The sequence below is a fragment of the Lagenorhynchus albirostris genome, chromosome 9, assembly GCF_949774975.1.
Source record: "Lagenorhynchus albirostris chromosome 9, mLagAlb1.1, whole genome shotgun sequence".
Taxonomy (NCBI): domain Eukaryota; kingdom Metazoa; phylum Chordata; class Mammalia; order Artiodactyla; family Delphinidae; genus Lagenorhynchus; species Lagenorhynchus albirostris.
The window spans coordinates 24,510,183-24,582,271 of record NC_083103.1 but is presented as its reverse complement, the minus strand read 5'-3'; the positions used below and the strand labels follow the sequence as shown (position 1 = coordinate 24,582,271).

General features: G+C 42.2%; 1 protein-coding gene and 1 long non-coding RNA gene across 5 annotated transcripts in view; both read right to left on the bottom strand.

The window, feature by feature from the left end:
* The window catches only part of FBXO3 (F-box protein 3), a 32,421-nt gene extending 8,990 nt beyond the window's left edge, over positions 1 to 23,431 (bottom strand). For all 4 annotated transcript variants that reach the window (XM_060159437.1, XM_060159438.1, XM_060159440.1 and 1 more), the window contains exons 1-8: positions 23,310 to 23,431; positions 18,857 to 18,946; positions 16,767 to 16,930; positions 7,701 to 7,815; positions 5,981 to 6,185; positions 4,406 to 4,451; positions 1,461 to 1,545; positions 494 to 616 (exon numbers count right to left, since the gene is read on the bottom strand). In XM_060159437.1, coding sequence (XP_060015420.1) covers positions 494 to 616; positions 1,461 to 1,545; positions 4,406 to 4,451; positions 5,981 to 6,185; positions 7,701 to 7,815; positions 16,767 to 16,930; positions 18,857 to 18,946; positions 23,310 to 23,413 — 932 coding nt within the window. In that variant the 5' untranslated portion in view covers positions 23,414 to 23,431. The remainder of the gene's footprint in view (positions 1 to 493; positions 617 to 1,460; positions 1,546 to 4,405; positions 4,452 to 5,980; positions 6,186 to 7,700; positions 7,816 to 16,766; positions 16,931 to 18,856; positions 18,947 to 23,309) is intronic.
* Positions 23,432 to 33,315: 9,884 nt separating this feature from the next.
* LOC132525194 (uncharacterized) lies at positions 33,316 to 62,945 on the bottom strand. Its single transcript, XR_009542196.1, has 3 exons — positions 62,816 to 62,945; positions 50,918 to 51,027; positions 33,316 to 33,723 (listed from the first exon to the last, which is right to left on the bottom strand). It is a non-coding gene; the product is annotated as an uncharacterized LOC132525194 (long non-coding RNA).
* Between the last annotated feature and the right edge of the window lie 9,144 nt (positions 62,946 to 72,089).

Genomic DNA, 72,089 nt, shown 5'->3' with positions numbered 1-72,089 from the left:
TCTTAATCCCTTAGGGCAATGAGTTATCTTTACCTCACAGTACAGAGTACTTCTAATTAAAGTGTATTTAATATTTGTTTTTTATTTAACCAAATCCAGGGCTTGCTCAGCACTATGTCTAATATACAGGCTGTACTCAATAAATATTTATTACACTTTTAATTAAATATAGACAGGCAAGATAAAACTGAAATGCATCGTTTTATCTTGGGCAATTTCATAGCTTTCAGAACGCATTATAACTCTAATACTGACCTTTCATGATGATTACAGCTTAGTGGTCCACCTCTCAAAGTACCTGGCACAAAAGTTGATACAAACTCAAGGTGCTTTACAAACACTATATTGTAGAAAATTTGTTTGTTATCCACCTACCTCCACACTTTAGCAAGAAGCTGCCTTTCAGAATGTGTTTTTATATCATGTCAAATGGGGTGATAACAACACATCCATAAGGTATATCCCCAAAGGCAACCCCATTTAAAATTCTCACCTGATTCGGTATGTGAAGAAATAGTGGGGTGGATGTACAGAGCTAAGTTCTGGCAGAAACGATGTGGAAACTGAAACTGTAATATCCCCAGTCGTTGCTACACACTCTGCATCATGAACATATCTAGGTAATTTAAAAAAATTAAACATTTTTTAATCAACAAACATCAATTCTGTAAGATAAAAGATTTAAAGATACAATGCAAAATAGTTTATATTTTACTTTACGATAAAAACAAATTTAAATCATATTTGGCACCTTAAAGGTATAGTTATTAAGCTTAAAAGAACAAACAAACTAGAAAACCTTGAAGACTCTGAATCAATAATGATAGCAGTCAAGGTTCAACCAGTGGTTGACCAGTGGTTCAAATAATGGATCAGTAACTAACTTGGAAACTAAAAAGAGCTTATTTCAGTCTTTAGAGCTAAGGAAACTTTTGGAACATCTGAAAACCCAGCTATGCCCTATACACAGTGACTCTGACAATAAAAATGTGTTAGTATTGTTATTCTAGAGGCCTCTAATGTATAATTAACGTATCATTTCTGCCAACTGAGCTACTGTGAACCAACCTCTAGTTCCATCTATAATACCTGAGTGTTCCATTTAGAGATAATGACTAATATTTCCAGGAGCTAATAGTTACTGACTTGCTATTCACAGTAAATCTGTTATTGGCAACAGCCTCCCACTCCACCGCCAAAAAACCCCACAACTATGTAACTACTATAAAGCCACAGCTTCTAAATCAAAATCAGTTTTTTCTCTTGATTCTTCAAGATGAAAAAAATACTGGCTGTTCAACTGTTTGGATGTGTTGGCTTTAAAGTGAGAACAAAATAGTGAGACTTAAGATGAGAGGTTCTGTTATTAACCTTCATGGGAAACTTCATCTCATGATCTGTAACTGATGTTTTTTTCTGATTTATAATCATTCCAATCCATAAAGCCCCAAGTGAAATACCTGAAAATTTGGTCTCTGATGATAGGGAAGCCACCTGATACAACATTGTTGACATAAGAAGTAAACCAGTCAGTAAAAGTAGCACCTGTAAAAAAGGAAGGGAAAAAAAAAGAGAAAAGGACAAATAGGTTTTTTTTAATTTATACAGGAATCAAGGGGAAAAACGACAATTTCTCTATGCTTAATAGTGATATCTAGTGATGCCAAAACTAGAAATATTTATATATACCATTCTACTAATCCTTTATTAGGTAAATTTCTATCCTCAGTTCAATCAATCTTATTCCAAACTACCTTGCTAGGGAATCCTCCAACTACCTTCAAACTACTTTTTACACTTAAAACTAAATAGTTGACTTTTAAACTTTAATTTGTTCTGGTGCAAGAATGAAAAGCCTCCTGTCTATAATTTCTGGAACATATAGAACAAAGGAGATATAGCTATGTCTATGAAGAAACTACAGAAAAAGTATCAGCACCTATCCTCATATGATCAGGGTACATCCCTGGTCCAGGCACATCCTGACTCATGCACAAAACTCTGGCAGAAGCCAGGCTCAGTCTGGACATCTAATAGGGGTATAGCACTGTGGAGTTCTGGGCATCAGGCCAATCCCAAAGTAGCCCAGTTGCATTACCACAGATTCAAATATACAGCGGTCCTCCATATGCTCAGTGACCAGCTCAACGCAGAGAAGAATGACTGGGATAGTCCAGTCCAGACCATATATCCGTGACCTAGTGATTGGATCAATAACAAGTATTTACATGAATTATGTTGCCTCTTGTGGGTAATACAACATAACTTTCTCAGACCCCCATCACTGACTGTTAATACAGCTCAGTGCCTAACACATACTAGTCCCTTAATCAATGTTGTTTAATGAATTTCTTCATAATCTTGTTTCTATTAACCCAGTTCCTGTACTCTGCCACACTGAAAGTCAGATGCTAAATTTATAGTATGTATTTACTTATAATTCTATTTAGGGAATGACTGAAGATACAATTTAAGCTTGAGTCTGAGAGTATACAGCTTTAAAATTTTAAAGGTATCAACTGACAGAAGGTAAACTACAATAGTTTACTCTTTTTTCAATGCCTATTAATGGCTCACTCTGACCCTTTATTTATTAACTGCTACTTTATTCAAATGATCACTGATCATCTTCTATCCACTTTGAGCTAGATATTAAGGGGCCACATGAATGTTTTTAAATTCATAGAAGGCACAATTTTCTGTTTTGAGAACTAGCAGTTTCCCCGCAGAGTTTAAAAAATCATTTTGTAAATTTCATGAACTAAAATGTTATATAAGAAAAAAGAAATTTCTTATGATTTACATTAAAAAAAGAAATTGGCATGGTGTATTTTAATGTGCCTTAATTTATTATAACACATACCGAAGTGTGTTCTTTAAAATAAGGATAAAATTTTCCATGCAGCCTTCACCACTAAACTTATCTGCACATAGATTCCAGTTTTCTTAAATATGTATTAATAATGCACTGAATATCAGGAGATTCCGTCTTATGTTTTACCAAAAATTCCAAGAAAGTCAAACTTAGTTGAATTAAGATGTAATTTATATGTTCTACAGTAGTTTACCTTTTAAAGTAAGCCCATATCTTGCAGTTCCTTTGAGAGTATTGGGGTTTTATCAAGGTAGTGTAAAGGCAGATCAGATGCTTTCTCATCTTTCCTCCCAGACTAACTTCCCACCTCATTTCTTCCAGTGCATCTCAAATCTTTTGCTTTACTCTCTCATTCTAGGAGAAACCCCAACTCCCAGAAGAGTATTCTCAGACCTTAGTACTCTGCTATAGTGGTGGGGTCTTCCACACCATGTCAGACCAGCACCAAACTAAGACTAAGAAACTCACAGAGCCTAGCCGGCAGCTTACCTTAGAGCTCAGGCAGCCTTTAGTTTATAGACTGAGCAGCACCACTGGACTAGATCCAGGACGATCATGTTCTCAGAGTATGTGCCACCCAGAGAAGCCAAAGAGGGCAACGAGCAAGGGCGTAACCCCCAGAGGGTGCTTAACTTAGATACCATAGACCACAGGAATCAGGGTTAGCTGAAGGCTAGGAACCAAGCTTAAAAGTGTTTTATAACTGACTGCGTAGGGGTGAGATCTTCTTGATATTGTGAAGTGTGCCACAAACCTAGAATATGCCGTAGTTTGAACACACAGAGACTTATACTCTGTTCAAGGTTCCAATTAGGAGATACAATTAAATACAGACGCCTTGGCCTGCAAGATCCTTTTACTATTAATATATAATGATGTTTAATATGTTCCAGAAATGCCTTTAAAAAGCAGCATGGATAGTCAGGAAGCTTCTCTTTTTCTTCTACGTGAGCAAAATCTAAGCAAAACAAGAATGGATGAACAGCACAGGGGTGAGCTGCTCTTGAATACAAATTGAATTGTTCTCAAAATCCTATGAGAAATACGCTTTTAAGGCCAAGAAAAACCAGGTGTGCCAAGCAGTTTATAAGGCCCAGTTTATTCTGGTCTCTGAAGACTGCTGGTCTGAAGTCTCTGGTGTGACATCAGTATTTTACTATAGCACTGGCACCAGAAGAGAAAAAGTATAGTTATTTTATGTATCTATATCTCTAATTATGTATTAATATGATCAATGGAAAATGCATGTGTGTGTAAGGGAACTATATACACATTCTTAGCAATTCTATACATTTCACTGTTCTATAGCAGAATCCTAAGAGCACAAGGTTGTATATGGCATAGCTTTTTCCAAATGGAAACCCAAGTCAAATAAAGTACAAGGGCTATTCTAATGAGAACCTAGTTATAGTACTTTATGAACCAGCAAGCTTTAAGAAATACAAATATAAAATTGCCAGTTGATCAAGTAACAGAAAAGTTTTTACCAACTTAATTTTTTTGACCAGAAAGAAGAGACTTTTCTCTTACCTATGATAAACATGTCAATAGCAGCTGGATTCCGAGCCATTTGGTCCTAGGTGAGAAAAAGAATATTGTAATCAAGGAAAATACATTTTACTTAATTCCCCATTGTTCACTACCTGTATCCTTCCCTGGGGACAAGACAAAACAGATAAAAATAACTTAAGTGCTCTAACCAATACTCAGACATTCCTCACACTTTTCAGTTTCTGCTCTTATGATTTCTATATTTAGGCTCTTCCTGTTAGTTACAATGAACTAATAAATGATCCTTCAAGAAAACAATTAGGACATTAAAACCGTGAGAAGACACATGGCCTATGAACCCAGAAGACAGGGCTTTGAATTCAGTCAAGGGACCTGAACAGTTCTAGATTAGTCTCTTCTCTCAGTAAATGGAGAGACCAAGTCATCATCCTACAACCTTACAGAGCTATCAAGTCAAAAATGAGATAAAAGATGTGAAAATGCTTAGAAAAAAAATTAAAAGCTATGCAAGCTCTTTAAATAACTTAAATGTTATATGGAGTCACATGTCTCAGATAACTATGAATTTTTTTTTAAATAAATTTATTTATTTATTTTTGGCTGCATTGGGTCTTCGTTGCTGCACGCGAGCTTTCTCTAGTTGTGGCGAGCAGGGGCTACTCTTCGTTGCGGTGCACAGGCTTCTCATTGCGTTGGCTTCTCTTGTTGCGGAGCACAGGCTCTAGGCGCACAGGCTTCAATAGTTGTGGCACGCAGGCTCAGTAGTTGTGGCGCATGGGCTTAGCTGCTCCACGGCATGTGGGATCTTCCCGGACCAGGGCTCGAACCCGTGTCTCCTGCATTGGCAGGCGGATTCTTAACCACTGTGCCACCAGGGAAGCCCCTGAAAAATATTTTCTATTTAAGTTCACATCTAGGCAAAAATGAAAGCAGAAGGTCTGCAACTGAGGAATGACTGAGAACTGAAGAAATAAGAATGAAACCAAATGCCATATTTTCTGTGCTTACATTAAAATCATAACAAAATCCTCTTAAAAAAGATCTACATTTTTCAACAACTCAAATACCTACTGAAGAAAGAGTTTAGAAAGTTTCTATTGCACTCAGAACTTGAATCCAAAGCGAATGATGATGGATGATGTCCAAAAGCTAAAGTTAGAAATTTATATTACAATTAATCACTTCAATGAAAAGCTCATTCATTTTTCTTTTTTTTATAACAGCTTTATTGGACTATAATTGCTTTACAATGGTGTGTTTCTGCTGTATAACAAAGGGAATCAGCTATACATATACATATATCCCCATATCCCCTCCCTCTTGCGTGTCTCATTAGTTTTTCTTAAACTTAAAATGTCCTAATACAAATCACAGCTTCCCTCTGTACGCATGCTAATTTTAAAAGAAAATGCTAATTTTCTTTTAGCATTCCATGCCATTATATCAGAATATTAGCCCTCTAGTTAGATCTGTCTATAATCAAATTGCATAATGCTCTATACCCATTCTACAACCCTGAAAATTCGTAATGCACATTTTATACATCCATCAGAACACATCTTAAAGGCACATTTAAACATGCTTCCTACTTACTGGACATTGGTAGAAGACTTCATTTTTGTTCCGGCCCTCCGCAGCTTCCACTGCTATGTACTGACTCAAACCAGTATGTATGCAAAAAGTTAAAGGTAGACAGTATTTCAGTCCCTGTCTCTGCTGGAAGCCTCCAGCAGCCGTGTCGACGTCTAGCAAATCCTCAGAACGATAGTGATTAGACAGTGCCATGCTTCCCAACAACCTGAGAATATAGACTCAAAAATTTAGTCAACTGCAATCTTTTTGATGAATAATAATTTCACATTGACAACTTTATAAGAACGATTAACATGCCAATTCTAAACCAGGAATACCCCAAACACTACAATTTCTGCATATATTAAATTCAAACTCTTGAGTGGAAAGATTCTGATTTAAATTAAAAGCCTAAATGTCTAAACTGTCTAAATGCCAACCTTTTAAAAAGAAAAATAGTTTTATTGCTTTCAAAAATCTATCTTGCCATAATTTGCCAGTGTTTTGCTATATATATATGTATGACTAATTTAATGTTTAATGTTCTCTCTGATACTTTCATCTTGATACAACCTTTAGCTTACACTATCCTACCAGGCAGTATAAATGGAAATCAGCTTAATCCTTGTCCAAATTTTCATAAACTTGGGATGTATGGGGTCTAAACTCATACGTATGAGAACACCACAGGTGTCGGTCCTTGATGAGAGTCTCATCCTAGGTCTCACTGTTTGGGCTGTGGGTAGATAAAAATCCCCGTGTTGCATGATCTGTTTGTCATGTCAATTCTGAGCAACGCTTAGTATAGTTCTCTCCTGTTGGTTCTTGAAATATGACAATTTTTCCATTTTGTCAAGCTTCAGCTTGACAGGAAAACAGAATAGGAAAAAACCCAGTGATTTAGGCTTATCTAGTCCCAACTGCCCAATATTTGACTTCTGAATACTACCTTGTAACCTCAGTATGATCACCTCCTAGATTCCCTGTACTCACTCAACTCTGATCTGAAATGGTAACAGAGCCTCATATGGTTCTTCACACACAAAGAGATACCAAGTTCTAATAAGAACAATGCAAAGTTCTCCCTAAATTCCTATCAGTATGTCACAAGTGCAATGTCTCTGAAATACCTTAATTTCATGAGGGAACAAAGGGAGTAGAACCATTAGAAGCATGTAGCTTTAAAAACTGTGAGTAAATTTGAGAGCTACTGCATCGTCTGCTTTTACAAAAGGTTCCACAGTGAATACTTCATATTGTTTAGAAGTAAGTTTAAAATAGGCCATTCAATTATAGACTATGCTTGAATAGGACAAAACTAATATTTTCTTTAGTTAAGTGTATGTAGCTCTGAACAAATTACTTTTAACATGTATGATTCATAGAACTTATATCAAGCTTTCTAAAATACTTTACTTGGCCTGTAACAGGATAAACACTTCACGGATTTGAAACAGGTTTAGTTAAATTATACTCACACACACATCTCCTCTCCTGTCCTGTAGGCCCACCCCAACCATTTAACTGTAAAGATGTGTTGATAGAAACCATGTTTTTGAGACATTATCTATTTTGGTAAAATCAAATTCAAGCTATAGATTTTGTCTTATGGATTGTTATAAGGAACAGGAGGAAGTTCTTATACTTTTTAATCTGTTAAGAGTAACTACAAATACAATTTGTTTACATTCTAGAAAATAACTTGTATCATTAAAAATAACTCAAACAGTGAACATCTCACCCAGGAACCACTAACTTCTGCCCATTGTGGATACGATATGAACATCGATAATCATCAGGAAGCTTGCAGCCAATCTGAGCTTCCACAGCATCTAGGTCTTCCTCTCGAGCCCCCTCTGCAGATGCACAAAAGAGCAAATTATCAAGAAACCATAAGCCTTAAATCTAAGAAGAAATGCAATCTATCTGCTAGCCAATGATACAAGCTTAGAGCAAGTGAATTCTGTCCAAAATGTACTTGCTGAAATATAGGGAAATGAATTGAAAATTCACAGAAATATTATATCACTTTAGATTAGCTCTGACGTTTGAAGCACTGAGGAAGCAAATTTCTCAGTTTTCTCTCCATGGGGAAAACACTGGCACTAAGCAAAATATGGAATGGAATGGCAGGCACCAGTGAAATCCACAATAGTTTCTTCGCAGTACAATACAAACTTTAGAGCATATCTCTTTTTTCTTAATCTAATATACTCAAATTTCTCTATTTAAAAAACTCTCCAGAAGTTCTCTAAATGGATGTTGTTCAAGAGTGTTAACCTAGTCTCTTAATGGGAAATATAGGACATAGGTGTAGGTTCATGCTGTGAGGAGGCCATTACCTTGAATTTGATTTTCACGTTTATAAGCTTGCCATATATTCTAGCTTTAAAAAGCAGTAATTACAAATACTAAGAGAAGAGATTCACTCCCAGCAATGGCCCACCAGGTTGTTGGACCAAACGTTTTGCTGAGAACTAGAAAAACTGAACAACAGAAAATTGGTTTCAAGGCTTTTGGAGAACCTCAAAGACAGTGAGAACTGGCAGGGGTGGGGTGGGGGAAGGTTGGTCCAGAAGAACAGGGAAACTGAGAGTTTAGCCAGGGCTTTGGAGCCACCTTGTCTCTGAGGCAACTGCCACTTCTGAAAGCAAACATGAGGCTGAGAGGCCGAGAAGCTGAGCAAAGCTTTCAGCAGTACCACAGGGTTGAGAGAATTTTCCAAAACTGATGAAAACATCAAACCATAGATTTAAGAAGCACTATAAACCCCATGGAGAATCATTACAAAGAAAATCATTATCTAGACACATTACTGGAAAACTGCTGAAAATCAAAGACAAAGAGAAATCTTAAAAGCAGCCAGAGAAGGGGAAAAGCCACAGTCATCTTCAGAAAAGCAACAAGACAGCTTCTTAACAGAACAATAGAAGCTGGAAGAATGGTATCTTCAAGTGCTGACTAGAATTCTATATCCAGTGAATACATACTTCCAAAGTGAAGATGAAATAAATATATTTTTCGACAAAAAAAAAAAATCTGAAAATATTCAGCAATAGCATTCCCTCGTTAAAAACAAAACAAAACAAAACAAAAAGGAATTCTCCAGGCAGAAGAAAAATTATCCCAGATGGAAGCATGAAGATTCAGGAAGAAATAAAGTGCAACCAGAAAAGGTAAATATTCAGGTAAATCTAAAATAATATTGAACATGTAAAATAATAATAATGTTTTCAAGGACATAAAATATGTTGAAAACTAAAATCACAAAACTATAATACAAAAGACAGGAGGGAGGTAATTGAAATTAAAGTATTCTAAGGTTCTTTCACTGTTCAGGAAGTGGTAAAAATACTAATTTACAATAGACTTTAAGTCAGAGATACATGTTTTAATCTCTAGGCTAATCACTAAAAAAAGTTAGATAAATAAGAAAGGAAAGGAAGTATGGAATAAAAGATAATTAAGAAGAATGCAAAAAAGGAATACCTGCTCAGGTGCCACCAATATAAAACAGAAACATGGTATATTTACACTCAAATGTATTAGTAATTACATTAAATATAAACAGACTAAATAATCTAATTAAAAGACAAACAGACCAGATGAAAAACAAAACACAATCATATACAAGAGGCACATCTTAAAGATGTAAATACAGAAAAGAAAGCTAAAATAGCTACTAAAATCATACAAAATAGACTTTAAGGCAAATAGCATTATTCGAGGTAATGGAGGACTTTTTGTAATGGCAAAAAGGTTAAATTCACTACACAGGTATTATAAGTTTAATTTTGTGCATCTAATAACACAGCTTCAAAATACTTTTTTTTTTTTTTTTTTTTTTTGCGGTACGCGGGCCTCTCACCGCCATGGCTTCTCCCGTTGCGGAGCACAGGCTCCGGACGCGCAGGCCCAGCAGCCATGGCTCACAGGCCCAGCCGCTCCGTGGCATGTGGGATCCTCCCGGACCAGGGCACGAACCTGCGTCCCCTGCATCGGCAGGTGGACTCTCAACCACTGCGCCACCAGGGAAGCCCCAAAATACATTTTTTTTTTAAATCTTTTAAAATTTATTTATTTAGTTTTGGCTGTGTTGGGTCTTCGTTTCTGTGCGAGGGCTTTCTCTAGTTGCGGTGAGACCACTCTCATCGCAGTGCGCGGGCCTCTCACTGTCGCGGCCTCTCTTGTTGTGGAGCACAGGCTCCAGATGCGCAGGCTCAGTAGTTGTGGCTCACGGGCCCAGTCGCTCCGCAGCATGTGGGATCCTCCCAGACCAGGGCTCGAACCCGTGTCCCCTGCATTGGCAGGCAGATTCTCAACCACTGCGCCACCAGGGAAGCCCCAAAATACATTTTTTAAATGACAGAATTAAAATGGAAAAAATATATATCTGTAATCATAATGGGTGTATTAGTTTTCTACTGCCACAATATTAGCCGCTTAAAATAACACTCATTTATTATTTCACAGTGTCTGTAGGTCAGAATTCTGGACATGACTGAATTGGATCTTCTGCTCAGGTCCCACAAGGCTGAAATCATGGTGTTAACTGGGGCTGCTAGTGCACCTTATGCATCTTTTGCTTGGGGTTCTCTTCCAAACTCACTGGTTGTTGGAAGAACTCAGTTCTTTGTAGTTGCAGGATTGAGGCTCTCTACTCTTAGAAGCCACCTGCCATTCCTTATCACCTGGCCCTCTCCACAACGTGCCAGTTTGCTTATTCATGACCTGTAGGAGACACACCCAGGCTTTGAATCTCTCTGACTTCTAGAAGGGCCCAGTTCCTGTTAACGGCTCACCTGATTGGGTCAGGCCTGCTCAGGATAATTTCCTTTTTGATTAATGATTAATTCAAATGCAACTAATTTGGGACCTTCATTACATCTGTAAAACCCTTTTGTCATCTAATATGACCTAATCACAAGACAGAAATCAATTATATCCATTGTACAACTCACACTCAAGGGGAAGCTATCATTATACCAGGCATGTACCACAGTGGGTGAGAATCTTGGGACCTATCTCAGAACCCTGCCTACCACAGTGAGAAATTTTAACATACCTCTCTCAGTAACTAACAGAACAAGGAGACCAAAAACCTCATTAAGAGTACAGAAGATTTGAACAAGATCAACAGTTTTTGCCTAATCATATATATAGTACTAAATGGCAAGAATGGCAGAATATACATTCTTTTCAAGTATACATGGAACATTTGCCAAGATAAATTATATGCCGGACCACATAACAAATCACAATAAATTTCAAATGACTGAACTCATATAGAGTATATCCTCTGATCATAGTGGAATTAAAATATAAATTACATTAAAAAGATTACTAAAAAAGCCCCCAATGTTTAGAAATCAAGCAATACCTTTCTATATAATCCATGGGTCAAAGAAGAAATCACAAAATATTCTGAACTGCATGTTAATGAAAATACAGCATATTAAAACTTGTGGGATGAAGTTAAAGCTATGTTTAAAGGGAAATTTATACCCCTAAATGCATTTGAAGAAAACAAGGAAGGCTGAAAAATCTATGATCTAAGTAATCATCTCAAGTCAGGAGAAAAGTGACAGTAAACTTAAAGAGAAGTAATCAGAGAAATTAATGAAATAAGAAATAAGATATTAACATAGAGAGGATTGACAAAGGCAAAAGTCAGTTCTCTGAAAAGACTAATAAAACTGATTAGCCCTTACCTAGCAAAACTGATCCAGAACAACAGAGAGAAAGCACAAATAATATAAGAAATGGAAAGGTGAAATCACTAGAGATCTGACAAGCATTACGAAGAGGATAATTATGAAAAACTTTATGGCAATAAATTAGAAAATGTAGATGAAGTAGACAATTTCCTAGAAAAACACAACTTATCAAAACTGACATAAGACTAAGTAGAAAATCTGAGTAGTCCTAAATCTGATAAAGAAATTGAATCCTTAATTTAAAACCTTCCCACAATGAAAACTCCAGGACTGAATGCCTTCACTGGTATATTCTACTAATCATTTAAACAAGAAATAAGACCAAGCTTACATAAACTCTTCCAGGGAACAGAAAAAGAGGCAACACTTCCCGACTTGTTTACAAGGCCAGCATCATCTTGATACCAAAACCTGACAAGAACATTGCAAGAAAGGAAAATTACAGGCCAAACTCTCTCATGAGCATAGATGTAAAAACCCCAAATACTAGCAAATCAAATCCAACAATACATAAAAAAGATAATACATTCCAAGCAAAGTAGGTTTATTCCAAGAATGCAAAATTGGTTTAACATTCAGAAAATCAATCAATGTAATTCAGAGCATTAACAAAATGAAGTAGAAAAATCATATGATAATGACAAGGCTGGAAAGGCATTTGATAAAACTCAATTATCTGTTTAAAGCACAAAAACAAAAAACCCTTTTCCCAAACTAGGATCAGAAGGGACTTTCTTCAACATGCTAAAGAGTGTCTACTAAAAATCTACAGCAAACATCAGCTTTAAAGGAGAAATGTTGAAAGCTTTCCCTCTGCAGTCAGAAAGATAAGGATACTCACTATTATCATTTCTATCCAACACTGCACTGAAGGCTCTAGCCAGTTCAATAAAGCAAGAAAAATAAAGAAATGACATATAGGGATTGGAAAGCTAGAAATAAAACTATCATTCTACATCTTTAAAGAAATGCAAATTAAAATCACCACTACACACCCACTAGAAGGACTAAAATAAAAAGAATGACAACATTATTAAAGTGCTAGTAGGAATGTTAAGTGGTAAAATCACTTTGGAAAATTAACAGTATCTTCTGAAGTTTAATACAAGCACACTATACAACCCAGAAAACGCAACCCTAGATATTCACCTGATAGAAATATGCTCATATGTACATCAAAAATGATTTACAGCATTATTTGTAATAGTCAAAGACTAGAAACAACCCAAATATCCAACAACAGTAGAATGAATGTATAAATTGTGGTCTAATCATATAACGGAGTATTTATACTGTAACAAAAATGAACAAAATACTGTTACACACAACACTGCTGAATCTCACAAATGAAACAGAAATAATTCATGCAAAAAACATACTTAATCATGCCAATTATATAAAGTTCAAAAAGAGAGAAAACTACTCAGTGGCATTAGCAATCAGGATAGTGGTTACCCCTGAGAAAGACAGAGGGTTCTAGGTACACATAATTATTCTACTTCTTGACCTGACGGGTGTTACAATGGGCATGTTCACCTTGTGACAATTCACTGAGTTGTACACTTATGATCTGTGCACATTACTATAGGTTGATTAACATCACTAGTGATAGGCTGTGGATATCACATACCCCCAGCTATGTGATGACACACCTCACCTCGCTGGTAACCTGAAAACACATTACTCCAGTCTAATCGTGAGTAATACTTTAGACAAAGTCAGTTTGAGGGACATTCTGCAAAATACCTGACCAGTACTCCTTCAAACTGTCAACGGTGTGAAAGACAAAGAAAGACTGGGAAGTGTCCACAGACCAGAGGACACTAAGGAGACATGACAACTAAATGCAATGTAGTATTCTGGATTGGATGCAGGAATTGAAAAAGGATTCCACTGATGGAAAATCTGGTGAATTCTGAATAAAGTCTAGAATTTAGTTAGTAGTAAGGTGCCAGTGAAGACTTTAGTTTGACAAATGTCCCATGGGTTGGTATGTTAGGGGAAACTGAAACTGTGTGAGGGGTGTACAGAAATTCTCTGTACTATCTTTGCAACTGTCTTGTAATCTAAAATTAGTACAAAATGAAAAGTTTATTTTTTAAAAAGTTCAATACAAAAGAAAACAAGCTGAATAGCTGCCTGAACCAGAAGGTGAATGAGAAAAAAAACACTAATATTTATATAGTTAGTGCTACACGTTGGACATTTAACATGTAACATTAAGAAACCAAGAATTTCTTGAAAAGAGAGAGCAAGGCAGAAAAAAAGTAAAATAACAACAAGCAAACATGGCAAAAGACAAATATAAGGAAATACATTTAGAGGGGCATCCTACTATAATAGAGTTTGGGAGCCAGGCAGACCAGGGTCAAATCTCAGCTCTACCAATTACAGCTGGCTTTCTGTATCCAGATGTGGAACTCAAGGATACAAAGGGTCAACTATGGGACTTGAGCATCTGCATATTTCAATATCCTCAGCAGGTCCTGAAACCAATGCCCGGTGGATACCAAGGGATGACTAGACTGACTGTGATCTCTGGCAAGTTATTTCATCTCTTTAATCCAGTTTCCTCATCTGCAAGACAGAAGATAATACCACCTACCCAGGAGAATTACAGTGAGGATTAAATAAGCTTCATGTGCTTAATAAAGTGCTTTCCTGGCATACAATAAGTGTTTATGTACTTCCCTTGCCCCCAGCCTATTTGTATGAGGGAGCAGTGAAAAGATTACTAGGAGCCAAGAAACCTAGATTAGAGTTCTATCTCTGTTACTCACTAGCTACAGGACCCTGAATAAGTCACCTAAACTCTGAGCCTGTTCCTTCACCTGTAAAATGAAAGGGCTGGTATAAATCAGGGATCCACAAACTACAGCCTGCAGGCCAAATCCTGGCCTGCGGCCTATTTCCATAAATAAAGTTTTCTTGGAACACTGCCACACCCATTTGTTGTTATATTGTCTATGGCTGCTTTCCCACAATAGCAGAGTTAAATAGTTGTGACAGAGGCCATCTGTCCCTCAAAGCCTAAAATATTTACTATCTGGTCATTTAAAGAAAAAGTTTGCTAATCCCTGGTCTAAATGATCTCTAAAAGTCCCTTCTGACTTTAAAATTTTAAGCCAATACTTAAGGTTAATATGAAATTCAAAGATATGAGATATATACCATGAGATAGATTGGTAGAATGTACATCAATATACTATAATTTCAAGATACTTAATAAAAATTTTCCCAAACCCAGTGCCTATTTGCTTTCCAAGTTTCCTTCCTATCTGTGATCTCTATACCCTTGAAACTGAGTCAGGGACTATGGCCCCTGAGATGAGCAGCTAGTTTCCTGATTCAGCCCTAAAACTCATAGGTCTACATTAATAGAATCCCCAGCTTTCTAGATATCAGAGCCTTTGTCCTATTCCAATTTATGGCAAAGACCCCAGAGAACTGGCACCTGGGAGTAAAACAGGGGCTGACAAGGAATTCTCTGACAACCTCACCTTCAACCATTAAGTACAAAACAGTGAGCAGGGAGCCTGGGAATACCAATTGAGTGTCCCCTCAAAAAATTAAAAAAGAAAAAGGAAAAAGGAAGAAGCTGCTATGTATCCTTAGTTTCTTCCTTTCCTGGTAGCTCTGTGTCTCAAAGGAGAACCATGTCTATATTCCCATATTCCAAATATTCTAATATTAGACTAGCTCTCTAAGACTCCTAACACATTCTAAACAAAATAGGATAGGTCTTCTCTCCCTTCAACAGCTGGTAAGACCACATCTCTGGAGTCAGCCCTATATTCAAATCCTAGCTCTGCTCTCCTTTGTGATAGCAAACAACTTACTTAGCCTTTTATGCCTCAGGTAGCTCACCTATAAAATAAGACTAGTAATGACCTACCTCATAGGATTTTGGCAACTTAAACGGAATAATATACAGTACTTGGCTTAGTACCTAGCTTTGTGTTTAATAAATAACAGCTATTGCAAACCCTTACATATTTTACTTATCATTACCAAATACCTATTTTCTGAATTATTTTCCCCTTGAAATTATTTAACCCCATACACCAAGTGGATAATATTTTTCTTTTCTTCCAAGGAAAAAACCTATTAAAAATATTAATCAAGGGTACTTTCTTTCAAAGCTGTACTCTCTCTGCCAAATCATCCTCTCTTCTACCTCCTAGCAATTCAGTTTTAAGTACCTGGCCATTCAATCATGATTTGTATGAAATTCATATTTGCATGGAAACGTACAGCAGAAATATGAAATGTAAAAGGAATGCCATGTCAAAAGAGTCCTTAGTTCAAAAGGTACACATTTGAGAAGAACTGATCCCAATTTCAGCTTAGCAAAACCAAAACACATATAAAATTCCTTTTAGTGGAGAAACTTGAAAAAAACTTGGAGGCTAAAGCAGGTAAGTAGCAATATATCTGCAATCCATTTATGTATTTCTTGGGCATAAATTTAAAAATCAAAGTAATGAGAAATAGCTTGTTAATAATTTCCTGCCAAAATTGGACAATAATAGTATAGTAGAGACAGCATAGATTCTGAGGTCAAATAGACTTCAGTTCAAATCTTAGTTTTCATTATTCTGTAAATGTCAAAATAGGGATGAAAGTTTTCCCTACTCTATTAGGCTGCTCCTACATGCTTAAAGACCCAGTCTGTAATATTTGGTCTTTCTAATATTAGATTGTCAAATAAACATTTACTTGTACTAAAAAGAGGGAAGAGGGTTGATACAGCAGGCAATTTTTCAAATAAAAAAAGAAGTCTTTTAAAAGAAATTACAAGTTATCCTCAAGCAACAATAACATTACTAGTTTCTTTATGTAAAACAAATGTAAGGATAAAAAGAAGCTTTCACTGCTAATAATCATGTGGATGCTGAGGTAGGCAAAAATAGGGCAAGCACTAGAACCAGGGTCCTTTTAGCAAATTAGGCTTTCTATGTGCTTGACCAAATGCGAATGGTGAATTACAGATAATGTTGGATTAGCACAGATGATAGTAACCCAAAGTTATTTTACCTATTTATACTATGAAACTAAAATGGGGAAGGGAGACCCTGCATTCCCAATACCTTTCAGAGATAAAACCATACGAGGACATCTGGGTTCCAAATATTTCTTGAGATCATCCCAGGCCTTTTTAATAGCAGCATAATGGTCAATATATCTTCCTACATCAGAGTAAGTATCAATGAAGAGGGATTTCCAACACTGGTTCTTCTGTGTTTTCTCTTCCCTAAATAGATTTAAAAAATAAAATTAAAAATCTTCTGAAATGAAATTAGCATATATTTTAGACACTTATACCAACATACTTTATTGGGAATTTGTGGTTATTTTTGTCTTCATTTTCATTTATTGTAGCTACAAGTGAAGACTAGATAACAAAAAGTGACACATACATCAAAAAATTTAACAAGTTACTGCTGGCATGGTGGGATTATGAGTCACTTATTTTCTTACTTTCTACTTATTTTTTTTCTAAGTTTCTAATCCTTGATAAGATATAATGTGAATAGTATATGGGATATGAATTTCAACTTACTCCTAAAAACATGCCAGTTACACAATTTTTAAACATATATTTAATTTTTCTATTTTAGAGAATCTAATGATACAATAATATTAATCTAACTTATCTACATTGGATTAGCTAGAGAATCATATAGCATATCAAAGGAATCACACGATTCAACATTCCTATTTGGTACAATTCCACAAACATTTACTGTCTACTTAGCTACTGAGGATATTAAAAGTAAGGCACATTTTTTGCCTTCAAAAATGTATAATCTAATCAGGGAGAAAGAAGGAAGTATAAATTTAAGAGTCAGAAGTGGTACAGGATAAGGCAGCCAGAAAGGGCCTTAAGGTAACATACTAATGAGGTTGACCTTATCCTGTAGGGAATGGAGAGCCACTGAAGAGTTTTAACAGGAGAGTTAAAAGAGCAGAATTGTGGTTGTGGTTTGGGAAGGGTGTACACTAGAGCCACAGAGATGGACTGGAAGGGTTTTGCAGCAGTCTTGGTAAGAGATGATGAACTGAGCTAAAACTGTGGTGGCTAGATGAAATGAGAAGAAAGATTCAAGAAATATACAGGGGCTAAAATCAGAAAAGCTTGGTAATTGAATGAATGTAGAGACAGAAGGAGAAAAGAGATCTAGAATGATTCCTGTTTCTGGCTTGGAGGGCGGGATGGATGGTACTGCTATGAAGATATGAATGCAGGAGGATCAGGTTTAGGGATGGGGAAAAGAACAATTCAGGGTGTTGTATACATGTGCCTGCGTTTTTCAGGGTGGGGGCAGTGGTGGAAGGGAAGTATCTTTTTATTAATCTAAGTAATATACATATATATTATTAAAACCAAAAAGTACTGAAGAACTTAAGATGAAAAACTAGGCAGTCTCCTGTTCTAAGTCCAACCTCTCAAAGAAATCTTTAGTTATTTCTGGAAGTTATCTCTATAATTCTAAATGTTTATGCCTCTAGTTCTTGGTTTACCAATTTATATCTATCTACTGATACCCCAAAGTAAAAGACCAGGATACAGCAATACTTAAAATTCTCTCTTCCTCATTCTTCCTCCTCCCAATGTTTGGAGGCTCTGTTACTAATTTTTCATTCTATTGAGTAGCTTGCAGCTTTAAATAGTATATTTAAACCTCTATTTCTTGCTTCACCAACTTCAGTCACTACCTGACTCCCCTCAACCTAAGAAAAAGATACTAGCGATCCTACCCTCTTTCATCTTTCCCAACTCCCACCTTCTGTCATCTACCCTTGTATTCTATCAAATTTATTAAAATTTACTGAATTCAGTGAACCCTGTGGGTCATCCAACAGAAAGATCCAGCAGACAGTTGTGCAAAGAAATCTGGAGCTCAGTGGGAATGTTTGGGGTGGACACTCAGGTTTGGGAGTTAGAAGCATACAAGTAGTCTCTACAAAGTGCAACAGTGCATGCAGGAGACTTCACAGACAGAGAAGAGTAGTGAGCCAAGGGTAGCAGCTTGGAGAACACCTGCATTTACTGGCAGGCACAAGAAAGGCCACCAAAGGGGTTAAAGAGACAAGGGTTAGAGAGGAGAATCAGGATAGACTAGCATTAATGGAAGCCAAGGGCCAAATTTCAAGAATACATTTCCCAAATACTCACTCAGATATCAGCCAGTATTTTTTGCAATGTCTTCTCCACAGCGGATCGTGACTTGATAGCTGGCTAAGTCTTCGACTGACATAGCAACAACTGGCAGTAACCAGATTCACAGTTAGTATAAAAGAAAACAAGAAAACAATTTAAAAGTAAAGATGAAAATATTCAATGTTAGGTTTTATTCCTTTTGCTTTTCTGCCACTATCTACCTTTATAACTGCAAAACAATCTTTTCTAAAACCTGTTTAACATGTTAGCTAGTATAATTACCTTGTGAGTAGTGAAATCTTAACTATTTGAGTTCACAAACCACAAAATGTCTACAATTGTAATTTTCATACGAAAGTCTATAAAACATATAAACCATTGGAGTTAATTTCAAATCTAAGAGCTTTCCTATATTTATTATTGGGGCAGTAATCATTTCTACATATAGAAACGTTATTCAGGTGTAAACAGAGTGCTTTTTCTTTTTAAGATCTGTGAGACATTTGATATTAAATACACAGGGCTTTTGTTTGTTCTAATTTTTTCTTAACAGAAAGAAATATTACAGCCAAAAACACTTTTTAACTATAGCAACTATTGGAAAGCCCACCTATAAAAGGTGTCAGATTCTCAACAATTCTGTTTCAATATCCATAGCTATTCAAGTTACTATCAGCTGCTCAAAAATTTGGAATGTTAGAAACAAATAATTTTCTTTTTATACAGAGATTTCTAATACAATAGTGCTTGAATCCTGTAAATCCTACCCTACATAATTAATTTTCAAAAAGAATGAACTTAAGATTTAAAAAAATGCATTTCTATCCTTTCAGAAGAGAAATCACAAGTTATAGAAAGTAGGTATAAAAGATTTCACTTGGGCAATAGCTAATCAATTAAGGGAATCTTAAATCACATGGGATTTGTCAAGGCCATAAGTGGGGCATGTTAAAAAACAACTGATGGTAAACAGATTAGCCTTTGTTCATTTTTCAGATTTTATACAAACATAATTCTCATCCTTTTCTGCCAAGCTCAGGAGATGCCCAAACTAACATTTGCAAACGTAGGAATCCTTCCAGTTTTGTGAATTCAGAGTCCATCACTGTCCCAAGAGTTAACATAAAAGAATCTCTGGAATATGCACCAAAGGTGATTTCTGATGCAAGGCAAGGATGAAAACTACTATCCTAGAGCTTCTGACTCAGTTGGCATGGGGTGAGATCTGTACGTCAGGCATGTGTATGTTTAAAAAGTGCCACATGTAATTCTGATACACAGTGAGATTCAAACTATGCAGTTTATATTACATAATGATCCCAATGGACTAATTCAATCCAACCCAATCCAGTTCAGCAAATATGTACCATAATCTTCAGAGCTTAGCAATCGGCAGGACACCTGACAAATTTGGGCTATAAACTACAGGAAAGAAGTTGCAGTACACTGGAAACTTTTCTGTGGATAAAATTCTATGGCATTTGTGTCAACATTCCTGGGCTAAGGGATGCCCAGATAGCTGGTTAAACATTATTTTTTTAAAACATATTTATTTATTAGCTGCGTTGGGTCTTTGTTGCTGTGTGCGGGCTTTCTCTAGTTGTAGGGAGCGGGGGCTACCCTTCGTTGTGGTGCGCGGGCTTCTCATTGCGGTGGCTTCTCGTTGCGGAGCATGGGCTCTAGACGTGTGGGCTTCAGTACTTGTGGCTCGTGGGCTCTAGAGCGCAGGCTCAGTAGTTGTGGCGCACAGGCTTAGTTGCTCCGCGGCATGTGCGATCTTCCGGGACCAGGGATCAAACCTGTGTCCCCTGCATTGGCAGGCGGATTCTTAACCACTGCGCCACCAGTAAAGCCCCTAAACATTATTTCTTGATGTGTCTGTGAGATGTTGCCAGAAAAGATTAGCATTTGAATTGGTGGACTAAGTTAGCCAGATGGCCCTCCCCAATGTGGGTTGGCACCTTCCAATCATCGAGGGCCTGAATAGAACAAAAAGGCAGAGGAAGGTTGAGTCTGCTCTCTGCCTGACCGCTAAGTTGAGACACTGATCTTCTCTTGTCCTTGGCACTCCTGGTTCTCAGGCCTTCAGACCCAGACTGGGATCTACTTCATCAGCTCTCCAGCTCTCAGCCCTTTAAACTATACCACCAGCGGTCTTGGGTCTCCAGCTTGCATTTGGCAGACTGTAGGACTTCTCAGCCTCTATAATTCATGGGCAAATACCTTATAAAAAACCACACACACATACACACTCTCTCTCTCTCTCTCTCTCTCTCTCTCTCTATTGGTTCTGCTTCTCTCGAGAACCCTAATACAGTATTCAACTCAGTTCACTTCCACAAACATTTATGGAGGGATCACTTCTGTTTAAAATGTTGATTACTACCAAAATCATTTAAAATAAAATCCGATCTCCTCACCTTGTTTTACAAGGTCCTGCATGATCTCACTAGTCTCTTCCCAAGCCTCTCTGCCTGTGAATCATTCCCTAATTCCTGCAACACCAGTCTTCTAGCTCCTCCAACAGGCTATGCTATTGTCCAATCAGCTTCTGAAAACACCGTTCCTTCTGCCAGGACTGCTCTATGTTATCCGTCATATACAGCAGCTCCTTCCAATTTGAATCAATTCCTTAACAGACCAACTGGTTCACTTCCTTCATAGCACACAGCAGCTCTTGTAATTACGCACTTATTTGTTTTCCATCTTGCCTGCTAGACTGTAAGCTTACGAGAGGGGCCTTGTCTGTCTTGTTCACTATTGTTTCCCCGACATTTAATAGGCTGGCACACAGCAGGCGCCCAAAAAAAGCAAATCTGTTGAATAAATGGTGACTCTGCAAAGATAAACAAGACAGTCGTTACATTTAAGAAATGCATAATCTATCTGGTATGGTAAATACCTCTCCTTCTGCAGAGGAAGGAGAAAGGTAGAGACTGGACTTGGGAGAGGGGGTCCTTAAAGGAATTCCATCTTGCCAGGTTCAGAAGAAGGGGGCATGGCATTCCAGGCAGGGTCAGGAGTTTAAGCCACAGAACAAAGAAACACAAGTGTGCTGGCAGAGGTCTATTTGGCCAGAGTAGACTATGCCAAATAATAAGGGCCTTAAATGCTCCCAGAAGTTTAGGTTATAATCTGTAAATAACAAGGGGCATTATAGGTTTTTAAGGAGGATGACAGCCAGATCTGTCTTAGAAAAATCACTCTGGGAGCAATGTGGCCCACAGATCAAAAAGCGTGTGTGTATGTGTTAGATTTCTAAAAGGCTATAGCAACAGAATATTTCAGATGAAAATAGTTTGGAACTGTAACAGCCTTTTCGAAAGAAAAAGATAAACTTTATTACAAGCCTGAGTAGAGAAAAATTTGTTTTCTAGAAAAATAAAAGTGCTACAGATACTAATATAGATAGCAGCCAGAAACTGGAATTATCCCTCTGTCACCACTTAGCTAAACCAACCAACAGCTACCAGTAACTTCAAGAAGGCTGTATTTCTAAAAGGATCCCTGACAACACAGGGTACAATCAGCAAATGACTAAAATCCAATGGTTAATCCAAAAAACAAAACAAAACAAAACGAATCTCGCCTACCTATCCTTAAGAGGGCGAGTCTGCCTCCTTTACAAATATATGTGGTGGCACAAGAAAGACCCATGCCACCAGCTGTCAAGGGTGTAAACAGCGCCATTTCTTCCACCATCCCAGACGGTCCCAAGCGCTGAAGTAACTGGGCATTTAACCACCCCTACCAGCAACCGGTGTTTATTTTTGGAACAGATGCCGGTAACTTGGGAAACCCAAAGCATACAGGAGGGAAAATGGTCACCTGTACCGCACCAACCGGAAGTCAGTACCAAAACACAAAATCCAACATGCAACCGTGAGAAGGAACGCTGAAAGCGAAACAATTATCTAGCACAGAAGTCCGAAAGTGAGCCCTGCCAGATATTACGTCGCTGCGTAAGTCGCACCCAGGGGTCAGGGGGTCGCCTGGCTCCTCTCCGGCGTCCCACCTGCCCACTTTGGCGCCTGACTCTACAGGCTCCTGGCCCAGGCAGAGAAGAGCGCTCGGCCCGGACGGGGACTTTTCCAAAGCGGCCAGGGCTGCCCTTAGCGGGCAAAGACCACGGGGGCCGGGAGGTGCGGGGCGCTGGGGTCCGCGCGGCGGCAGCGGGGAGCACTTGGCCCCGCTTCCAACTGGGCCTCGCCACAGCCTGGGAGAAAGAGCTGTTGTCGCTCCTCAGGCCTGGGCCCGGGACGGGAGGAAGACCTCAAGGCGGGGCCCTTTCCGCCCCGGTCTCGCCCCTGCCCCCGGGTGGCTCTGCAGGATCAGGGCGGCCCTGGCGTCACCTCCTGGCTGTCACGGGAGTCCAGGTCCTGTCGGCGAGCCGGGCCTCCGTCCCTCTTGCCTTACGCCTCCTCCCCCACCCGTGACCCCACCCCTGTCGTGCGCATCGTCCCATTACTTGATTAGGTCCCGGTAGTCCAAGAAGGATAAGATAAGGAGCAGGGGATCGGTGGGCAGCGATTCTAGGGTCAGGGGCGCCGACTCGGTCTCCACGGCCGCCATCTTGCCTGGCCCAGTGCAGGCCTGGCCCCGCCCCGGCCCCGCCCCCTCCGCCACCGCCCTCGCAGTTCCCTAGCCGATTGCACAGGTTTGTTGTGTAACCGACAGGATAGCCCCGCCCACGGGGAGGCCGATGGGCGGCTCCCTGGAAGGCTCCGCCCACCGTCCTGCGGGTCAAGGGCCAGCGCGGTGGCGTCCGTCTGCGTCTTGGTTACCTCTTTAGCCAAGCTGCGCGAGCTCTGCCAGGTGCCCACATGCTCACCCTTAGATCTCCCGGTCTCTCTCCTCCCATTCCGGTCCCTAAACTTGCCCAGCCCGGACCCCTATGAGCCTTTATTACTAAATCTGCTTGGGTCACTCCAGCCCCTCATGCGAAATTTTACATCTGGTATCCTCGAAGCGTGCCCCCAAATCTCACAGTAAGTTCTCTCTCTGCCCTTGGCCCCCAAATCCATCGCTTCTCTTCGTTTTCCGACCTAGAAATTCCTCGTTTCTCCCTTCAGCTTCCCTCGCCCGGCGTGTCCCTTGCACAGAGCAGGAACCTTGTCCGCTCTGTAGTGGGCAGAGTTGGGAATCAACTAGAGGCTCTTCTTCCAAACTAGGGAAATGGTCGTCGAGGGCATAATTTTAACGCCCTCCCAAGTAAACGGTGCATGGGGTCTGAATCTAAGGGTCAGCCTCTCTCAATTAGGTTGTCACGGTTATTTTTCAGCCCATTAGGGCAATGCAAAGCGTATATTAAATGGATTTTTTTTTTGCCAAGATTTAATCTCGGAGGGTTAAGTACTTCCGGTGTGAAGGGATGGGTTGAGACCCGGCTGGGCTTGATTGAGGCACATGATGGCCACTCTTCAGCTTAGACAAGATGGTATTAAAATGGGGGTGGGAGACGTGTCATGGATTGTGAGCTAAGGAATACATCACTTGTCGGATTTCTTCTTTTCCGTTTCTTTCCAAAGGCAATATGGTGTAAGCAGCTGTGGGGAGTCTGGTCAGACACGAACTTCACACATCTGTTATTTACTAGAAGTGAGATGGTGGACTAGTTAACTATACCTAAGTTCTATGAGCTTGTTTACTCTAAAAACCAACCATTCCCTAAAGTGGTTTATGGATGCTGATAAAGATTTTTGCAAAGTGCCTGGCTAGATATTCAATAAATGTTAATTTCCCAAGCCTAAGTATACATCCCTCACTAAGTTTTCCAAACTCTTCCACATCCTGGAGAAAGTTTTTTCCTAACTATTTGGAAAAGTGGAAATGATTCTACCCCTCCCATCTCACCCACCCCCCAACAATAAAACACTCCATTTCCTCTATTCACCATGCCATTAATGCTTTATAATTATGGTTTTGTCTAATTTTATAACCCCTCTCCTTCCCCCCCACTGTATTAATTACATTTTTTATTTTCTGTGTCTTATGATGTTTTGACATCCTAAAAATCCTGCTGGCTGGGGAGAGACTGCCCCCCTCCCCCCAGGGCTAGCTTGTTCCTAAAGATAGCAAACAACTTACATGGACGCACCTCTCATATGCAAGCCAACCACCCCCTTTATCTAACTGTCACACACCGAGCCACTATTTCCCCTGCCTAAATTGTCTCAGGGCTAGGTACCAGGCAATGAGAGAACACCTCTATAGCCCAAAGCCCACCATTTATTGTTCAAATTAGCCAATCCCAAGCTGTTTACTTGCCCTGCCCAGTGCAAACTCCAATAAAGGCTCTGGCCTAAATTTGCCTCTTGCTCCTGCTTCTGCCTCCTGACCCAAACCTGATGCTTCCACTGGGCACCTTCACAGTGTCGTGTGCCCCTTTCTCTAGGGAAATGTAATAAAAATCTTCTTTCAATGGCACTGATCTTGCCATGTCGTCATTCAATCACCTTCATAAACTAAAATCCCACAGGTAAAATGAGAGCCACCCAGCAAAAACCAAAAACTAAACAAAACAAAACCCTCTGCTTACATCTCTGTATTTCCAAACTATTTATGCACATATTTAGAGCATTAATTGAACCAGATTCAGGTCAGTTGTTCCCTGTTTGTCTCTCTCACCAGGCTGTAAACTCTCAGTCTTTTTCATCCTTGTAACCCCAAGGCCTTTCTACAACAAGTAGAAAGTTTAAGTTCAGGTTGAATGGATGAAGACAGAGCTGTCATTTCTGTTTACAAGGGAACCTTGCCTGTTGATATAGGTAAATGCTTATAAAGGCATTTGATTCTAATTCATTTTGTCTATTTCTCCCTCAGATGGGCTACTTTACTTGTTTTAAATCGAAAAACTGGTAGGAGTTTCAAGTGGACTGCATTTGCTTCTGCTATCCTATTGCATTTTCCTTCCCTTTGGACTTGGTCCAGTTATGACCTAATGAGAAGACCAGAAGTGTGAAGTTAATCTGTCATGGCCAGGATTAAGGTGAGGCAAGATTTGCGCTCACTTGGGGCACAAAATTTAAGGGAGTACCAAAAAACCAGTAATCAAGATGATGTTAATATTTTAATACAATACTTAAAAAAATTAATGCAAAAACCCATGATGAACAAAATCTTAAACAAAAACGGGATCCCACAGTGCTATGCAAGCCATACTGGAGCCTAAAGCAAAAGGAAAAATATATGTTTTTATGTCTTTTCAAATGGTTATTTTTTTCCTATAAGGCCAGGAGGGGGTGCTCAGGCAGGGGACTTGCTTCTCCCATGTGGCAGGGCTCAGAGCTCTTGCCATCCTTGGGGAGTGACATCAGGTTGCTGGCCCCTGCTGTGACAGCCCACACCTCCCTGGGGAAGTGGTCCCAGCCCAGGCTCCATTTCTGTCCCCAACATGATAGAAGCAGGTAGAGGAAGCTGGGGGAGCAATGTAGCTGAGCAGGACCCAGGACAGCCCTTTCCTGGACTGGGGCTTCCTGTTACCAACCCCCATACCCCTAATCATGGCTGGAAAGGGGTAGGAAGAAGAAGCCGGGACTTGGCTATTTGGGTCCCCTGGGCTAAGGTTGAGGGTGAGGGCTCCATAGCCTTTGTGCCTTGGTGGGAGAAACAGTTTCTCCGAGTCTGCTAATTGTTTTGGAAGCTAGTCTCTAAAGGGCATGGAAGGATTTCACCAAAACAGAATTTGCTTGCCATTAATATTCCTATGGTAGGTCAGAAAGCACAAGGTTCTGAAAGAAGAGTTCATGTGTGGCATTAAAAAAAAAGATTTCTCTATTCTCTCAGGAATAGAGATAATGCCTGAGAAGTAAATATACTTACATGTTCTCTTGCCTTCACTGGCAAGCAGTTTTTAGTGCACAATGCCTACCTCCTTACACATGATTACACCTTAGCTTCAAGGTTCCCATTGGCTGTTTTGGTAAATCCCTCAGACATCATTCATACCTTATCACATGCGAGGGTCTGGGCTCAGGACTGGAAGGGATCAAGACACAGTGCTGTTCCTGCTTTGATGCAATTACCCATTAGAAGGTGAGAGATACACCTGTTTGCTCGGGGAGAGACAAATCCGCATGGCCCTGCAGTCTGTTTTCTCCCTCGTTTTCATGGTTTAGCAAGTAGCTGCATCAGCAGATCTGAGTTTGCTGGCAAGCAGGACAGACAGCAGACACTGAGCTTTAGAGGTGCTTGCTAAATGGTGCCCAGGGGCCCCCCATGTGTAAAACACCATGGTTTAGGGTCCCTCTCTATTGACCACCCTCTGGGATGTGTCCAGTCTTCTTCTGCCCAGCCTAAGTGTGCCTCCCAGTGGGACAATGAAAGCTGTAAATTGGGATGGGGCGGGAGGTGGGGTGGGGTGGGAGTTCACATGCATTCTCCTCCTTCTCTGCTTGTAGACCCGCCCCGAACATTGTGTGTTGACACTGCATGGCCTTGGTGGCATGCGTCCTGGGCCCGTGAATAGCAGCTGCACGAAGGTCAGACTCCACTTTGTCTCATGCTCAGTGTTTTGAGAAAGGGCCTTGACCAATTGGGCCTCTCAGGGGCAGCATACATTCTCAGGGGTTCCTGGCAGGTTGTAGGGCAGGCCTGGGATTGGACCGTTCAAGCCTTGGTGTCAGCTCTCCTAGTTGTGGTGAGGCAGATGAGGCGGTGGGAGGACCAGGATGGAACTGCCAGACACCAGCTCCCGCAGACAAGTGCGTCATTCAGAAGGAAAACCGGGCTGCAAGGCTGCTGGTGATTGGTCAAAAGGAAGCCTGCCTCTGCAGAGCCCAGGAAAATTCAAGACTATGCTTATGCTTCATGGCTAAAAGCAGGGAGAAGAATAAAATTACAGGGTGGTAGGGAGGTTAGGGGCTGTCAATGTTGCTCAGAAAGGCATCCAGCCTGATGGGTTGATGCAAAAATCTGGAAGGGATTTAGCTGTTTCTGTGGAACAAAAACACAGACAAACCCATGGCTAATGAGAAGCCTAGAATGAAGGTAAGATTTAAACGCACAGTTCCAGCAGTTACACAAACGAGGTTCTGGGACTCCTGCTCTTCCCGTAGGTAAGACTTTAAATATTCCTGAATTTGCTGAGCATATGTCTGTTGTTTTGTTTTGTCTGGAACATGCTTCTTGATTTCTTGCAACCTGTATAATTAATATGAATTTTCTGGACACATGGTGAATGGACCTGCTTATTGGACGCAAAGTGTCCCCTATTGGTGGCTTCTAATATGGTGAATACTGAAGGTGTGGCCAAGAATGGCCTGTAATCCCAAAGCTTACCAAGATTGCATCATGGAAACAACAGCTCCTCGCAGGGACAGAGAAAAATGCAGTCTTCTCATACAAGATGTTATACAGGTCAGGGAGCCAAATAACGCCATCCAATTCAATAGCCTACAGGGCTGGGGAAGCCACTAGTGTCTGGAGTCTTACTGTGTCCTTTTGAGGCTTATGCAGGTCAGTTTGTCCACTGTTGTTGCTATAGTGCCTGACAGACATCATAAGAGTGGCTGAACCAGTGATGCTTGGTATGTGGGCTTGGATGGGCCAGTGGTTTTTTTTGGTGGGGTGGCGGGATACTTTCCAGGAAGAAGGGAAAATTCAGTCTCTGACCTATGCTCATCTCTGTGCCCTGGGAGGCTGATCTCTATGACCTCCTTCACCTGGGTTCTCTTGTCATCTGGCTTCTGGTGGGGTTCAGCCAATGAAAAGCATTGGTCGGCAACTGAGGAGCGGGGGAGAAAAGAGAAATTAGGGTATTTCTCTGTGTAGACCAAACTTTTTGGTGCCCTCTTTGAAGTCTTTGGCTTGTCCCACTATGGTAACACTATTCCTTCCCATTGCTCTTTCAGGCTTGGAGACATCTCCCCCCTGTTTACTAATCCCTGGGCACCTCACCATCCCTTATTTGTTCCCTCATCCTGTTCATACCTCTTACGTGATCTCCTCATTGAATTCTGTTCAGTAATGTCCCTTTGAAAGTTTTGTCTGTTTTGTTGTAAGACCCTGACTGATATCATTTGCCTTCACCCACCCAGGCAAGCAGTACTGTAAGAAACTCCCTAGTACATCATCAGTGGGTTGAACTCAGGCTAAAACAGTGAGAACTGCTGCTTGGGGCCAGACATTCCACTATATTGATGACACAAGCATTGAGTGTACTTCATGCATTCCATCATGTCCCATGTTGGAAAAATTGACCAAAGATGGATGGGTTCAAAAACTTTTGGAGGTGATGGATATGTTTATTACCTTGATTATGGTGATGGTATCACAGGGGTATGTATATGTCCAAACTCTTCAAAATGTATACAGTAAATATGTGAAACTTTTGGTATATATCAACTATACCTCAATAAATCTGTAAAAGAAAAAAAAGAAGAAGAAATGATTCTGCCACTCATGGGACCTTCTTGGGTGCTTCCTGTGTGGCTACTAGCTATGGGACTGGAGGCCCAACCTCTGATTGGCCTATTTTAGAAACAAGACTCCCCGTACCTAGGAATTTCACTACAGCCTTTATATACCAGACAAACAACCACACGTGGGGAGGGGCACATGTGGCAAGAAGCCTGGAAAGTGATCCAGTCATCAGTAAAGCAAACCTGTGCTGGAGGTCTCCTCTCCTATCTCCTTACCACCCATGGAATCACAGATATCAGTGTTCAATCTCGAAGCAGGTTGTAGACTGTGGAAATGGGACTCTACTTTCTCGTCAGCCAGGTCTACAAGAACTTCCTTCTGTTGCCAAGCCTGAAGCTAGCCCATTCTGGAAAAAGAGACTGTCAGTGAAAAGAAAATGACTCTGCCACCTGACATTCTCAACTTGCATTGAGTCCTATATCATCTGAACTGGAATACCCAGAAAGTTCTGTAGTGATATAGAAATGGTCCCTCCAGTCAAGGCCCAAGCCTGTTTCCTGATACCTCAGCCAACTTCAGGAACAGGTGGCTGCCCACCCGTTAGACACAGAGAGACCCACCTACTGTTAAATGTAAGCAGTTGGCTCACTGGGGACCTCTTCAACAAGACTTCCGTATGACAAAAAAGCATGGTTCACTGATGAAATAGCTTGCTTCTGAGATGGGCAAACCCCATGGAATGCCACAGCCATAAATTGTGGAGTTCAGCACTAGACATGCTGAACAATGTGGTAAACTTCAGATGCTATTCTTGGCTGTAGGGCACGCTGCCCCAAGATGGACAGAAACAAACCTTTATGCAGTGTGTCCATTAGGGTCCTCCAAGAAACAAATGCTGGGATAGGATTAGATTCATGAGAGATGCACTGCGGTTGTGAGTAGGGGTTGTGAGGGATAAAAAATAGGGAGTGAGAACAGGCAAAAAGAGCCTCAGACCATGATGCAATTCTGATGCTTGGGAAAAGAGAAGGTGGAGGAAAGAGGATTGGGAAGGAAGAATCTCAGACTGGACTGCAGCTCTGAGAATGTCTCAGCCAGGCCGATGGAGAGTCCTTGAGCCAAAGCTGCCCACTGGAGTAGTCCAGAGACCCCCGGGATTGGCCTGCGCTAACACCCCATCATGGTCAGGCCTGGACTGGGAGCACCCCAGAGGAAGTGTGACCTTGATGCAGAAACGTTGTGGGTATCAAACGGGAATTGTCAGTTAATGATGCTACCTGCAGCAGGAGATCTGAGCTATTTCCATGGCTGTCACACACAGAACATCCCTAATGGTCTAGCAATTGGTCAGGCCATTGGGACACCCAAAGACTGAATTAATAGAGGCATAACAATATGGGGCATCCCCTGTGGACATAGTTACGAAGTGGCAAAATCTAGAGGAAAACAACCTACTTGTAAAGACTGATGAGGTATATATGGGCTTTGTGTCTATCCATGGCAGCCCATTGAATCTATGCTCTAATCCACTACACCAATGGAACCACCAAAAGGATGGGGATACCCAACTGGAAATTCTTTTGACACAAATAGAAGCTACTGCTACTGAAAAAGCTTGCGTTCTTGTCCCACTCTGTCCAGTGATGACCTGGTGGTCTCTACAAGCCTGGCCTGTTCAGCTGTCTTGGGCCATTTGTAAGTTGCACACTGTCATAGTACCCTCTGCCTTGACTGAGCAACTGGGCACCTGGGAGTCAAGGAGGAGGCACAGAGGAAAATGTAAGTGGGAAGAGGACACTCTTCTCTCCACCCCACCCCCTTATCATGGAATAACACACAGTTGAGGAATGTATCAGGTTACTTTGGGGAAAAAGAATTCATGCTCCATATTTCAAAAGAGGAAATTTAACACAAAGAATTGTTAGACAATGTGGAAAGGCTGAAAGAGCAGGGAAAGAATACTGCGGGGATCCAGAAATTAGGGCTGCCAGAAGCAGCTACCACCCCAGGGCTCTGCAAACAAAACAGAAAAGAGTTTATAGAACAGAGGAGCTGGAAGTATGTGCCTGAGGATCGAATGATCAGATGTCTAAGGGAGGGATCCCGTGCAGCTGGTGTCAAATCTCTGAGAGGGGTCACCTCACAGCTGGTGCTAATGAAATCGCTAGGTGGTGTTTCGGGGGGCTTCGAGGAGCTCTGGTGTTTTATGCTTTAGCTCAGAAAGAATTTGGTGAGAGGCAAAGTGATAGATAAGAAGTGATTTATTAGGCTAGGATGCTTGTGAGGCTTACAAGCGGGTGGGTGAGAGGGTGCTGTGCCCCAAGAACTTAGTGGGCTACAGTTTCATAATTAAAAGAAAAGTGGGGAGGGGGAAAAGACCACTTTTTTTTTTTTTTTTTTTTTAGTAGACATTAAACTTCCATTTTTAGCTCCTCCTCATCAGGTGGGGGGAGTTTTCTTCTCCCTACATGGTTAAGCCGGGACTGTCAGGGCACTCTGGTAAAATTATTTCAGGTTGTAGTACAATGAGGGTCTTTCACTTTGAAATGCCTCCTTTCCATAAATTATTATTTTTTTTGTGTGCAGAGATCACGTCCTAGGGATTATTAACTCACTGAGCTAACTGGGCAGGATGTGGATTTCATGCCACCATTGTTTTATTGTTTGGGGGCATGTCTCGTGCTGTTGTTGCATGGTTTTGTTGCTAAGCAAGCCTGCTTGGTTTTGCAGTTAAGCAAACCTGCTTTCTTTCTTTCTTTTTTTTTTTTTTAAAGAAGCTGTTGGGGGTAGGAGTTTATTAATTAATTTATTTTTGCTGTGTTGGGTCTTCGTTTCTGTGCGAGGGCTTTCTCTAGCTGTGGCAAGCGGGGGCCACTCTTCATCGCAGTGCACGGGCCTCTCACTATCACGGCCTCTCTTGTTGCGGAGCACAGGCTCCAGACGTGCAGGCTCAGTAGTTGTGGTGCACAGGCTTAGTCGCTCCGCGGCATGTGGGATCCTCCCAGACCAGGGCTCGAACCCGTGTCCCCTGTATTAGCAGGCAGATTCTCAACCACTGCACCACCAGGGAAGCCCCAAACCTGCTTTCTTGAGTGATCATTAACTTACAGGTTTTTTTTTTTTAACTTACAATCCCCTAGTGGGATTAACTATTTAATTACCTACTTTGGCCCTTAACTCTGTCCCTATCACGAACATATCAGAGCAGGTAACTCACAGCAGATACTCAGAGTCTTGAAGTCGCCAGATTTAGCACACATACACACATACCACCACCACCACCATCACCACCTTCAACAACAACAAAAAAACAAAGGAAAAACAACGCCACCAGGAAACCTAGTTAAATTTGAATGATTTCTAATTGCTTATGTGCATATACATTGAAATAAAAGAAAAATATCACATGGGACATATTTATACTAAAATATTATTCATTCTCTATCTGAAATAAATTATAACTACATAAGTTACCTACCTGTTTCTTTAATTATATTTCCCTGGTGATTTGGGTCTCCCTAACGTTTCTTTGTGTTGCAGAATTTGCATGTATAAGTCCTTGAATTTACAATCTGTTTCATTTACATTGTAAAATAGTTTCTACAGTGGTCACATCCAGCTTATTTTGTTCTTTTTCTACTGAACGTCCATTAATGAGAAAACACGCTCAACAATTGCATTGTGAGCTGGTGTGCTGACGTGTACTGGCTGTCACCGACTGGCTCAATTTCAGAAGTTTGGGGGCTATCTGTGATTTGCTAACTTTCCGTAGTGTGCGTTATTGGAGTGAGGCTGTCATTGACTGGTTGATTTTCAGAACACAGGTTATCTCTAATTAGTGGTGGTTTCTTGTTCATGACCTGGGACTTTGACCAAAGAACAATCTTTTTCTTTCTTGATGATAAGAAGAATCAGTACTTTAATTCTCAAACCTCCTTTTTGGCCTATCCTAAGTCAAACCTGCAGGACAGACCATGTGGAATTGTCCATAACTATATTTGTGGAGGTATGATTTTCAGCTATGTTGCATTCAAGTGACTTAAGCTTCAATTACTATAGCAAAGAAATACTCTAACTGCTGATACTTGGTAATTTATTGGAAAAGAAAAGCTGTCTAGAGGGCATTGAAGGCATTGGGGCAAAGTCAGTACAGAATACAGAGCACAATCATTAAACACAAGACATGTCATATAGAGGAGTCCTGGCAACCCTACTCGAAAGGGTACCACTTGATTGGTATTGGACCTTTGAAAAGGACAACTTCACAGCTAGTGATTTGGATCCTGAAAGGGCATCCTGGGGCTGGGGATCAGAGTGCCTAAAGACCTCCGGAGAGAGACATGCAGGGGCTGGAAATCAGCAGGAGACTCCCCCACCCCTCCTTCCTTCCAGTCTCCTGCCAGTGCTTCCCAATAGGCAGTGCCTAACCGGAATCCAGCTTGCAGAAGCATCAGGGAAGTGTCATTTTCAGTCTTACAGGCCCACCATCACTGAATAGAAAACATAAGGGCAGCCACAAGCTAAAAGACAAGAGGTAAATAATTAACATAAGGAAGAATTAGTCAAGAAAAAAAAAAGCATCCAAATCAGAAAAGAAGTAAAATTATCTCTGTTTGCTGATGACATGGTATTATATATAGAAAACACTATAGACTCTACCAAAAAACTGTTAGAACTAATAAGTTAGTTCAGTAAAGTTTCAGGATACAAAATCAATATACAAAAATCAGTTGCATTTCTATACACTAACAACAAACTATCAGAAAGAGAAATTCAGAAAACAATCTCATTCACAATAGCATCAAAAAAGATGAGATACTTAAGAATAAATTTAACCAAGGAAGTGAAAGATCTGTACACTGAAAACTATAAAACACTGATGAAAGAAATTGAAGAAGACACAAATAGATGGAAAGATAGTTCATGTACATGGATTGAAAGAATTAATATTGTTAAAATATCCATACTGCCCAAAGTGATCTACAGACTCAATGCAATCCCTATTAAAACTTCAATGGCATTTTTCACAAAAATAGAACAATCCTAAAATTTGTATGGAACCATAAGAGGCCCTGAATAGCCAAATCAACCTTGAGAAAGAAGAACAAAACTGGAGGCATCACATTTCCTGATTTAAAATTGTATTACAAAGCTATATTAATCAAAACATTATAGTGTTGGCATAAAAACAGACACATAGATAAATGGAATAGAGAGTGCAGAAATAAACTAGTGCATTAGTTAATTAACTAATGGTCAGTTAATTTTAACAAATGCACTAAGAATATACAACAAGGGATAATAGTCTCTTCAAAAAATGGTTTTGGGAAAAGTAGATATCCACATGCAAAAGAATGAAACTAGACCACTATCTTACACCATACACAAAAGTCAACCAAAAATGGATTAAAGACTTAAAGATGAAACTGTAAAACTCCTGGAAGAAAACATAGGGGTAAGCTTTTTGACACTGGGCATGGCAATGATTTTTTGGATTTGTTATCAAATCAAAGGCAACAAAAGCAAAAATAAGCCTGTGGTACTACATCAAACTTAAAAGCTTCTGAACAGTAAAGGAAACCAACCAAAAAAAATGAAAAGGCAATGTATGGAATAGGAGAAAACATTTGCAAGCCATATATCCAATAAGGGGTTAATATCCAAAATATACAAGGAACTCATACACCTCAATAGCAAAAAACCAAATGATCCAATTAAAAAATGGACAAAGGACCTGAGCAGACATTTTTCCAAAGAAGGCATTACAGATGGCCAACGGGTACATGAAAAAGTGCTCAACATCACTAATCATCAGGGTAATGCATATCAAAACCACAATATAATATTACCTCACACTTGTTAGGGTGGCTATTATCAAAAAGACAAGCAATTACAAATGCTGTCAAAGATGTGGAGAAAGGAGAACCCTTGTTCACAGTTGGTGGGAATGTAAAGTGGTGCAGCCACTATGGAAAACAGTACGGAGGTTCCTCAAGAAATTAATAATAGAACTATCCAGCTATCCCACTTTTGAGTAAAAATTCAAAGGAAATAAAATCATTATCTCAAAGAAATATCTGTACTCCTATAGTCATTGCAGCATTATTCATAATAGTCAAGGTATGGAAACAACCTAAGTGTCTATAGATAGATGAATGGATAAAAAAATGCAGGGTATGTAATGCAGTGGACTATTATTCAGCCTTTAAAAAAGGAAATCTTACCATTTGCAACAACATTGATTAACCCTGAGGGCATTATGCTAAATGAAATATGCCAGACAGAGAAAGACAAATACTGCACGGTATCACTTATATGAGAAATCTAAAAAAAAAAAAAAAGGTTGAATTCATAGAAACAGAGAATAGAATGGCTGTTGCCAGGGGTTGAGGGGTGGGGGAGGTGAGGCGAGGTTGGTAAAAGGGTACAAACTTTCAGTTATAAAATGAATAAGGTCTGAGAATCTAACATATGACATGTTCACTATTGTTGATAACACTGTATTGTATAATTTGCTAAGAGAGTAGAATTTAAGTGTTCTCACCAAAAAAAAATTTTTTTAAGGTGAATTTGTAAGATGTGTTAATTAACTTGATTGTGGGACTCCTTTTGCCATGTATATCAAATCAGCATGCTGTACACTTAACTACAGTTTTGTCAATTATACCTCGATAAAGCTGAAAAAAATAAAATGGGAAAGATAAAAAATAAACACAAATATAATAAAAAAGAAATGCATAAATATTTTTAAAGGATTCTCCTTATATTTTTGTACAACTTGTATTTTTGGAACAGATTGTAAACTTTTTTCCTTCTTAGGAAATATTCATCTACATTATCATTATTAATGACTAGATGTATGTTTCTTAATATGAATGCATCATATTTTACTTAATCTCCTATTATGAGACATATAGACAATTTCCAATTTTGTTATAATAAAAGCATTGTGATAAGTATCCTTGTACATTCATTTTTGTGAATTGTTACAGTTACGTTCATAGCATAAATCTTAGGTTTGGAATCGCTGGGTCAAATTTACAAACTTTTAAATAGTTTGTCACCTATTTCTAAAGGACTCTCAAAATAGGCTACAGACAAAGCACTGAGTTCAAGGTATAGAAGTAGTACAGACCCACATTCTCTGACCCAAATATAGTAAAATCAGAAACAAATAATAAATGTATATTCTCAAAGCCCCACCAGTTTAGTCTCAAAAAGCAAATAAATGAAAATAACCTCTAAAAACCTCTTTGGTCAAAGAAGAAATTAAAGCAGATATTACAGAATTATTTGACAGTAATGACAACCAGAACGGCATATAATAAAATTTTTTATTTTTCTGCCAAAACTTTACCTAGAAGCAAATTAAAAACCTTAAATATTTTCTGTATTAGACAAGGAAGAAAATATATATATATATATATAAAAATTAAGGAAAAGTATAATGGAAAGAATTAGGAATAGAAAATAGTGGAATTGACATGTAAGTTCCATATCTTGCTCTATGTTTGTGTAAGTATTGGTGCATTTCTGTGTGTGTGCGTATTCACATGTGCTCAATGGAGCAGGGAGCACCATGGACTCTTCCCACATTTTGCTGACAGTTCAAGAGACAAGAGAAACCTGACCTCACTTGCAGTGAGATTAACTGGGATAATGTCAGTGTCAGCAGAGCGTCATGAAGGCACAAATGTGGAAGTGACTAATTTAGCAGTGGGCGGGTCAGTGAAGGAAAGCGTCCTAAAAAATGTGACAGCTGAGTTGAACATCATGGGATGGTTTGGATTTTGCCAAGTAAAATGCTTGTAGAGAGAAAATGAAGCCTAGATGTGTGACTGTTTTCAAGGAGCTAGAATTTTTTTCCATGCCTAATCAGTCCGAGACATTCATGGGATTATTAAAGATGCAGGCTTATCATTTTTAATTATATGCTTTCTTTTAAAACTGTGATTCTTTTGATTGAGGTCATCTATTTTTAGAGGCTGGTTTATATTATTAGTAATTACGGCAGAAAATGAACTTCATAGAAATTAAATGTCTTTTTGTTTCTTATCTGTACTTAGCTGATGAAGTTAGCATGCAAAGATATATTGAAAACCTACTTTATCCTATGAAAAGGACATGTTTCAAGGATCTAAATGTGGTCAAGGAATGCAGTCTGTTAAACCATATGGAAAACTTTTCATTAATTTTAAATTTTTTAGGAATTTATCTGTTGGGTATACCATGACTAAGTTACAGTATTTTATATACTAAGTATGTAATGGGAAAAATGAGGTATGTAGAACTTCTTTTTCCAGAAAGATATACTTTTTACTGTCCTTGTTGTTATGAGTGTTTTCAAAGCTCAAACTTACAAATTCAGTTGAGTCCTTTTTTGGGGGAAAGAAACAATGTTATCATGGGTGTGTGTGTGTGTGTGTGTGTGTGTAAAATCAAGGAGAAAGGTGTAAAAAGATATATTTTTTAAAGTGGCTTCTCTGGGGATGGAGACGGGGATATTGTAGAAAACGTGAGTAAGGAAAATAAGAGAGCATGAAGGGAGACGATTATTTTATTTCTTTTTATACATTTGTATTGTTTTGTTGTTACAGTGATAACTGGTGTGATGGTTAATTTTATCTAGCTACTCCACTGGACAATGGCATTTGGTCCAACATTATTCTGGATGTGTCTGTGAGGGTGTTTCTGGGTGAGATTAACAACTGAATCAGTAGACTGAGGCATCTATGAAATCCCCACGGCTAATGTCACACTTAACAGGGAAAGACTGAAAGCTTTTACCTGTAGGATCAGGAATAAGACAAAGATGTCTGCTCTCATCACTTCTATTTAATATTATACTGGGGATTCCAGTCAGGGTAATTAAACAAGAAAGGAATAAAAGGCATCTAGATTGGAAAGGAAGAAGTAAAACTGTATTTGCATTTGACATGATCTTGTTTGTAGAAAATCCTAAGGAATACACACACACACAAAAATACTATAGCTAATGAACAAGTTCAACACAGGGGCAGGATATAGGATCAATATGCAAAAATTAATTGTATTCCTATATATTAGCAATGGGCAATCCAAAATGAAAAATAAGAAAACAAATCCATTTTCAATAGCATCAAAAACAATAAAATACGTAGGAATAAATTTAACAAAAGTGCAAGACTTTTACACCAAAAACTCTAAAACATTATTGAAAGATATTAGAGAAGACCTTAATAAGTGGAAACTTATTGTTAAGATGACAGTTCTTCCCAAATTGATCTATAGAGTCAGTTCAATCTCTATTAAAATCCTAGATGGTTTCTTTGGAGAAATTGATAAGCTGATCCTAAAATTCATATGAAAATGCAAGAGACTCAGAATACCAACACAATCTTGAAAAAGAAGAATTAAAGTTGGAGGACTCACATACCCTGATTTCAACACTTAACTAGAAAGCTACAGCAATCATGAAAGTGTAGTACCGGCATAAAGAGAATTATATAGATCAACAGAATAAAATTGTGAGTCTAGAAACAAACCTGTACATTTAAGTCAATTTTCAACAAGGATATTAAGACAATTCAGTGAAGAGAGAATAATATTTTCAACAAATAGGGCTGGAACAACTGGCTAGTCCCATACAAAAGAATAAGATTGGATCCTTATACAAAAATTAATTCCAAGTGGGTCAATGACCTAAATTAGAGCTAAAACCATAAAACTCTCAGAAGATAGCATATAGGTAAATCTTCATGACCTTGGCAATGTATGTATAAAATAGATAACTAATAAGAACCTGCTGTATAAAAAATAAATAAATAAAACAAAATTAATAAAAAACACAATAAGGCAGCACTTCACATCCACGAGGACGGCTATAATAAAAAAGACAGATAATAACAAATGTTGATGAGGGTGTGGAGAAATTGGAAACCCCACATATTGCTGGTGGGAAGATAAAATTTTTCAGTCACCTTTTTCTGATAAAAAATTATTTAATCCAAACAAGTTTACATGTTGACACATGACGTGACTAGAATAAATCTATCCAAATTAAAATTGTGTTAAGGACAAACAGATGACTGGTTTATATAATACAGAGTTCGCTCAAAATAGTGGGTCCTAGCTCTACCGTAAGACCTCTCAGTTTGGCAGTTCCTCAAAATATGAAATACAAATTTATCATATGGTCTAGCAGACTCACTCCTAAGTATATACCCAAAAGAATTAAAAATATTTGTTCACACAAAAACCTACACATGAATATTCATAGCATCATTATTCATAACGGCCCAAAAGTGGAAACAACCTATATGTCCATCAACTGATGAACAGATAAATGAAATGTGGTACATCCATACAATGGAATCTTATTTGGCAAAAAAAGAGAAATGAAACAAACCGAAGGACAGTGGTACCATGCGGATGAACCTTGAAAATATACTAAATGAAAGTTGCCAATCACAAAAGAACACATATTGTATGATTACATTCACATGAAATGTCCAGTATAGGCAAATCCAAAGAGGCAGAAGGTGGATTAGTGGTTGCCAGAGGATGTGCTGAGGAGGGAGTGGGGAGTGATTGGGAACAGGTACAGGGTTTCTTTGGGGGTGATAAAAACATCTGAACTTAGGCAGTGGATATGATTACATAATTCTGTGACTATACTAAAAACCACTGAACTGTACACTTTAAAAACAAAGTTGATCATTTTTTCATATACTACGTGTTCTCAGGAAAACAGTTGGATAATGCTGCAGAAGTGAATATACTCAGTATAATGAACACTGCCCACCTCTACATAATTACACCGTATCTATTTCACAGTCCATATTGACCATTTGGAGAGCCCATCAGAAGTGCACATGTGAGTCTCTGTGCTTGTTACTGTCAGAGCCCAGGCAGCCTAAGACCACTAGGGACAAACCTGCAGTTTGACAAAGTCAGGTTTATTGGCTCATTGCAATGAGAAAAACCACACGGTAGAGTTAGTTACTATGGAGCTTCTCAACAAACAAAGGGAAAAGTAGAGTTATTATAGAATTTGGGGGAAGGATGGAACCTGGGTAAAATTCAGATGAAGTAGGTGTTTTAATGCATTTAAAGCAATGCAGGGTGAGTGCAAAAGGGTCACAGCATGGCTAGACTGTGAAATGGATCCAGGGTCATACTTCCTTGGAAACCACTAAGTTAAGATAAATGTGGACTCTTGTGTTCCAGACACCTTTATCTGAATGTCTGCACCTGGGTTGTAAATCAAGGTCGCTTCTTTGTGTCAGAGTGTCTTGGTTATTCCAGGCAAAACTGGAGGGGTTTTCATTCTTACCGGAATAACTTCAAACAGCAAAGTTTCTGATAGTCTGATTTTAGAGGACAGGTGAATGGTGAGTAGGACAGCAGTAGTCATCCTAAGAAGGGGTCCTATGGCACTTTTCAGTGTTTCCTTGGGAGAAATACTGTTTACTGTGAACTTGGCAGCCGTCTTTATTTGTGTCTGTTGTCCCAGCCTGATGAAAGGCAGGGATGGTTTTTCCTTCCTCAGTATTTGAGGGAGTTACAAAGATTAATGTGATGTTGTTTGTGCTCTTAAGACCCTAGAGGGAAGAAAGGCAATACTTTGATTAAGGAGGGACCCAGGCAGGTTGCCCTTGTGTTTTGGTGGTTTTTCAAGGTGCTGGTCAGCAGGACTGAGTTAGCTCAGAGGAAGGACAGTCTGGACTCCAGAGGCGTCTCCTTTCTAACAAACCGATTTCCTCAACCAGGAACACCTGCTGTAATGTGGACTCCCCCATGGTCCCCCTTCCCTTTCCCCCCTAGAGAAAGAGCAACACTCGGCGGCCAAGACCTTACTGCAGTGCCCAGGCCAGCCCTGTCCGGCCCTGACACACCCTGTGTGCTGAGCTGAGAGCGCGTAGGAGGTTCTGCCTCCCCTGCCCCTGGGTGTCCCATGAACTCTATTTGTACTGCGTGCGACCGCAGTGGGGTGCGTACCCTTGTATTCCCGTATGAGGGTTCCGACCACAGAGGCACACGTCCACTTTGTCTCTAGTTTTTGCAAGTGGTCATTTGAAGCCGGGCCACCATAGAGATGGCAAACATTTCTTCTCAGAGGTCGTGTCAGGTCTCAGGAAGGGCTGGAGAGTGGGTGAGGGTCTCAGAGTTCGGGAATCCAGATGCTCGGGGTGGGTGGGCTCTGAGATGGGGGAGAGGAGCAGAGGGGTAGCAGCCGCAAAGCGAGTGCGCCATTTTTAAGAGGTAGATTTAAGAGGAAAAACCTGGTAGCGAGGCTGCCAAAGGGAGGCGGGTGGCAGAAGCAGAGGATGGAAAGGCAGCGGCGGGTAGAGAAGACAGGCAGCAGCCGCTGCTTGACTCGCAGCCAAGCTGGTGGGCGGATAAGAAAACCTGGCGTGGATTTCGCTACTCCTGGAGGCAAAAACCCTGAGAGGCTTAGGGTACAAAGGGAAAACAAGGAATGGCTCCAGGAAAATTACAAACACTGGACCAGCAGGAGCCAGGACTAGGTCTGGGATTTAGTCCCTAACCCCTCCCTCTCCCGCAAGAGGATGCTCAAAATTTCCTGAATCTGCTGGAGACCAGAGCTTACTTGGCTGGTTAGTAGTAGTCAGTTCTTTTGTTTGTAGAGACAAAATTATGCACGATCTTGGACCTTTGAAGGTACTGATTAGAGACGTTCAGAGCGACCCCTGTTGGTGACTTCTAGAAACAGTGGGCCAAGGGCACTGCCAAGAATGACCTGTACTCCTAAAACTTGACTAGAATCAGTTTTGTTCCTCTTACCAAGAAAAGGAAAAACAAAACAAGCAAACAAACAAACAAATCAAACCCCGCGATTTGTAGGAATCCTGCGTTAAGGAGGTTCTGCAGCTCCGTGTTCTCTTAGCTGCAGTATAACTTCCTCCTTCCCCAGGGGACATTTGGCTTCCCATCTTGTATTACACCTGTCCTCACCTCAGGCCAGAGTTTGGTCTTGTTCTTGGTAGTCGGGGGATCCCCTTGTCTTCCTCTTCTCTCCTAGGAGACTGAATGTCCACTTTTGTCTCCTTATTTTCAAACGTATGGGGCTAATCCTAGCCAAGGCTTTTAAAATTTTTTATTAAAAATTTTTTTTTGATGTGGACCAGTTTTTAAAGTCTTTATTGAATTTGTTACAATATTGCTTTTTCTGTTTTATAGTTTGGTTTTCTGGCCACGTGGCATGTGGGATCTTAGCTCCCTGACCTGGGATGGGACACGTACCCCTTGCATTGGAAGGTGAAGTCTTAACCACTGGACCGCCAGGCAAGTCCCTACGCTTTTTTAAAATGGGCTTCAAGGAATCAAATAAGGTCCAGTTATCATCCTCAAGGGTCAACCAGTAGTATTTGATGAATTCATTGCATAAAACTAGAGAATAATGTGACATGGAAAGAAAGAAAAACCAATAGTGCTGTGAGGTGGGCAGTGATGACCAAGGCTCAGAGAAATGATCTTGCCCAAAGTTGCAGTGAATAATGATAAAGCTCACGCTAAGCACTCACTTCCCAGGCACTTTACAGATATTATTGCATCATCTCAAGTCTCCTACTTGGCTTTGCTGTCTCAGGAGCTCCTCTGAACTTTATCCGTCTGAATTCCCCTCACATCCAGCAGGGAGATCCAGAGGGCTGGTCCTGGGGGCACATTATTTGTTGTAGGGGAAAAATGGGAATGGAAATGTCTGTGAACCCATGGGTCTGGAGAAGCCAGGCCTTCTCTTTTTCCTCCTCTTCTTTTTAATTCTTCCTATTCCTCTTCTCAGTTACATTTTTCCTGACCCAGGTTGAAACGCTTGGAGGTGGAAGTCTTCCTGTAGTGAGCAACCTGACCACCAGAAGGCAGCATGAGACCATGGCTGTGTCTGAGCATTAACCAGGTCCTTCTAATGAGCGCTTCCCCACCAAACATGAGGATCTCGGGTTCCCAATCCTGTCTGCACATTGGAATCATCCGATGAACTTTTATAGAATCACGACTGCCTGGGCTCCATCACAAGCCAACCGCATCTTACATTCCTGGGAATGGGGCACAGGCGTTGCTAGTCTTCAAGTTTCTCAGGTAATTCTAATATCTATAAAGGGTTAAGAATCACTAATGGAGAACACTGAATCCTGAAAACTGTACAGGCTTTTAGGAATCACCCATCTCAGCCCGTCTGCTCCCATTTCACAGCTTCAGGACCTGAGGCCCAGAGATAGAAATAATAGGCTTAGGGATCATTGGAGGACAGGGCTCAGGACCCTCATGCTCAGCTTGTAATCATTCCTCCATAGCACACATTCTTCCATGTTTATACCAGGCCTAGGCATCAGAAGGCAGCAAGGAACAGCTCTTTCCTGCCCTCTGATCCCAGGGCTGTGTGGTCCCTGGCTAAAGAGGCTCCCCATTGATGGAAGAATTCAGGAGAAACAGCTGGAGAGCAACCCCAGCCATGGGAGTGCTGAGGTTCAGAGCTCACGTGCTCTAGGAAACCATAGGAGGGAGAGAGGGTGTGGAGCGGCTACAGCCAAGGAAGGCTTCCTGGAGGTGAGGCGAGAGTAGAGGACAGGCTGGATTTCAGTGGCCACCATGGATGGTGGGAGCCGCATTCCACACCAGAGGACCAGGACAAATGATGGGCATTGGTGGGGCCACGTGAGCCAGTAGGAGTGGGCAGAGGTGAGGCCTGGAGAGCAGTGAGGGTTAACACCGCAGACAGAGAAGGGGGCACAGCCCAAGGACAGAGGAACATCCAGAGGAACCAAGGCTTTGTATGGAATGTTCTAGGTTTCAGCCTGGATGCAGTGAAGAAACACGGATGGGAGGGGCACAGGTGAGCTGGGCCTGAGAGATGCTGCTGGGGTAGGATGGACTAGAGACCCAGAGACGAGGCAGCGTGTATGGGGGCCCCATCCAGGGAACTCCCTTTGCATCATCCTTTTCCAGGTCCTCAGAATCTAGAAAAGATGTGACTTTTGGAAGGTGTCCTAGAAGTAACTGCTGAATAGAATGGAATGTTTAGTAGAAGAAGGAGCTCAGCAGGGAGTTGTGGCCAAGGACAGCATGGTAGAAAGATCCGGAGGGAATAGAGGGTCGTTTGGAGAGTAGCAGGGGCTCCGTGTCCAGAGGCCTTCTAAGTCTGACAGTTAATGGGGCTGTCAGAACTGTCATAATCCCAGGGGAGCAGGACAGTGGTGTTCAGAGTGAGGCGACCTCCCTCTTTCCCATCCTCTTTCTCCTCTAGTCAGGATATTCTTGGGGATCCCCAGAAACCCCACTTGAGAAAGCTCCAGAAGTCCAGCATTAACCCCGCACCCCATCCTCATGCATCGTTAGAGTTTTGTTGACATGAGGGCTCCTCTTTCCCATGGTTTTGTCTGTGATGTGTCCGGTCCAGTTTTGCCTAATGTAGCCAGCTCTCTATGGGATAATGGGAGCTCAGGAATCCTGTACACTCTACTTTTTTGCTTGTAGGATCCCCCCACCCCATAAACCCTACCATGTGGCACTGATGGTGTGTGCCCTTGTCTTTCTTCCATGACATCTGGTTACCGCATAGGTACACACTCCATTTCCCCCAATGCCGGGTGTTTTTGGAAGAGTCATTATTCGACTGGGCATCGCCAGGGGCAGATGGGTAATATTTTGCTCCTAAGCATCCTAGCAGGTCACGTGTTTTTTTATGGTGGGGGAGGGGCGGCAAGGAGAAGAGCCAGAAAACACTGCCCTCTATTTGCAAGGCAATACAAACTTTTCAGAACATCATGTCTGCTATCTCTTCCATCATTCACTGGAACCTTCCGAGGTAAAGAGTATCCTTATTAGGAAATGGCTGGCCAGAGATGGCCCCACCTGCACTGCCCAGCCAATCCCACAGGGAAAGGGGGTCTTTTCCCCTAAAGAAGTGCCCAGAGAGTAAGCTGTTTTCCCACATTGGGACGTGGGCATGAGGAGATGGGAACACCAGAATTGTTAAGCGTGAGGGAGTCATTCCAGTAAAGGACCAGTTTTGGTAATAATTACGCGGGTTGAAGGCTGTATTGGCACTAATATCCTTTGTGCACTCTGGGATGCTGTGAACAGTCAGCGGGTGCAGTCACAGATTCCACATAGTTCCCTTTGGTATCCACCCTCCTGCTAATTAGGAAGATTTGGCAGGTCTTGAAAACATCACCTTCTCAAGGTGACACCATTGCTCTCTCCTTCCTTAGGGAAGATCTGGTCCCTGGTCCTTCAGATTTCATCTGTCTTCAACTCAGCTCAGGGTCCCGGCACTGCCATCTTCATATAAATGGGTACAGGCATCCACCCGCCCTAGACTGGTAGTCGGGGGTGTTTGGTCATAACTCTCGGTAGTCCAGAGATTCCCTTTGTTTTCCATTTCTCTCGAAGCAGCTGGAAGCCCACTTTTACCTTCCTCTTATTTCTGTAGGCAGGGCCTGATGTTAGTCAAAGATTTATTAACTTTGGGTCCATACAACCAAATAAGGTACATATACAACCTCCATGGGGGTCAATCCACTGAAATTTATATAAAATTTTATGTGTATGTCCATACACATAAGAGAGAAAGTGATTCAGAACTGTTGCCTGAGACTTAGCAGCTACTGAATAATCCTCAGGAAAGGCTGGCTTTCCTCCTTAATAATGGGAATGAGGTGAGGATGTCTGGTCTCTCCAGTTGTTTTTTTGTTTGTTTGTTTTTTAACATTGTGCTGGAGGTCCGAGCTAGCGCAAAAAGGCATACAGATTGGAAAGGAGAGACCAAAACTTTATTTGCAGATGATATGATCATGTACTCGAAAACTCTAACGAATCTTAAAAAAAATCTACTGGACTATTAAGTGAATTTAGCTAAGTCACAAAATACAGGGTCAATATCACAATAATCAATTATACTTCTATACATTAACAATGAACAACTGGAAAAGGAAAATTTTAAGTACCATTTATAAAAGCATCTAAAAAGGTGATATATACTAAAGGAAAATTTAATGAAATATGTGAAAAACATGCATGCTGTAAACTATAAAGCAAAGCTGGGAGAAAATAAATGGGGATATATACCAGGCTTATGGATTAGAGGACTCAATATTGTTAGATGGCATTTCTCTCTAAGCTGAGTTACATATTCGATGCAATTCCAATCAAGATCCCAGCAGACTTATTTCTGATTTTTAGAATTTGACAAGCTGATTCTGAGATTTTATACAGAAATCAAAAGGTCATAAAATAGAAAATTTTTGGAAAAGAACAAAGCTTAAGGGTGTAATCTGTCTAAATTTTAAGACAATGTAAATATACAGTAATCAAGTAGGTTACTATAGATTAAGTATAAAAATAGAAATCAATGGAATAACGGTCTAGAAGTAGACCCATATTCGTTGATTTTCAATTAAAGTACCAAGGTAATTCAATGGGGGACATGATGGTGTTTTCAGCAGATAATGCTGGTAAAATGGTATATCCATTTGGGAAAAGAAGGTGAATGTCAACTCTTATCTCACATGATACACAAAAGTTGACTTAAAATGAGTCACAGAACTAAATGTAAAACTATAAAACTTCTAAAAGAAAACATAGGAGACAATAGTGTAAACTTTAGGTAGGCAAAGATTTCTTGTGGGGAAATATGAAGTGTGAACCATAAAAGGAAAAGCTGACAAATTGGACTTCGTCAAAATTAAAAATTTCGGTTCTTCCAAAAACACCGTTAAGAAAATGAAAAGGCAAGTTAGGGGCTGGGAGAAAAATATTTGCAATACATGTATCTGTACAGGACTTGTATTTGGAATTTATAAAGCACTCATATAACACAGTGAGGAGGAGACAAACCAGCCAATTGAAAATGGGTGTGGTAAGAATTCTAAGATGACCCATGCCCATGTATAATAATCTCCCTTACAGTATGTGTGGGACCAGTGAATATTGTGGATGTCACTCCTGTGATTGGATTACATCATATGATATGAAGGGATTGACAGATGTAATTAAGGTTCCTGATCAGTTGACTTTGAGTCAGTCAAAAGGGAGATTACCAATGGGTGGGCCTGGCCTAGTCAGGTGAGCCTTTTAAATGAGGCTCTAGAAGCAGCGGCAAAGCTTTCCCTTTGGCCTGAATCACCATGGGTTCTACAGCTGCAAGGAAGTGAATTCTGCCAACAACCATGTGTGACTGGAAAAAGACCTGCAGCCCTGGCCAACACCTTGTGAGACCCTGAGCCGAAGGCCCAGCTCAGCCAGGCCTGCAGGACCCATGGAAACTGTGAGACAATACATGTGCGTGATACTTGAATAGCCAATGAGTACCTGAAAAGATGCTCAACACGATTCGTCATAAAACAAAAATGCAGATTACAACCAAAATGCATACCCCTCTATACACGCGATAGAATGGCTAAAGATAGGGAGAAAAAACTGGCAATGCTAATTGCAGCATCTAGAACTTTCATGGACCACTATGGAAATGTAAAATGGTAGAGCCACTTTGGAGAACAAGTTTGGAAGTTTCTAGTAAAACTAAACATAGATTATCATATGGCCCAGCTATTCTGCCTGTAGATATTTACTCAAGAGAAGTAACGTGCATCCACACAGACTTATACATTTTCACTGCACTTTTTGTTCATAATAGCCAAAAAGTAGAAATAGCCCAATTGTATACCAACAGGCAAAGGCATGAACAAATTGTGCTGCATCCATACAAGGGAACACTCTTCAGCAGTGGGATCCCTCACGGGGTTGAAGGGAATGACCTCTGACTTCACAGCGGTGGTGGCAGTTACGCAGGGGAATACACGTGTCAGAACTCATCTAACTTTGCACTTATAATGGGTGCCTTTTATATCCACATCATAACTCAATAGAGTTGATTTCTAAAAATTCACTCTCCTAGAGTGATTTTATTTGCTTGACAAGGATCCCACACGGAGGGAAAACCTAGTGATGCAGGTAGATAGAGGTCAGTTGCAGGAGGGATGTCCTTGGTTAGGAAGGGGGGTGGGGTCCACAGCCTATTGATAAAGTCAGAGGCGGTTTATCTGTTTTCTTGGTTAAACAGGAAGCAGTGTAGCAGCTGAGAGGGAGGAGAGGTAGGGCATGGGAGGTTTTGGGGGGGGTGACAACAAGGTGTGAAAGTCATTTCAGAGAGTGGGAGACAAAAAAATGGACCTCAGATCTGTGCCCTGCCCACACACACTCCTCCCCCAGCCCCCCGCAATTCACCTCGGAGCTCTTTTCCCCCCAGATTCCTCTTCCCTATCACTGTCTCACTTGACCAGCTGCCTTTTCAGTTTAGAATCTTAGACTCCTTACCATCATTATGGAAACTCCAGGCCACGTGGGGGACTCTGCAGGGGTCACATCCCGGAAAAGCCTTCTGCTCTGTTTCCCAGGTCCCTGCAACTTCCAGGGCTCTGGGGTTTTGGGGAAGCAGTAGGCTCTCAGGAAGCACAGTGCTTGGGAAGCTCACAAGGGAGGCATCCACCCATGGAGTCAGGAGAGTGGCAGCAGGGGAGGTGTAAGGGCCTGTTGCAATAAGAACTAAGGGCGGGGAACTGGCCAGACAGACACAGGGACAGGCAGAAGACAAGCTGCCAGGACCCCGAGACCTAACAGAAAAACCTTGGTCTGTGCACTTGGGTTTTCCCAGGGCTGCTAAGCATCTAGGTAGCCAGGGAATCCGACAGGCCTGCTCCCAGCAAAATACCCAGCCTGGTCTCCCTGTGAGAAGGATGCCAACTCCAACCTCAACCATTTGGACCAAGTCCTCTACTGAGAGGACTTTATGGACATCTGTCACTTCTTCAACTTTGATTTCTGTTGTGTCTTACCCTTAAGAGACTCTTACCATGGGCAAGAGACATGTCATCAGCATGTCTACGTGTCCGTGTGGACTCAACCTACCAGAGTCAACTCTGAGACTCGTGGTTTTAAAAAACAACATTGGCCACTAAGGAAGGTCACCTGGACTTGGAGCCTAAGGAGGAAGTGCCTACCCATTTCCAGCAGTCATTGAGATAGGTATGGAGCGAGAATGTTATTAGAAATCGAATGCTTTTAAATAATTTTTGCTAATATCTCTGTAAGCAAAGGACAGTGGCCCTGGAGTCGGGAGAGACTGGGGCCTAGTCCAACTTCTGTGCTCCGTGACCCTTGGCAGGGCTGGCCAGGAGGAGTTATCTGGCTCTAATGACATCGTGACATCATGTTTCTCCTTGGTGCCAGGTGCTCTTTAGGCAAAGGTGGTGCCTGAGGCCAGGGTAGAACAGACGGCAGCTCTGCTGGCCCCAAGGGTTCCAGAAGAAGCTGGTCATGCAGTGATGTGTCCCCCCAAGGAACCTCACCCCTCCCAGGTGATACGCAGCCAGCTTGCAGTTCCAAGGCTCCCCGATGCAGACAGAAAAGACAGGACAGGGCAAAGCACCACTGGTTTCCTCCTGGAGGGCCGTTGTCATGGTTCCCATAACCCTGCACGTCCAGAGAAAAATTTGGTACCAGTGGAACCTCTTTTCAAAATACCTTCGCTCCCAAAGAGCATACAAAATACATGAATTAGTGTCAGAGGAGCTGTTGCCAAAATGTGGACGGTTTCTGCACGTTTAGTTGATCCCTAAGGACGGGGCAGGGGAGTGGTCAGTACAGGTATGAGGCCCAGCCCTCAGTCACGCAGGATGGGGGAGCCACGGTCTGAAGCACAGTTCCGCCATCAGCACCCACCTCCAGACCTCAGTCTCCTTCTGGTCAGAGATGGGTCTTTTCCACCATAAACCACAGAGCGCGCTGGGGCCCTGGGTGCTCCCAGGAAGTGGGAGCTCAGAAAAGGAGGAGGTATGAACCAGTTGTCTGGGAGAGTGGGAGAGTGCAAGGACCAGCCAGCGCCAAGGCCCCGTGGACCTGCTTGAGGTTAAAGGTCATGAATTCGGTCACTGTGGTGGAGGTTTTTCTCCAGCCACCTCTGGCTATGCTCCTGGAGGCGGGAGCAGGCCAAGAGCTGATCCTGACCGGGGCTGCCACTTGCTGGATAAGCCCAAGGAAGGGGGCTGTGGTGTACATGGGATACTGCTTATAACAACCACAGAACGTCAGCTGGAGAGGAAAAGAGATGAGGATGAACTGAGGTTGGATTCCACCACACCTGAGCTGTGTGATCTCAGAAAAAATCACTTAACCTCTCCAATCTGCTCTTTCCTTGTTTACAAAACAGGCATCAAAACGCCCCTTCCATGGGATTGTGAGCATTAAATGATGTCCTTGGTGGGCAAGTGTTCTGGCCTATAAGGAGCCCTGGACACAGTGGGTGTGAGCTTTGCATTAAAGGTGGTCTGTGTGCACAAATGTTGCTGGAGCATCCCCGGGCAGCAGCAGCCAGATGTGAAGCTGAGCCCAGCACCCGCGGTCACTCTGCTTCCCCGAGCTCCTCTCCTCCTGCAAAGCCACCTGCAGACACCCCCTCTTCCCTGGCGGCCCCCATGAGCATGACAGATGTTCCCACAAACAAGTGGTCTCTCACTGAGCTGGGCTGCTGCCCTGTGGGCCCCTCCAGACCCTTGTCTGCTCTTCTAGTGAAAAGGCCTGTGATCAGAATTGGCCTTGATGCCCCTCAGGACGAAGTCTCTCGCCGGAAGCCCCTTACACTCCCCTGAAAGGGCTGCTCAAACAGCTCAGGTGCAGACATCTGTCGGGGGCTGTCCCACAGTCTTTCCCGCGTACCTCAGTCCACTCCTTGGAAATGCAGGGTGGGTGCAAAGGCCCTTCCTGGTCTGTGGTCCACAGGTCTCAGCTTCCTGTCAATTTCCTCCACTGCACCTGAGCTTCTAGTCCTGTGGACAAAAATAGTCAAAGATCACCCTCTTCTGCCCCTGCGGAGTGACCATCTCCAAGCCCAGCCCAGCCCAGCTCCTGCACTGCTTGGCCAAGTCTCCCCAAGTTTCCCTGCTCTGTTCTCTCCTCCCCTTTAGAGCAGCATGTGAAACTTCAGCCCCTACTCCTTTTTCTCCTCTCCTGCCCGAGGTGGATTCCCAACTCCACTCCACTCCAGACTCCCCTCCCTCTGCTGGGAGCCCACCCCCTGCCTCTCTACCACTGCCTTCCTGTCAGCTTCTCCTCTGCCTTAAAAACCCAAACCAAACCTTGACCTTCTCATCTGTCCCAGGCTGAGCAGTCTTCTATTCCCCGGCAGATGAAGCAGGACTCTTCCACACGCTGTCCCCAGACTAGGGACTTCATCTTCGTGCTGACAGCTTCCAAGTCACCAACTCCTTCTCGGATCTCTCCCAAACCACCCAGATGTCCCCCAACTCCAGACGCACGGCCACCCAGAAGGCTTCAAACCTGAGCTTCTCATGGAGGTTCCTTAAAAAACTAAAAGTAGAACTACCATACGACCCAGCAATCCCACTACTGGGCATATACCCTGAGAAAACCATAATTCAAAAAGAGGCATGTACCACAATGTTCATTGCAGCTCTATTTACAACAGCCAGGACATGGAAGCAACCTAAGTGTCCATCGACAGATGAATGGATAAAGAAGATGTGGCACATATATACAATGGAATATTACTCAGCCATAAAAAGAAACGAAACTGAGTTATTTGTAGTGAGGTGGATGGACCTTGAGTCTGTCATACAGAGTGAAATAAGTCAGAAAGAGAAGAACAAATATGTGTGGCTTTCACCATAGGTACTATAATAGCACCCATTTAACAGATGGAGGTATTAAGGTACAGAGAAGGTAATAATGGCCCAAGAAGACACAGCCAACAGGGGGCAGGACCAGTGCTCAAATCCAAGCCATCTGGCTCCAGGCCCCTTTCTTTTAACCACGCTTCCATTCTGCCTGTGGTTCTGAGTGCTCCAGTCTGGGTCTGGGACTCCTTGCTCCACCTTAAGCAACTCTCCCTGCTTCATTTGCTCACAAAGCTTTGTGTACTTCTTTCCCAAGTCTCAGTTCCCAGCCCACCTCCCACCTCTGAGCTTGCCGGACACCTCCTCCTGATGGTCTCTCAGGATCAGAGAGCCCCAGACTTACTTCAAACCCCTCCCTCTGGCCTCGAACAATGTGATTTTGCAGCTCCATCGGCGAATTTCTTTCATTCAGCCTTGCAGGCTAGTTTCCTGTGAGCTCGCCTGTCTCCTTCACCCAGCCGCGAGGTACCCGGAGGCAGCACCCTGTCGTCTTGGTGCCTCTCTCTGCCTCGCGTGCACTGAAGGCAGATTCAGCTCTCTCTCAGATCATATCCCCTCCCAATTTCCCTGTTTCTGCTCAGGGAACTATTTTATCCTTTCTTCCTGTCTCTGAAATTTTGCCCTGCCTCACCCCTGGCCTCTGTTTCCCACATCCCACCGGCCAGGTCAGGGCTGCCATCCAACTGTCTCTCAGATTCCTCACGGCTGCCTCATTCCAACTGCACAACTGTCATCCAGCACCAACCCTTCACCTGGCCATCCCAATGGCTTGCTGGCCCTTCCCCTTATTTTTAAATGTGGAGTCTAATAACCTAAAACATGGTAATTTTTTTTTAAAAATCAGTTACCCTGAATATAGCTGTGGGTCGAGAGTTTACTACCTGTGCGTTACAAATAGCTGGAGTGGGGAGGAGAAAGGTCTTGATAAAAGAGGGCGTTGTGGGCTTCCCTGGTGGCGCAGTGGTTGAGAATCTGCCTGCTAATGCAGGGAACGCGGGTTCGAGCCCTGGTCTGGGAGGATCCCACATGCCGCGGAGCAACTGGGCCCGTGAGCCACAGCTACTGAGCCGGCGCGTCTGGAGCCTATGCTTTGCAACGGGAGAGGCCGCGATAGTGAGAGGCCCGCGCACCGCGATGAAGAGTGGCCCCGCTTGCCGCAACTAGAGAAAGCCCTCGCACAGAAACGAAGACCCAACACAGCAAAAATAAATTAATTAATTAATAAAAACTCCTACCCCCAACATCTTAAAAGAAAAAGAAATGATACTTAAAAAAAAAAAAAAAAGAGGGCGTTGTGCTCAGTCTCCAAGATGGCCCCCACAGCTCAGGATGACTGCCTTCTGGGTTTCATGCCCTTGTGCAGCCTCCTTCCACACTGTCTCATGGTTGGTCTGTATGACCAGAGCACATGGCAGAAGTGATGGTATGTCCTCTTTGAGGTTAGGTTGTAAACAACATTGGGATCTCTCTCTCTCTCTCTCTCTCTCTCTCTCTCTCTCTCTCTCTCTCTCTGTGTGTGTGTGTGTGTGTGTGTGTGTGTGTGCGTGTGTGTTAACTTGCTCTGAGGAATGTAAGGACACTCAGACAACCCATGCAGCAAGGCCTTCTGCCAAAAGCCACATCACATGAGTGATCCATCTTGGAAGCAGATCCTCAGCCCCACTCAAGCCTTCAGCTGACTGCAGCCCTGACTGACAGCTGAATGGACCTCATGAGAGACTCTGAGCCAGAAGGACCCACTAGGCTGCTCTCAGATTCTTGAGCTCAGAAACTGTGTGAGATAATAAATGCCTATTATTTCAAGCTACTAGATTTTGGGGTAATTTGTTACATAGCAATAGATAACCAATACAGAGGATGGGATCCATTCATTCACTTCGTCATTTAACACAGTTCTTTTTTTTTTTTTGCGGTACACGGGCCTCTCACTGTTGTGGCCTCTCCTGTTGCAGAGCACAGGCTCTGGATGCACAGGCTCAGCAGCCATGGCTCACAGGCCCAGCCACTCCGTGGAATGTGGGATCCTTCTGGACCAGGGCACGAACCCGTGTCCCCTGCATCGGCAGGCGGGCTCTCAACCACTGCGCCACCAGGGAAGCCCCTAACACAGTTCTTTTGAGCTGCTACTATGGGTCAGCTATCCTGGGTACTGGGGGTATAGCAGTGAACAAAATAGCCAAAGTCTTTACTATCAGAGTTTTTACTCTAGTCAGGGGAGGAAGATAATTAAACGAAAGAAAGAGACATGCTAGATGGTGATAAATGCTATGGCGAAAAATCAGTATGAAAATGAAATGGAGGGTATATATAGGCATGATGTTGCAATTTTATATGGGTTGGTCAAGGGAGGCCTCTCTAATAAAGTGCTGTTTGGGCAGAGAACTGAAGAAGATGGGCAAGCAGATATACAAGAAACAGCACGCAAGGCAAAGGGAACAGCAGGTACGATGGCTCAGCATCCACCCGCTTCTTACCATTTCATTGCTCATCTCTAGCACAGGCTACCTCATATCAGACATAAATTGCTAAACTAACCTCCTAACTGTCTCTGATACCGAGTCCAAACTCGTTCTGCTCACTGCACGACAGGCCAATAAATCGGGAGATGAGGTGTTGGGGCAAGGAATAACGACTTTATTCAGAAAGCCAGCAGACCGAGAAGATGGTGGACTAGTGTCTAAAAAACCATCTTCCCCCAGTCCGAATTCAGGCTTCTTTCATACAAGAAGGGGGAGGGGGATAGAGGGTGTGGTTGGTTGTTGCAAACTCGGTGACTGTGGAGACCACTGCGAGGCTGCCCATTGGTGGAACGGGACAACTAATGGCCGGCCCACCCCTATTACAATTCCCCACTGTCAGTGTCCATTCTACAGTCTTGTGGGAAAAAGGGGTAACAATCATTGTGGCTACTTCCTACTGAACAGGGGTTTTGAAGGGGTGATCGTGGAATGGAATTGATCAGCCTTGGGCCGGGAATATTCTTTAAAATTTTTAGTAAGTAATACAATTCTCTTTCTTTAAAAATTTTTGGCTGTGTTGGGTCTTCATTGCTGTGCGTGGGCTCTCTCTAGTTGCAGTGAGTGGGGGCTACTCTCTGTTGCTGTGCGCGGGCTTCTCATTGCAGTGGCTTCTCTTGTTGCAGAGCACGGGCTGTAGGCGCGAGGACTTCAGTAATCGCAGCACGCGGGCTCAGTTGTGGCACACGGGCCTTAGAGCATGTGGGTTTCAGTAGTTGCGGTGCTTGGGCTTCAGTAGTTGTGGCACGCAGGCTTAGTAGTTGTGGCTTGTGGGCTTAGTTGCTCTGTGGCATGTGGGATCTTCCTGGACCAGGGATCGAACCTGTGTCCCCTGCATTGGCAGGAGGATTTTTAACCACTGCACCAGCAGGGAAGTTCTCTTTCTTTCTTTATCTACAACTATTTGAACCTGATGAAATCTCTTCTACAATGAAATTTTAATCTCAATACTTATCCTTTTTGAAGAGCAACCTCAAGTCTTCTAAAGGGTTCAGAAACCCATTGCTCTCTAGGCCTCTCAGGAGTTGGGTCATTTTCGGATGACAGTGGGGCTATTTTAAACTGAGTGTGATGAATCCATGGCTTTAGTGCAGCTAACTTGACAGATGAGTGCATGGTAAGTAATACCATGTGTGGTCCTGTCCACTGTGCAGTTAGCTGGTGTTCAGGCCTTTGTTCTCTATATGTTTTAAGGAGGACTTGATCCCCAGGTTGGAAAGGATGTAAGGCTACTTCAGTTGGATAGGCAGACCTGCTGCAGGCAAACTCATGAACAGAGGTTAGTATAGTGCCCAGAGTTTTAACATAATTGGCAACTGCTAGGTCTTTCAGAGCATTTATAGATTCTCCCACCTGGGCAGGCACCTGGAAAGGCTTACCATACAATATGTCAAAGGGGCTTAATTTAAGCCTGCTTCTGGGAGCCACTCTGACCCACAGCAGGGTAACTGGCAAGGCCTTATCCCAAGTTAAATTGACATACGTTAGCAATGTTCCTTTTTAATATATAATTCACTCTCTCGGTTTTTCCTGTTGATTGTGGTCTCCAGGATGAATGTAGCAGCCAATTAATTTGCAGTGCTTTGGACACTTGTTGGATTATACTAGAGACAAAAGCAGGCCTGTTACCACTTTGAAGGGAGGCAGGGGGTCCAAATCAGGGGATAATTTCCTTAAGGAGGGCTTTAACCACTCTGGAGGCTTTTTCTGTCTGGGTGGTATATGCCTCCACCCATCCTGAAAGTGTCATCAAACACTTACAAGTATCTGAAATTTCCTGCAGCTCACTTGAGTCAAATCTATTTACCAGTCCTTGGTGGGGCAGGTTCCTCTGTGTTGGGTCCCCATCTGGGGAGGTCTGACAGCAGTCTTAGGGTTATTTTTAGCACAAATCATGCAATTTTGAGTGACTTGTCGGATGGTCCTTTGTAGGTTAGGCCCCATTATATATTTTTGAATCCATTGTAAGGTGGCATCTCTCCCGTGATGGGCACTATTATGAACGTGCCACAGCACAGTGTCCAAGAGTGTCTCAGGGATCAAAACAATTCCTTGTGCATGACATTTCCAGCCAGGCGAGGTGTGATCGAGTGAATCCCCACTTTTCAGCCTTCTCCTTATCCTTTTCTGAATGCACCAGCTGGTATTTTGACAAGTCGATCTGCAGGAGAAGTGACCCTATCATGGCTTGATAATCGCCTTCTTTTGCTGCCTTCTTCGCAGCTCGGTCAGCTAATGAGTTGCCCTTTATTATATGAGTTTCGTCCTTCTGGTGGCCTTGGCAGTGCTTTGTGGCCACTTGTGAAGGCTTATGGACTGCTTCTAATAGTGACAGGATTTCAGAAGCGTGTTTTATGTATTTATTGTTTGAAGTGAGGAGCCCCCTTTCTTTCCAGATTGCCCCGTGAGCATGCACCACAGAGAATGCATAGCGAGAGTCTGTGTAAATATTTACTCACTTCCCTTCAGTGAGAAATAGGGCTCTTGTCAGAGCAATGATTTCTGCCTTCTGAGCTGAGCTCCCTGGGTGCAGGGCTGTGGCTTCAACAGTCATTTTAAGGGTACCGTTGCGTACCCAGCGTGTGGCCTACCTTGGTCCATGATGCTGCTTCCATGGGTGAACAGTCCCATATCTAGCTCGACCAAGGGTTGGTCCATTAAGTCCAGTCTGCTAGAGCACACTAGTTCCATGACGTGTAGGTGTCGTGCTCTGGGGATTGTGCAGCATCAATTGGAAGCAATGTGGCTGGATTTAGGGCTGAAGTGACCTGAAATCTTATACTGGGATTGCCTAAGAGAACGGCTTGGTACTTTCTCATTTTCCCAGAAGTCAGCCAACAGCCCCCGCTTTGTTTCAGTAAAGAACGGACATGGTGAGGGACAAACACAGTGGTGGGTTGCCCCAGGGTAAACTTCTCAGCTTCCTGAGGTCTGTCACAAGTAGTTGCTATAGCTCCAAGGCAAAGGGGCCATCCCTTAGCAGTCTGTTTTAGTTGTTTTGTGAAGTAGGCAACGGGGTAGAGGGATATTCCCCAGAGTTTGAATGAACACGCCAAAATTTATGCCTTGTCTCTCATGGACATATAATCTGAAAGGTTCTTTTAAGTCTGGTAGTCCCACAGCTGGGGCTGAGATTAACTTTATTCTTATTGTTTCAAAGGCTGTTTGGCACTCTTTAGTCCAAGTAAGGGGCTCAAAATCATGTCCCTTTAAAGCCTCATAGAGGGGCTTTCCTATGAGCCCAGATGTGGGGATCCAAATCCTACAGAACCCTGCTAGTCCCAGAAACCCCCTCAGTTGTCTGTGAGTCTTGGGTGTTCCAATGCCTGCAATTGCCTGTTTTCTATCAGGCAAAAGACCCCGCAGTCCTTGGGGAAGGACAAAGCTCAGATATATGACTTGTTTCTTACATATTTGGGCCTTTTTTCTGGGAGACCTTATATGCACAACTGGCCAGACAGTTCGGGGTTCTGATGGTATTTTGTAAACACTTATCATATGTATGACTCGCTATGAGCAAATCATCAACATACCGGAATAGGAGTCTTTCATCCAACATGAAGTTTCTAAGGTCCCTAGCCAACACTTCCCCAAATAAGGTAGGGGAATTCTTAAATCCTTGAGGTAGGACTGTCTAACAATACCGTTGGACTACCTGTGTTTCTGGGCCCTGCCATTCAACAGCATACAGCTGCTATGATTCTTCTGCAATAGGAATGCAGAAAAAAAGCATCTTTCAAGTCCAGAACTGCGAACCAGCTGTATTCTCCCTGAATAGTTGTGAGCAGAGCAGGTGGATTAGGTACCACCCATTAGGGGTGCAAATCTTGGACTATTTCATTAACAGCCCTCAAGTCTTGGAAAAGCAACACTCTGCTGAGTTTGGCTTTTTGACCAGGAGATTAAGGCTGTTATATGGGGACCTGAAAGGTTTATTCAGTCCTATTTTCAAACACTTTTTGAGAATTGGCTGCATTCTCTTTTGGGCCTCTTGCCTCAGAGGGTATCGTTTTAGATTAGGTGTCCCAGCATTTCTTTTTAAGGGCATTTGCATTGGCCATGCGTTCTTGGCCTTCCCTGGGGTGCCACCAGCCCACACTTCTGGCCTTACCTTTTCGAAGCCTCGGGGGGACAGAGCTCTGTCTCCTTTTCTGGGGTGTCCATGAGGGCCATCTGTAGGCTTACACTGTGCTCTGGTGGGACACCAATGTCAAGCTGTCCTGGCAAAAAAATTACTTGAGCATTTAATTTCCAAAGGAGATCTTGGCCCAAAAGAGAGATTGGATATACTGGCATATATAAGAAACTGTGTTTCCGGGTGAGGTCCCCTAACTGGCATTCTAGAGGTTGTAAGAAAGAATGATTTTGTACTTCTCCAGAAACTCCCTTGACCAGGATGGATTGAGATGTTTTCTGCGCCACCTTGGTATTTACCACAGGGTATGTTGCACCCATAGCTATCAGAAAGTCAATCAACTTGTCCCCCACTGTCAAAGTTACCTGGGACTCCTGTGGGGGAATTGGAATTGGACGCCTCAAGTCGAGCCCCCAGGCCTCTTCATTCATTTTCAGAGTGTTCCTCTCTTTCTACCACATGAGAGGCCCCCATCTTTCTTTCATTGTTTTCATTCTTATTTTTTTGTCTAGGGCAATCTGTTTTCCAATACCCTTCCTCCTTACAGTAAGCACACTGTTCCCTCCCCAGCGGTGGCTTACCTCTCTTCGGGTTACTCGCCTTCCGAGAATCTAATGCTGCTGCCAGAAAAGCTGCATTCCATTTTGCATCTTCTTCCTTCTGTCATTGTTCCCTGTTGCTCAACACTTTAAAAGCAGCATCTACCAGTTGCGAAGGGTTCATTCCAAATGTACCATCTAACTTTTGTAATTTTCTTCTTACGTCTTGGGCACTTTGCCCTATGAAGGTCATATTTACCATTGCCATATTTTGGGGGGCCTCGGGGTCTGCATCAGTGTAGCACCTATAAGCTTGAAATGGAAAATCCTTGCAATGGAATATTATTTGGTTATTTTTAAGAAAGAGATATCTTTTTATATGTTGACTTGGAAAATGTATAAATATATTAAGTGAAAAGAATCGGTTACATGAATCATACCATGTTCGTTAAAAAGAAATAAGTCAGGGCTTCCCTGGTGGCACAGTGGTTGAGAGTCCGCCTGCCGATGCAGGGGACACGGGTTCGTACCCCGTTCCGGGAATATCCCACATGCCGCGGAGCGGCTGGGCCCGTGAGCCATGGCCGCTGAGCCTGCGCGTCCGGAGCCTGTGCTCTGCAACAGGAGAGGCCACAGCAGCGAGAAGCCCGCGTACCGCAAAAAAAAAAAAAAAAAAAAAAAATCATATGATTGAATAAGCAAAGGGAAAATACAGAAGGACATTTGCCTAAATTATCAAGGCCTCCCAGTATTTTCCTGTTCCTAATTCCAATGTTTAATTCTCAGGCCTTATCTTCCTTGACTTATCAGCTGATCTGACATGGCCGATCACTCTCTTCCTTGAAATACTTTCTTTACTTGGTTTCTCCCCTGTGATGTACCCTTGGTTTCCTCCTCCTCCTCTGGCCTCTCCTCAAGTCTCGCTTGCTGCTTCCTCCTCCTTTCCTTGACTTTCAAACATTGGAGCTCCCCAGAACATAATCCCTGGACCTCTTCCATGCTCAGCTCCTGCCTCAGACTTTAAATTTCAACTATCTGTTGGATGATACTCAGATTGCTATCACCAGCCCTGACCTCTGCCCAGACCATTGGGCTAGCCAACTATCTAACTGACTTCTGCACTTGGAGGTCTAATACACATTTCTAATCCTGCTATGACCCGTCACACCTTATCCTCCTAGTCTTCTCCATCAGTCATGGAAAATGACTCTCATCTAGTTGCTCAGGATCAAAACCTGATTGTTACTGACTCCTCTCTTTATTTTACACTCCATATATAAATTCTGTGGATTCTACCTCCAAAATTCAATTCGAATCTGACCATATTTCCCCTTTCCACTGCTACCACCCTGATCCAAGTCACTACCAATTCTTGGCCTTGATTACCGCAATAGCCTATCTCATTTCATTACTGTGTACAATAACCTAATAGAAAAAAAGACCAAAAGATATGAACAAACTGTTAATAGAAAAGAAAGCCCAGAAACATAGGAAAAGGTGATAGGCCTCATTCATGATAAGGGAAACTACACTGAGATACCATTTCACATCTATCAGCTTGGCAAAAGTCTGATAGTTGACAACATATTCTGTTGACAAGGCTTGGGAAACAGGCCCATACACTGTTAGTGGGAATATAAAATAGTACAGTACCTAGGAAGAGACGTTTACCGCTATCTAGCAAAACTACCTAGGCAGCTGCCCTTTGACTCAGGGACCCCATTTCTAGGAATTCTATCCCAAAGACACACATGCACAAATACGAGTGAGCTAAGTACAAGGGGGATCTCTGTCTCCGTTATTTATTTTTTGCTCTATTATTTATGAACAGTGCCTGCAACATATTAGGTACTCAATCAATATTTGTTGAATGACGTTTAGCCAATGTTGGACTTTATTGGTCCTGTTTGCTTTGTTAGCAAGTGCTGAAACAACCATTTTATCCCTACACTCCAAGGGAATCCCAGCTCTCAAAATTAAAAAAACTTTTCACCACGGAGCCCTGATTCATTTTAGTGGAGAAGGGTGTTAAAGAGCACAATTTAACATGCTGTGTCGCTCTCTCTGGATGCTTGCCTGAGGAGAGAGCCAGAGCTCACAGCCCCTCTTCTCTCCATTCCCAGCCTGGTCTGCTCCTCACCTGTATCTTCTGCATTTGCCTTTTGATATTCTCAGCTCAAGTCATCAGACAAACCGGCAGCAACCTCTACAGCAACAATGACAGTATTGCTCTTGGGGTCACCCTGAAATGGTACCTGACTTTACGCTAATCCCACCTGAACCCACAAGACTCCTATTCTGAGACCCTCCCTGCCCCTGATCCTACCAGGGGAGAGCCCACTTCAGGGTACCCCTACTTCCTCACAGAACATCACAGGAAGCCTCAGAAGTTCCCTGTAGCAGATTGGTCTCCACTTCTGCCCAGGGGGATCTGCTGGTCCTATCCCCACTGGGCAGGACGGTCCCAGGCTCTTGCAGCGCTCTGGCTCAGACACTCCTCATCCTAAAGCCAGGTCACTGTCACCATCTGGGGATGAAGTGAAAGATAAGCCCCTCAGGGGGAAATTGCCCTCCAGGACCCCCCTGATGGAGCCATGAGGGTGAAACAGCACGTGAAACAGCCCAAGCTTAAATTGGTTTTGCCTCCTTAAATAGGTTGTTGAAACAGCACTAGCTTAAACTGGTTTTACCTCCTTAGACAGATTGATAGATTAATCAAACTTGAATTATTTTAAAGAAATAGCACTGCTCCGTGTGCAAGACGGGAACCCTTGTCTCCAGGATGACCCTGGAACAGAGAATTTTAGTCTACAGAACTCGAAGAATAGAAATGATGCCACCAGAGCCCTTTAAAAAGCGAGAAGCCCTTCAATAAGGAAAATCTGGCTTCCAGGATCAGTAGTAGCTTATATGGACTAAATCAAGACCGTCAATCAGCATCCAAGTTGGAAATTTCCCTAAACCCTATACATTTCCCCCTGAACCCTGGATCAAGGAGACAGATTTGAGAGCTTTGCCTCCTATCTCCTTGCGGGTGGATTTCCCGATAAAGCTCTGATTGGTAGCGAGCTGCGTAACAAGCAAAATCCAGTAAGTCGGGAGGACTAGGCCTTCTCTTCCCCACCTTGGGGCACAGAGCAGGACATGACTAGGCCAGCAGAGGGCACTCAGCCTCGACACTGAGGCCCGAGGCCGGCGGGGAAGGGTGTGAGCCCACCGCGCAGAGGAGGGAGTGCGCCCCCCACTTGATACACTTCAGCGGCTCCTGGGCACCCTGCAGCGCCCAGAGCCCCGGAAGCCTTTCTCCGGATCCTCCGGGGGTTAGGGTCAGGTTGCGCTGCATGGGATACTCGGTCCTCAAACGCTGCCTCTTGCGGAGAATAAGTCCCTCTCTGCGTTCCACCTGGAAACGCAACTCCCCTGCAGGGCTGCGGGGCTCGCTGGAGGCTGCTGTCTCCCCTCCGGGTTGGAGGATCCCGGAGCAGCCACAGGGTGAAACCCAGACCCTGGGACCCAGCGAGGTGCTGGAGAGGCGCCTGAATAGCAAGCCTGGAGCCCCGCGCCCGGGCAGGAGGAGGAGGGAAGGGGGGGGGTCGTGCTCGGGCTTGGGTCCCAGCTCCCCGGCACCATCTAAGATCACCACTCCTCTCCCCCGGTCCATTCCGGCTATCAAGCCAGGCTCCCTTATCGCTGCAACCCCTGGACCCTCCAGTCCCTCTTTCTTTCCTCACCTCCCCCGGGACAAAGTGACCGGCGACGTCCCGAAGGTGGCTCTGGCCCCTCTCGGAGACCCGGCGACGTCTCGGCCCGGCTCTGCCTGCCCAGTGCCGCCAAGGGGCCCGCAGTCCACTGCGGAAGGGCATCGGCGCCGCCCGGGCTCCTCCTCCCGCGCTACGTTCGTGGCGACCCTGCAGCGCAAGGGCTGAAAGTCATCTGACTTTACGCTAGAGCTCTCCCCAGAGCCAGGCGCGGACAGCCGCGCCGCCTGGTAAACACCGGCGAGGGTATCCTCCGCCTTCTCTCTGAACGGGGTCGGCTCACAGAGCGAAACCCAGAAGCAGGGAGTTTAAAAGGTGGGAAAGGGCGGCCTCGCCTTCTTGGGCCTCGAGGTAGGTCCCCAGCACCTCCCACCTGGGGTGAGCCCGACACCCGGCCCCGCGGACACCTGGGCGGAAGCCCAGCCGCAGTGAGGAAACTGCGCGGTGGAAACAGATTGTCTGGTTTTCTCCGCATTCATTTCGCGTAGTTTTCCGGAGGCCTAGCAAAAGGCTGGGACCCTTTCCAGCAGCGCCCCTGGGTTAACTGGTGAGATTCAGGACTGGGGTCCGACAGGAACACTGACAGGGAAGGAGCACCACCTCGCGGTCAGCGCGAAGGTTATCGGAAAGACCTCAAAGGAAAGCGAGGGACCATCCTGCCCCCCACTGGGAACCCCTACGCCTTTCACAGGGACACTCCACCTTCACCCCTAATTCCATCCCGCACCTTGAGGGGCCTCCAAAGGACACCGCAGCTGCCGCGTTAAAGCTCTGTCCATGCTCTTGCAAGTAGCGGCCCCTTGGCCTCCTCTGAACCTATGGGTGTTCTCACCTGGGGGGAGACGGTAGCCTTAGGATGGCGTGACCAGAACAGGGCAGCACCTGGCAGTGGGGTTTTTGGGGTTGGGCAGGGAATTCCAGAGTCCTAAGCAGCCAAAAGGGGGTGGCTGAGGAGGCACATCCCTTGGCCCCCAGGATTTCTTACCCAGTGGGAAGGATGGTGAGTCTAGAGGAGAGCCAGAGCCAGGCTCTCTCAAGTGTGGGTCTCTTGCTCCTGTGTAAAGGCGGCAGTGCCTTTTTCCATCTGTCTCACTCACCTGAGTGTCTCCTATGCCCCACCCCTGTCCCACACTATATGTTATTTTCCTCTCATTCCTCCATCCTTCCTTGTGGCCTCCATTTCCTGGGTGCCATTCCTGTCCATCTCATTCCTGCCTCTTTGCCAATCGCCCAGGTGGCCCCCATCTCTTCTCTTCCTTTAGTCACATCGAACATGTCGTTAATAATGTTAAAATTCCAAGCTTACTTAACATCTATGAGCCAAAGACTGTTGTAAGGGCTTTACATATATTAACTTAATTCCCGTAAGAACCCTATGCTGTAGGCACTAGTATCGCCCTTGTTTTTAGATGGGGAAACCGAGGTCCCCAGAGAACTTTGCCAAAGAACTGAGATGTGAACCCAGGTCATCTGGCTCCTGTGTCTGGTCCCTTAACCATAACACCCCGCTGCTCCTCTGCTGGATTTCTTTTCCACTTTTGGATTTGACTGAGGCCGTGAAAACTTCATATGGATTTCAGCAATCTTGGAGAAGTTTCACCTCCTCTCTGGATCCCATGATCTCTGTAGCTCCATGGCCCTCTTTATAACCCATGTTGCTTTGAGTTTATATTTCACTTCAGCATTTGCTAAGGTCCTATTTGAACTTTCTAGTCTTGTCTCAGACGCCTTACAAGGAATTAAGGGAGTACGAAGAGTGAGTAGTGTCCCTGTGCAGCCAGAATATTGGTGGCAGGAAAAGCAGTGAGAGGTTTGTCACCCAAAGAAAAGGTGGAAACATAGCCGCCAGGTCTGGCTTTCCCTCTGCACGTGTCCTTCAGTTCTCACCTCAGAGTCTGGCTTTGATTTCGTTTCAGAGATGAAAATTTATGTTCACTTCTCTTCATTGCTTTCCCACTTCTTGCGGATTGAGCCCCAGATGTGCTCAGCCTCACCTGTGAGTCCGTCCTAGCCACAGAGCTAGGAGAAACACAGGGGAGGGGGCTACAACCAGTATCCCCAGTTCCTTCAGGGAGAGAGGTTCCTTCAGGGAGAGAGGTTCTCAGGCAAGATCAGGGCCGACAGGAGGTAAGAGTTCAGGGAATATTTGGTGAATTCAAAGAGGTTCTTACTCAATCCTTTTGTGGGAAACATGGACCCCGGGAAGGAGAAGTCGGCGTGGGCCTCAGAAAGGTTTGACAACATGTGTTGGCTGGTCCTGTTCTGCTCTGGCTATCTCTCCAAGAGGGGGAGGTTCTGTCCTTGGGCAGCTGAGTTCTGCCATCATCCCCCCCAGTACCACCCACCAGTGAGTGTAACCAGCAGGGAGGCTCTGGGGACCGAAGTCCCCCTAAATGCTGGACTTTCCAACTTCAACCCCGGACCCTCAGACTGATTTGGCTTGAAATGTCTTTTGGAATTCCAGAGGCTGGCGCAGCACTTCCTGTGACACTCAGGGCTAACCTGAAGTGGGCTGTCTCCTGGCAAGGTTATAGGGCAGGGTTAGGGTCAGGATAGAAGTCTTGTGTACTTAGTTGAGTCCAATTTAAAAGCAGGTCCCATTTCAGGGTGGTCCTAGGGCTTTTGGACTCTGACAGGAGTCATTGCTATTTTTGTTGCTGTTGCCTTTGTTTATCATGACGATTCAAGTTTAGAAAAGGAGCCAGAGTGACTGTTAACTGTCTATGTAAGGGGCAGAGCTGAGATAGAACCCAGGACTCTCTGGTCCCAGGGCCACACACCCAGCCACTGCCCCACACTGATCTCTCTGCTTAGGTCCTGCTAACCCAGGATGAAATTTCCTCTCTATTTTTAATATCAACCACATCCATTACCTTGAGCCTGCTCCTTTCATGTCCATTAGTACTGCTCCATCGGTTGTTCCCTCATCCTCTTACATATCCAATCTCTCCCTCTTAATTGGCTCCGCTTGGCATAAGAACAATGATTCTGTGGCCTGAAAATCCCTTTCCATTGATCTCAAGCTACCATCCCGTTTCTCTCCTTTCACTTCTTAAAAAACAAAAGCAAACAAAAAGGTAGCTCTAAAAACTAATCTATGCTTTTAGGAGTCAGGAAAGCAGTTATTTGTTGAGCTTTATACTACGTGCACTTTGCTATATATATATATATATATACACACATATGCATATACATACTACACATATGTAAGCACAACTATGCTCTATTATAAACACATATTATATGTATAAAAGAGCATACGTTATATTGAGTATGTGTTTTATATGCTATATATTACTTCAATAAATGTATATTAAAATATGTATATTTAATAATATATAATAATAAATATATGTAACTTCAATAGAAAATTAACAAAAGAAGAGAGAGAGTAGCCTAATTCTCTTTTCTACTCCCTCCCTCCTTCCTCTCCCACTCAATCATTATCCTTCCTTGCAATCTGGCTGTCATGTCCACCTTCAAAGGCCACCAGCTGCAGTGGCCCCTGCTAGACACTCCTCCCTCGCTGGACACTGTCACCATGCTCTCCTGTCCCGAATGCCTGACTGACGCCCCTCCTTCTCCTCCCACTTGTGGGTCCTGCTGCTACTGTTAACTCCACTTGGGATGCCTTTTCTCTCCATCTCTGCCTGTCTGCCTGTCAACGTTCTGCCTCCTTGTCAAGATCTAACTCAAGTAACACCTTCACCTGGAAGCCCTCCCCAGTTCCCCCAATTCTGCATCCTCTGTGCTCACTTGACACTTTGGGGGTAACTCTGGAGTAGAGCTCTTCTCATTTATTCAACAAACGAATGCCCATCATGGGCCAGGGACTAGGGGTACTTTCTGCCCTGTGTTAGTTATTGGTAATATTAACTTTTGCGATTTGAATTGCAAGAAACATAGACTCACTCAATATTTTCCTTCAAATACATGGGATTGGGTAATGGGAATTTCTTATCACCTTGCCATCTAACAATTTGTCTTCTTCCAAGAATAGAAAATATTATTGGATTTATGACCATTGTTTCCAAGCGAAATATGCCAGAGGGCATCTTTCTAGCAAGATGATTGTGAGTTTGCACTGAAGAATAACTAATATGTGTAAAGCTCCCTCTCCATCCCCACCCCCACTTGAAGTTCTTTTGTTCAGGGATCCTGCTGGCCCATCCCTAATTTTAGGCAGAGTTTTTATTTTTCCTTTGATGGTTTGCCTGGGCCCAACCCCTCCCCCACTCCCACTCCCTGCAGGGTGAATGGCTTTAGCCCAGAGGAGACTAAGTACAGCTCAGCTCTCTGGCCTGGGGCCAGTGATGAAAGTCCTGAACAGCCAGTCTTCCCTGCTAGAGTGAGGGGCCATTCTGTAGCAGCTGAATTGTAGGTTGTATCCCCCTCCCCTGTTTTTCTACCCCAAAACATGAATGAGCAACACCAGACTGGACCCCAAGAATGTCTTTAAAATGGGAATTTTTCTCCTTTGTCAGAAGATTGAAAACGACAAGAATGAAACCTAGATGCAGTTGAGATTGGGGCTGCCACATATGATTATGTTGGTTGGGCACTGCACATGTGTTCCTCATCTAAGAGGGCACCATTCACATCATAGACACCTTTATTATCCTGCAAATGTTTGTATGTTTGTTATTATTGTTTATCGCAGAGATGGGTGCTTTGTATATTTATTACAACCTCCCTGCAGATGGCAGTAAAGTGTCTTGTTTTAAGAGGTTTAATATATTTTGTTCTGCTTCCATGCACAAAGGAAAAATGAATCAATAATCAAAACCAACAACAACTCTAATGTCATCTAAAATATTTCTGCTTCTAAACAAGAAACTGCTTTTCTAATTGATATACTGATAGGTGAGTATTTCAAAAATTAAAAATAAATAATCCCCATTGTTAGTGCACCAACTAATTTAATGTTTCATGTTGCATCACATCACCTCCTGTTTATTTGCTGCTTTCAAAAGGTATTGCTGTGTTCCCAGCACAAATCTGCAAGGATTTTCATTATTCTACGGATCATCATCAAACTAAATACATATGCTCAAATAATCCATAACAAAATTATATGCACATAAATTAGAAATCACTATTTAATGATCTGGAAATTACATAATAGCAATCACTTGTTGTTATGGATATTATGTTAGTAATACTATTAACACGACAATATTTAGCAGCTTGTCGATTAGGTATTTTGTGTGTTACATACATCTAAGTTCTAAAATAAAATACTAATTATTGATTTTGCTCAGATACTATGAAAGAGATTTTAAAATTGATTTCAGAATCAGAAAACAGAGAAGAAAATGAAAAAGAATAATTTAGATCATTAAATACATTTTGGAGAAGATGGAATGGGGGCAGACTGCTGGATTAGGATGTGGAAGAGAAAAAGAAAACATTAAACTGGAGATTGATCTATCTATCTATCATCTATCTATCAATCTAATATACCTATATGTTTATGTATATTTTGTCTATCCAGGTACCTGGCTATGTAATTTGAATATTTAACGATTTGAATATTAACAAGATTCTAGCTGAAATTTGTCTATCTTATGTAAGAAATTATGTAACTTTTTATTAAATTTATTTTCATTAAATTTTCATCAAAGTTTATCAAATTTAACTACCATCAGTGCAGGTGGGAAGTTTTCAGAAATTGTTTATTCATAAATTCTTGTTAATGATCAAAGCCCCTGCATTATTCTACCTCAATGATTTCTGTGTTTTATCTATATTGTAAATTCTTCAGGGATGGAGGAAAAATATCAACTGAAATGGAAACATGAGGAAGGATTGGCAGTATACATCACACATTACTAATAGACAGAGGGTAAAATGCACTTCACCGATAGTGTTAAGAATTCAAAGTTAAAGTATGATTTGAAAGCTATGTATTGAGAGAGAGGCAGACAAACAAAGATACTATGAAAATGAGAAACAACACTGGGAACACATACTATGCATGATTCAACTTTTGGCAAGGCCACATCCAGGGAGAAGATTATCCAGGCAACTGTGAGTACAATGATGAGAATTGCCTTCCTTTGGCAGAAACTATACAAAATTCGATAGCATAATGGCACATTGATTAACAAATAATGTTACACATTTTTAAAGTCATAAAATATAAAGCCAAATAATTAAAATTATAATAGATGCAATGAATGAATTATTTTTGAAAAAGGTAAGAAATGCAAATATTATTGGATCATTTTAGATGTAACCCTGGTATAAACCCTGTAGAACAGATAATGTTATTAGATTTGTGGATTTTCAACAAGTAAACATTTCATATGTGAATGTTTGGACAAAGGGGGTTGCCCAGTAAATGACAAGAAAAAAGAAAGCATATGTGTATTTTCAGAAGGCTACTTACAAAAACTGAATCTAAAGAAAAATTGGATTCAGCGATGCCAAAAGTATGCGTACAGAATGTAATGGATTGTTACAGAAGACCCTCAAAAATTCTAGGGCATTTTATATTTTTTGTTTTGCATCTTCTTTACATTTAGTATTGAATCATGTGGCAAAAATCTATTTTGACAGCACTGAATTTTTTATATCATCCAAGAAATTATATAACTACTCTTTTTGCTTCAATCAAATGTTGAAGTATATTGAAAATGCATTTATGGGACATAAAATTTTAAATCATTGTTGAATATGAGATGGGGAAATTGAGTAGATGCCATCTTGCTACTAAAACTTAATTAGAGGGAGTATGCAGTGCATATTGATGTTACAAATAAAAGCACAGATTCTCAAATATAAGTCAGAGTATACTTCTGAAAATATTCTCTTTAAAATGCATTGCTCAGTACTAATTTGAAGTGAAGGTAAAATTGATGTTGTAAGCAAAATTAGATGGGAGCCAAAAGTCAACATCTATTATTCCCTCGAACACAGATAATGAGCTAAGAAAATCTTTCAAGAAAAATGAATTTATGATAATTACAAAAAGATATTATTGCTGCTCAACAAATTACAACTTCTTGACATTGACTCCAACTTCTTCAATGTAAAAACACCAGACAGGGGGAGGAAAATTCATTTCAAATGTTATTTCCACAATCAAACCACCTCTGATCCAAAATAGATTTCTGTTTTTTTCTATAATGGTAACAATAATATTGATATTATCTTTAAAAGAAAGGTTTATATTGCTGAAAGAATATGATGGCCTTTACAGTGTCCTAGATCAGTACTTCTTAGATTTTCCTGTGCATACAGAGTGCCTGGGGAGCTTATGAAAATGCAAATTCTGATTCAGTAATTCTGGAATGGGACCTGAGATTCTACATTTATAACAAGCTCCTGGTGATGCCCTAATGCTGGGTACTTGAAGTAGCCGAGTTCTGGATATCTCATGTGATTTGAAGAATTACTATCAATACCAAGTACCAAAGCTAGGTAAAAATGTATGACTGAAATTGACTGATGAGCATATTAAAGAATTTTATGCATCATTCATCAATGTATAAAGGGCTAAAAATCTAAATTTGTCTTTTTATAATCTCATATTCTCCCACCAAAATATTGTAATGTTTTAGTGACAATAATTTATCCATTTCCAAATAACTTTGAAACTTTCAAGGTAAAACTAATTTTTTAAATATCAATATCAGTGAAGAATGTGGCATCTCAAAATTGAATATGTTAAAACCAAGGTAAAGTCCACAGTGTCATAAGAAAGACTGCCAATCTGGTGATCATTTCTATAAAATATGAACTATATAAAAAAGTAAGCATTAAAACTGTCAGAAAGAATTATTTCTACCAAGGCAAGATGTCTATGAATTTTACAACAAATCATTAGATCCAAGTGACTTAAATTTCTAATATTATCATTAACCATTTGAATTTTCTATCATTTTATGATGAATCATTTACCTGTGCAACTCATATAAAATGACTGTTTTTCTTTAGTAATTGTTATTATTATTTTTTAGTAATTGTTATTATTGAGAAGTAATTAACTTTGTTAATTTGAGGAAGGGGTAGCTTTTTCAAATTTGTATAAAATGCCAAATGGTCTGGTGGTAGCTCTGGTTTGTGTAGTGTACTTAATAAGGAATAAAATGACCTATGAAACCCATTTGCCTGGTCTCAGGGTTTTGGTATCCTGAAATTCCTGTCTCATGTGATTAGAAGAATCACAGTATAATCTGTCCCCAAATAGATTGTTACAAGGATATTCATGGTACTAAGGAGAACAGGATATTTGGCCATGGGTCTGTCTGCAGATACCCAGAAAGACCAACCACCAAGACCTCATGGGAAAAATAGGAATCGTGGTCCTGCATGGCGTAGAATCCTGGAATCAGAAGCTAGTCCAGGGTCTAAGGCAGCTCTAGCTATCAAGTTCGTTTATTCTGTCCTCAGCCATCCACACTGCAGCCATTCAAGGGTGACTCATTCTTTCCCTCCCTCTTTCCTCTTTCCCTTCTTCTGCCTTTGCTACTTTCTCTGTGTGGGTCAATTCAAGAGAAAGAATTCGATTGGACTAATATGGTCACTTTTGGTCCTGCGGGACAAAACTCCTTAATTAGAACCCCCTTGCTAAGGGGGTGCTAAGAGGACATGCCTGGGGCAGCTCTTCTAAACAGGGGCCAGTGGGAAGGAACCCCTTGCTTTCAGAATGGGGGAGTGTGGGCTGACTAGGTAGTGAACCTTTTGAAAACAGTCCTTTTGTTTAAAAAACACCCTTGATGGAAATTTTCTTTATAAAGAGGATCTATTTTCCTGAATATAAGAGAAATACCTGTTTATTTTAGAAAATATAGAAAACAATAAAGAAGAAAAATCATCACTGTTAATTTGGATGTGTTTTCTTCTCGTTATATATATATATATATATATATATATGTATATGTAAATATACCTACATGCATATATAAAACTTCTATAAGATATGGGATTACACACTTTTTTTTTCATTTATGTTGTGAGATTTTTCCTAGGTCATTAAAAAGAAATCTTCCAAAACACCCTTGCTTATGGTTCCCTCGCACTCCAAGAGACGGGCCATTATCAGCTGCTTCACTATTGCAGGACAGATGTTAATTTTAACTGGACTTCACCTGTATGAAAATGTCAGAGGGATGGCTCTGGGGATGATTCAATTGTGCTTTGGGGCTTTCACACCTGGGCCAGACTGAGGCAAAATAGCTTCTGTCTCCAGGTCAGCTCTGGCAGCCTGGACTCCATCTGCACCCATGGAAGCTCAAAGAGG